The 72,089-nt window shown below is 38.3% G+C and overlaps 2 protein-coding genes across 2 annotated transcripts; both read left to right on the top strand.

Annotated features, from left to right (window-relative positions):
- The first annotated feature begins 22,028 nt into the window (after window positions 1-22,028).
- On the top strand, window positions 22,029-24,310 carry LOC128860484 (uncharacterized). Its single transcript, XM_054098054.1, has 2 exons — window positions 22,029-22,404; window positions 23,876-24,310. The coding sequence occupies exons 1-2, from the start codon at window positions 22,041-22,043 to the stop codon at window positions 24,259-24,261; spliced, it is 750 nt and encodes a 249-aa protein (XP_053954029.1). The 5' UTR covers window positions 22,029-22,040; the 3' UTR covers window positions 24,262-24,310.
- Window positions 24,311-32,401: 8,091 nt separating this feature from the next.
- Window positions 32,402-34,091, top strand: LOC128855802 (E3 SUMO-protein ligase ZBED1-like). Its single transcript, XM_054090992.1, has 3 exons — window positions 32,402-32,516; window positions 32,610-32,672; window positions 32,866-34,091. The coding sequence occupies exons 1-3, from the start codon at window positions 32,456-32,458 to the stop codon at window positions 34,089-34,091; spliced, it is 1,350 nt and encodes a 449-aa protein (XP_053946967.1). The 5' UTR covers window positions 32,402-32,455.
- Window positions 34,092-72,089: the final 37,998 nt, after the last annotated feature.

Below are 72,089 nucleotides of genomic sequence, written 5' to 3'. Positions count from 1 at the left end.
GTTGGATCCCACACAATTTGTCAATCGCTCAAAGAAAGGCTCGTGTCGATTGGTCGAAGGAAATGCTCAAAAAATACGATCGCGGGGCTTCTAAACACGTCTATGACATCGTGACAGGTGACGAATCATAGATTTACGCGTATGAGCCCGAAAATAAACAGCAGCCGACTGTATGGGTGTTTCAAGGTGAGCCAAATCTAACAAAAGTTGTTCGCGCACGAAGCACTTCCAAGCAAAGGGTCACCTGTTTTTTCGGAAAAACTGGACATATCGCAACCGTACCACTAGAACAACGCAGAACAGTAAATTCTGAGTGGTACACAACCATTTGTTTGCCAGTTGTCTTCCAAGAAATTAGAAAAACCAATAGCCAAAGACGGATCACTCTTCTCCAGGATAATGCGAGCTCTCACACATCGGCTCAAACAACTGCATTTTTGAGCACCCAAAACATCGAATTAATGGGTCATCCGCCGTATAGTCCTGACTTGGCACCGAATGACTTCTTTTTATTCCCGCACGTAAAAAACAAACTGAGAGGTCAACGTTTTTCGACACCTGAAGAAGCGGTTGCGGCATTCAGAATGCATGTTTTGGAGGTACCTCATTCAGAGTGGCAAAAGTGTTTCGACAATTGGTTCAAACGCATGCAAAAGTGTATAGATCTTCATGGAGAATATTTTGAAAAACAATAAAGTGATTTTCGATGATTAAAATTTGTTTTTGTTCTCTAATCCCGAAATATAAAAGGCACCCCTCGTATCCTCCGATTAATATACCACAAGTTTCGGGAGCATAGCGTGGTCATTGGAACAAGACGTGATCAGCGTCTTCTTCCCTATCCGTGCAGAATGGCCAGTTTGGGGAACTGTCATGGCCGAATCTATGGAAGTATTTTCGAAATACTCTGTGCCTTGAAAGAAATTGGGTTGAGTGGAAGTTTGTTTCTCCATGATTCTTTTCTAACCACGTCGTAAGAACGGGTATTAGCCCATGCCTCCATCTACTTTTCGGTGATCTGTTCCACAGGTCTTGCCAGTGAGCGGTCGAACGACGCCTTTCTTCTTCTGCAATAGTTTTAGGACTTGCTCCGCCATCGTGTTCAGGTAGCCTCTCTGCATTTCTTTCGCCAAAATGTCTACGGGGACTAGCCCAGCTATAACGAAGGAAGCATCGAACGAAGTTTTACGGAAGCCGCAGATAGTTCGCAAAGCGCTTAGCCGATAGACGGCTGTCAGCTTTTTTGTCAAGCAATTTAAGTTCAGTGCATCAGCCCAGATCGGTGCGGCATACAAAAGAACCGATCTGACTACCTTGCTTAATGGTATTTTTTGCTGTGGCTAGGTCCGCCTTTGTTTGACATGATTCGCGACAGTCAGGACTGCACACTCGAAGCCTTCTTCACAGCGTATTCCAGGTGTGTTTTGAAGTTTAAATGGCTGTCAACCATCACACCTAGGCATTTTATAGCGGGATTTGAACTAATGGTTACAGACCCAACATTTATTTTTATAGTTTCTACTACCTTTCTGCTGCTTATTAGAACTACAACGGTCTTTTGCTCAGCTAATTCCAGTTTCATAGCCAAGTCTTGATCCTCCTTAATGATTCGCTGGCGATCCTCTCAATTTCGTGGATTAGCATCCGCTGAATACTGAAAAATGATCTCAAAGTCAAATCTTACAAGATCCAAAAGGCGCATGATCTCATATCAAAGCAGCAACAAGTCGGACTTGAGAAGTTGCTTCGCTTGCCCGGAAAATGGTCAATTTCCAAACACTGTGTTTTCTGACGAGACAATTTTTAAAACTGAGCCATTCGTAAACTTCCAAAACGACCGTTCGTACGAGAATTTGAGTTATCGATTGGCACCCACCACGGGTAATGGTTTGGGCCGCTGTAATCGCTGGCGTCAAGGTAAATGTGAAATATTATCGGAAAAGTATTCTAGAGGTTTCTTTGAAGCCGTGGGCAGACAAAAATTTCGGTGGCAGACCATCTCTCAAAGCTCGAGTGAACCAAGGACCGTTAAAAAACAACGTTCCGAACTTCATAACGTCCACACAATGGCTTTCAAATTCCCCAGACGCGAATCCGATGGATTATTCTCTTTAGGCTATTTGGGAGAGCAAACTCCGAACTGAAAGATTGACCAGTCTCGACGCGCTGAAGAAAGTCATTGTCCGCGAGTGGGCCAAAATACTTGCAAGTCACATTCGGGCAGCTTGCGATTCATTTCTGGACCATCTCAAGGCCATAGTCAAGGCCAAAGATGGTAATGTCGAGCAAAAGTAAATGGATTCTTAATTTTGTATTATTTTCACACATTTTTTACTTTGAATTGAATAAAAGTAATTTTCCAAACCAAATTTATGGCCTTTTTAATTGATTACACTTCGAGTGCCACACCCTGTATAGCGGAAAAAATTTATTTTTGTTAATTTTTTTAAATTTTTTAAATAAAACCACTTAAATCATTTAAAGTGGCTTTGAGGCTTTCAGTTAATACCGCCAAAAAATTTAAAATAATATATATTTTTTTAAATTTATTTATGCATTTAATTTATGACCCAAACATTTCAGCTGAGAAATTTGCTGTTAAAAAATCGCACTGATTAACATCGGTAACTCTACACGTTCAAGATGTAATTAGCCCACTTATTTTGTTTCCTACTCCATCATCATTTGCTTGGGACTATTTCTTAACTTCCGTCTATGTGGGGCGTTGTTCGCCACAGGCTGTCGTCAATTCAGTGTCGCTACTCCCTCTTTGCTAATACTCAGTTTCTCGCACCAGACTGCCAGTCTGAATGCTTTCTTTAATCTGCATTATTTATGCACAAATATACAGCCACATCTACATATTCGCGAAAATAGTTTTGTCTATTTGACTATTTGACATTTCGACCGCTTTTTCATTTTCCTTCCGTTTGCTGGCAGTACCTACAGCTACCTAAATAACCATCAAGTCAACGATGCCGGCGCGCTTTGCGTGAAAATTGCAAAAGTGAACGCCTTTAACCATTACCAGCCCAGTGGGCGACACTGCTGCGGCTGCACTTGAAGCTATTTGTTGTTTTTGTTGTTGTTGTTGTTGCTGTTGCTGCTGTTTTATTTCTATTTCGCTTTGCCAGTTAGTTTGGCTGTTAATACCATTCCGAAGCTGACCAACTGTGCTGACTTTCAATCCAATGCCTGTCTGTCCGCGCATCCATTCATTTCACCTGACGCCTATTCAACTCTTTAGTTATCGGCTTTTGCCATTTAAGCCTGTTTGTTGGTCGCTGTCGCTGAGTATCTGTGAAGTGTACTCAAAAAATGCACTCAAAATTGATGAACTTTTTGCTGTTGTTGTTGCTGATGTTGTTGCTGCACTGCTACTCTATTTGATTTGTTGTTGACTTACTGTTGAAGTGTTCTTGTTATTGTTATTTGCGCGCTGTGCTGGTGCAGTCTGTGTGGTTACTTTTTAATTGAAGTAGGAAGTAATTTTCTGCTTTTGGGAAACACTTTTTGATGGCGTCCATTTACTTTTGCCTTCGCTTTCATTTGCTTAATTGCAGTTAAACTTTGAAATGTTGCATTTACAACTTACGATTGTTAATGTCGTTGTTGTTGTTGCTGTTGGTGTTACATTTTGCTGGCTACTCTAGTTTGCAACTGAGTTTTCTTTCTGCCAATTTAACAACAAATTGAAAGGTTATCATTGTGCTGGCTGTCACTCTGCGGCGGTTGTGTATCGCTGTTGCTGTAGTTGCTGCGTGCGCTCCAAAACGCTGCCTGATTACACTGGTTAACAGCAAAGATGTGCATTGGAAGACATTAAACAATTCTTCGTGTTTATCTTCTCACATTTATTTAGGACTAACCTCATAACTTCTGACCTTATAGTTTTAGAGGAAAAGATTTTAGATTTAATTTTTTTTTTGAAAATTAAAAAAAAAAAATCATCTAATAATTTCTGACTTCTGAAGTTAATTTTTTCCCACAAATTAAAATAAATTAAAACTGTAAGAAGGAAAAAGTAAAACGAATTTAATAGTTTTTCTCGAATATGTAGGGTGGACCATGTAAAATTTGCTTTTTTATATCGGCTATCAATATTTTTTCAAACCTTCTTTTTATTTTGAAGATTGAACATTGCCATTTATGAATGAAAAATAATATCGGTCAAATGACTGCCACGACTGGCTTTACAGTAGGCCATTCGATCAACCCAATTTTTAAGTACATTTTCGATTGTTTGGCCTCCAATTTCGATTTCGTGTTTTAAAACATCAATCGTCTCTGGTTCGCATAGCATTTGCCCTTAACGGCTACCCACAAAAAATAGTCCAATGGGTTTAAATCACAGCTCCGAGGAGGCCAATTGATATCGGAATTTCGGCTGATTATTCGGTTTTCAAAAACGGTAGCCAAAAGTTCGAGTGTAACTTTGGCAGTGTGACAAGTTGCACCGTCCTGTTGAAACCAAATGTCGTCCATGTCATCCTCTTCAATTTTTGGAAACAACTCGTTGAGAATGTCACGGCAACGCTCGCCATTTACTGTAACCGCGGCTCCTCGCTCATTTTCGAAAAAAAAAATGGCCCGATGATGCCGCCAGACCAAAAACCGCACCAAACAGTGACTCGTTGTGGATGCATTTGCTTCTCTACAGTACCGTGTGGATTTTCTGAGCCCCAAATCTGACAATTTTGCTTATTGACGTAGCCACCGATGTGAAAATCAGACAAGAAGAAGAAGGCTCACCACTTTGAAAATAGGTTTTCAATATATCCCAATTTTGCTCAAGCGTATAGTGTCCCATTTCGTAAATGTCAAACCTTTAAGTAAATTATGAACACATTTGACATGTCATTTGTGTTACCATTCTCAAAAAAATAGGTGGTTCAAAAAGCAAACGCTACATATATGGCCCACCCTGTACTTATAAAGAGTGGTTAAGTTTCAAGGGCCGGTGTTGATTTTGAATAAAATACCATTTTTTTTAGGAAATTATTATCATTTCTCTTTATTATCATAATACTGGTATGGCTTAATTATGCATGAAACAACGGTACACCTTTTAGCCCTTGAATTCTTGCTGGCTTATCGACGTACACCTTTTCTTTCAAACAACCCCAAAGAAAGAAGTCCAACGGTGTCATCATATGATCTTGGCAGCCAATTGACATCGCCGCGACGTGAGAGTATTCGGCCATCAAATTTTTCGCGCAAAAGAGCCATTGTTCGTTAGCTGAGTGACAAGTGGCGCCGTTCTGTTGAAACCACATATCGTCCACATCCATATCTTCCAATTCGGGCCATAAAAAGTTCGTTAGCATCTCACGATAGCGAACATTATTCACAGTAACTGCCTGACCGGCCTCATTTTGAAAAAAATACGGTCCAATGATGCCGCCGATCCATAAACCGCACCAAATAGTCACTCTTTGTGGGTGCATTGGTTTTCCGCTAATTACTCTTGGACTATCATTTGCCCAAATGCGGCAATTTTGCCTATTGACGCATCCACTGAGGACGATTAAATTTACCGAAAAAATCACGAAGTGCGCGATAAGCAATTTGATTTAAACGCCCGTTTTCATAATAAGCCTGAATAACTTTAACGCGTTGCTCGATTGTGTATCTTTCCATGGTTCAAATTGAATTAGTCTGAAATTGAAAAATGTGAAATGAAATGCAGAAAAAAACTTGACATTTAGGTGTGGTTCACATTCAACATCGGCCTTTGAAATTTAACCACGCTTTATAAGAAATATTTTTATGCATAAATGGGCTTTTATTGTACAGAGTAAACAAATCTTTGAATAAAGAAAGATTTGCTTCTCTTAATTACATAGGTCATGTTTTTAAGTTATTGTACTATTTACATTTAAATTTATTGTTGTATTCGATGTGGTTGGTTTCGGAATTGCTTTTTAAATCATTTGCCTCTCAAATTATGAATGTAATCGAGCTTAAAAGCAAACATGTCTCTCTCTCTCTCTCTCTATCTCTCTATAGTGTCGTGTAGTATGATGTGCTTTGCTCTCTGTTTACAAGCCCATGCGCTCAGCTACATGCAGAGTTTTTTGTGAGTGGCTTAAAATGCCCAATGAATAAGCCGGTGTAGGGGTTCAATATATGTATATATATAAGTACAAATGTTGCTAAAGAAATATTAATAGAAAAAAGATCGATGTGTTCAGCCTCAGTGGCAGAAGTGGTGTGTGTCGAACAACTTAAGATCGAGCTTGACGATCCATCATAAAAGGTAACGAGTGAAAGTAACAAAATAAAGAATAGAATTCGTTTATGTAGCATTGCATGATGCCTTTATATTTATACATACATACATGCGTGTCCATTTCGCGGCTTGTGATTTTCGCTTGATTACTCACAACTTTCTTCTCTATCCATCGTTTTGCCTGGTAAGTAGCCTAATTTTTTGTAATATTGAATTATTGAGCAAACAAATTTGTTACTTTTAAATTTTGTCACTTACAAAATTTTTTCCTAATTAAACTTGTAATTTTTATTATTTATTTTATTATTTATTTACTTATTTATCCAACGATTTCTTTTTAATATTGAAATATAGAGGGGAGCAATTTATAAAAAAATTGTTACTTTTCAATTTTTTTTTTATTAAATTTGGAATCTGCAATTTTTTCATGAAAAAAATTTAAAATGCTTAATCAGTTTCTCAGTTTCTACCAGACCCATCGAAAAGTGTTGTATTTTTGTATAGTTTATGGAAAAATGGAAGCGGGCAACCGCCGTAATAGCGCAGACACACCAAATTTAGCGAAGTCCTCAACCATCTGTGTGATCCTTCTGCCAGAAAAATGTGATGGCGCTTCAAGTAAGAAGGCGCTGTTCCTTAGCAACGACACTTGGGCATTTCCACTACTTAGGACTGGTAGCGGAAGGCTAATCACGTACCCCAGAAAGCAAATAGATTAATGAAACCAACGCAACACAAGTCTTGTCGAGGCCCAATGCTCGCGAAAGGAGTGAACAAGGGAAAAAAACTGTAGTTCTTTAGTTGGTAAAATTTTATGTCATAAAGTGGAACCCTGTTTTTTGGAAAGAATATCGGTAAACTGCAAATATCTCAATAACTTCTCTATAAATTAGCTCTCTTTTTTGGGATCAGCGAGCAGTTCTACATACGAACTTAATAAGGACATACAGCACACGAAACAAAAATTTAATTAATAAATCAGTGTTATTTGGCTTTCAATGAATTATCGTATTTCGCTTTTCAGCATCAACAATTTAGGTATCAGGTTTGATAAAAACTTTGTAAATAATAGACAATTCTTCCTTGAAGAATATTACTTTTGCTGCGATGATTAGCCGTAGTAGATGTAATTATACTGAGATCGATGCCGGAGGTAGCGTAGAGTCTCCCAAGTCGATAACCTCCCTGGCAAGCTCTGGAGCGCAGATAAGAGAAATGACTCTCGAGTCGTTTGAGCTCCTCCATACAGAAGTGGACCAGAAGACAGCTGCGACATGGCGACGACAGGACCTTGATTGCAGCTTGACTATCGGAAAATTTATTTATGTCTCCCTCTCAACTGTGATTCCTTAGCATTTTGCATGCCTGCAGTATCGCGAAGATCTCTGCTTGAAAAACACTATTAGTTTTCGGCAGTTTAACTGATACTGAAATTTTGGCTGCTTTAGAGAAAACTCCCGGTCCGCCTCTAGATGCCATCTTAGATTCGTTGAAGGAAACAAAGTGCCTGTGTTCGTGCAGACTCTCCCCTCCTTCTGATCCAGCCTGCTTGTAAAGATAGTCCTAACACAACCCTCAAAACCCAGCTTTCGATGGGAGAGATCTGTACGAAGGACGGAAAAAGCTGCCTCAAAATACTACCATGTCCTACAGAATATGGCCTCCAGAGGCTAACTTAGGGGGAGAGCGCTCTGAGCAGCAATTGATTGAACGTGAGGATCAAATGGAAGTAAGTGTAGAATGATGTTAGCGGCCACAGTGGGGCATGTTCTACACTTTCCAGTGATGCCATATAGTGATCCAATGTAGTTCACTGTACTCTCTCTAATTTAGTGGTGTTCGAATAGCTGCCCACCAAACTAGGCAGCTAAATGTCAAAATTGGCAGCACCGCGAAGTTGTAAATTCAAACTACGACATGAGGCTGAATACCCCATTTACTGTCGAACATATAATAGATTGACAGGAGAATAAAGGTATATTGGTCTTCTTAACTCGATATTCGATGTGCAGCTTTCAATGGAGCTTGAGGTTAAGTATTACACCAAGATACTTGAATTCCGACGAAAGCGAAAGAAACTGGTTGGTTAATCCAGAAAGTGTAAAATGTACAGTTTTGGTTCCTGGTGAATAGCATCGAAGTTGATTCTAAGATCGCAACTGGCAGCCCATCGACTGAGTGCAGCCAATGCTCAGTAGGGCCGAGTGTGGGTATATGCTATCAGCTTTTTTCCTCGTCGTTTCTTAACACATCAGAGCCAGAGACCTCAAGCCTGATTCGAGCGAAGGCTGGGCAAACGCACCGAAACTGGTCCGCTGTCTTATCCTTCTCTCCACACGCTGTGACCCGTCATCATTCCAACCAGCTGCCTACAGTCTCCTCTGCTTAGTAACAGAGGGACTTCGACAGTCGGTCGGACATAACAGATAACATGGGTTTTGTGCATCTGCAGCCTCTCTCAGTCTGCCACACTCGCTTTTGGGTTAGAGTAACTCGTTTACAAACCGTGGCTTTGATGGCTGTAGAAGGGATTGGCAAAACCGGCTTCGGGCGAAGGAAGTTGGTCTTAGAGCCCATTCTAGCTAAGGAGTCAGAGATTTCGTTACCCAGGTGCTATCACCTTTGCTCCACCCCCTTTTAAGCGAGTTAGAATTTCGTCAATAGCCACTAGCCAAAAGAGAGCCGAGAGGGCATCATTCTGCGGTGTACCCCTATGCACGAATCTAGTGATTCTGGTCCCTCCAATCACAGCAGTCACTTATTTAGTGTGAGTGACAATTGACTCAGCCCTAAAATTAGTTAGTCTAGGTAGGCATGCTGAGCTGGACATAATTTGGTTTCTGCGTGCTCTCGAATGTGATAGTCGATCACCTTCAGAATATAGGAGTTAAGATTTATATGCTTGAAGTCCTTGGCCAAGACGTGGCCCCTCCTTCCTGCTTTGGCGAAGAAGACCACCTTAGCTTAGGCCGCAATGTGGCTTAACGCGTTAGACGCCAAAAATATCTTATGAAGGACGGTAACCACTAAGGTTTTAGTCCTCTGAGGCATCACTGCCAAGATACCGCCAATACCAAGAGCTTTGAATCAGAAAAAACTTTCAATTGATCATTTGATTTTGTTGACAGGCAGAATAGATGTCAGGGCAACCTCAGGTAGCCCCTTCTGCCGACTCGTGTCATCATTACAAGCTGGAGCAGTTGAATTTACCAAAAAATGGACATCAATAAGAATTTTTAAAGACCTTTCGGCGGATACAGCCAACTCCTCATTCTCTCTTTTGACAAGAGTTTTACATGAATGGTCTTGGGATAGGAACTTGCTTAGTCTTGCAGAGTTTTTCACTGATTCAATGGATTCGTAGTACTCTTTCTAAGCTAGAAGCTTCTTAATTTGATAGCAGTCATTGAAAGCTTTTCTGTCTTTCTGTTGTTGTTGTTGTTGTTGTTGTAGCAGCATAAACAATCACCATAGATATACTAGGAATGCTGCTGAAGTGACAGTCTTTGGCCGGATATAAGTCCGGCTCATTCCGGTTACGTAGAACCGACTGACCTTCTCTTTCAAATCACTCAGCGTCTTACTCCACCAGGCAGGAAAGTTTTTCTTGCTAAAGGATATTGGACAGGCTACCCTTTTTTGTGTTCCATTTGGATGCCCAGTTGTTCTGAAATGGAAATTTATAAGTTACTCCTGCTCAACTTCTAATTGAAAACCCTGTGAAAAAGAAAGGCAACCATTTTTTCTTTGGAGTTTCTACGGGGAGATAAGATTTTCTGAACGAAATCGATTTCAAAGAGGATCAGCCTATGTCCTAAAAGGTGCTCAGTCATTGATGTCATATATGTTTTAGTGCTTTAGTTATGATTATAACGGAGCTCTTAAAAGTTTTTCCGCCATTTGGATGCAGACGAAAAATCCGATTAATCGATTTTCCGAACTCAACGAAAAAATTATATTTCCAAAAAAAATTCGAGAACTTTATTTTGGCAATTATTTTATTAATTATTTTCTTTTGCTATAATAATATGGTTTTGAAAGTCAAAATTCATTTTAAAAGTAAGAATTGGTTAGCATATTTTTTACACCCACAACTGATTACTAGTCAGTGGGTCAGCTTCCCTCAATAAAGAAGCTCAAAAGGTTGAAACTGTAACGAAAAGTAACATTGAGAGAGTGACAAATACAATAATAAAATTGTAATAAAAGTATACATATATTTTATAAATATATTGAGGTTAGGTAGGTCTATCGCTAAGAAAAAATATTTTTGTGAAACTATGGAAAATTTAACCGAAATCGTCTAGCCACACTTCTTCTACAGCTAAGTAAATCAAGCAAAATGGCTTGTGATTTTGTGTATTTACCACTTAATTTCTAAAATATGAAATTCATTTACATAAATATTTACTTTAATCAGTGATAACCAGTCTATTAAATGGTGAATATCAAATATTTCCCCTGCACTAAAGGCTTAAATCTACAGCAAATTCTCGAAATGCGAGCAAAAAACAAAATATGTAATTGAATATGTAAATAAAATTTATGTTTATATTTGTATTTGTATTTATATTTATATACCATATATACATACACTCGTGTTCACATATTTAAGTCGGTTTGTCTTTTTGCAATAATCGCATTTTGTTTTTATAAAAATATACTGATGCTTTCCATTTTAATTTAACCGGTCTATTCGGGTCATGTTCTTCGATTTCGATGTAACTCAAATATGTAGCTCTCTGGTCAAAATAATGAGAAATGTATTTTTTGTTCGCCCGAAAAAAATTTTTTTCAAGAGTTATCGGCAATTTTGTTTTTCGGCTCAAACTCGATTGTTTTAATTATAAAAGATTTTTTTTTTTAACTGCTCATAACTTAGTCAAAAATGAACCGATTTTAATGATTCTGGGTTCAAAATGATCGTCATTACTTGAGCGAGCGACTTCATGTAGAAACAAATGCAAAAAAGTAGTTGAAAATTTTTATTTTGCAAAAAACAAAATTCGAAATTTTTTCGAAATTCAATATTTCAAAAAGTGTATTTTTTTTTAACTTTTTCCAAATCAAGAGGACACCTCAAACTTCAATTGAGCTGAATGCCCAGTAGTTAAAATGAGTTGTTTTTGAGTAATGAATTTTTGAGTAAAAAACCTGTTTCGCACTTTTTGTTCTTTGCAAAATAAAAAATTTTCAACTACCTTTTTGCTGTGGTTTGTACATTAAGTCGCTCGTGTAGGTTACGAAAGTGACCGCTGCTTTTTTTCAAATATCTCTCTTGTGTCTTTAGCCTTTGATTACATCAATAAATTGCATGATGGGAAAAGCCATGGTACACTTGGAACGTAAAGCCTAAAAAGTTAAATTTCTGAAGGTATACTTAAGGGGTTAGGGGTAGTCGCAATTTTCAAAAAATTGGATTTTTGTTTTTGCATTTTCCTTAAGTATAATATCTTAAAGATATTGTGTCAAAATTTGAAGTGAACCGGACAAATACTTTTCGGGTTTCTCTTATTTATACTTCTGTGAAGTTATTCAGGGAGCTTTTACCTAAAATATTAAACGTTCTTATATCCTGAGGCATGCACCCGCATAAAAAGTGTTCTATAGTCTCTTCTTCTCCAATGTCGTTACAGCTTCTCCAATAGCCGTTATCCGAAGCTTCCAATCTACTGGCATGCCTGCGAATTAGACAAGACCCCAAGAAGATTCCTCATGTCCTTCCTGTGCAGTTTCAACAGTCGGTTTGTGCGGCCCCTATTCCATTTTGGCCACGTTATTCTACTTGTTGCACTGGTCAACGACTGGGTCCATAGCCTGTTGGCAGCTCTGATGGTGTGTTAGTCTATAAGCATCTTGCAAGTTGCTAAAGATACAGGTATGTTCGCTTTGTCTGGTTGGATCGGTAATGTGGTACTCAATCTCGCTAGTTCATCTGCTTTGCAGTTGCCTTCTATGTCTCTATGACCCGGTGCCCAGAGCAGGTTTATTACAAAGTACTGTGATAGTTCTGTCAAAACATCGATACCTTCTTTTACTGTCTTTGAGTTAATATTATAGGACTATGCATAAGTTCGTGCGGTTTTTTTTCGAAATTTGAAACTTTATTGACGTAAAATGGTTACAAATTTAATATTCAAAATATTGTCCATCGCTTACTACTACTTTTTCCCATCTTTCTGGCAATTCACGGATTCCCTTTGTGAAAAATTCGGTCGGTTTTGCCGCAATCCACGAATCGATCCATTTTTTGACTTCATCGTAATTACGGAAGTGCTGGTCAGCCAGGCCATGTTGCATCGATCGGAAGAGATAGTAATCGGATGGCGCAAGGTCTGGACTATACAGCGGGTGGGGTAGGACATCCCATTTGAGCGTTTCTAAGTATGTTTTGACCACTTGTGCAACATGTGGCCGAGCATTGTCATGTTGCAAAATAACTTTGTCGTGTCTATCGGCGTATTGCGGCCGTTTTTCTCGCAGTGCTCGGCTCAAACGCATCAATCGTCGTCGGTAGACATCCCCCGTAATCGTTTCATTCGGTTTCAGTAGCTCATAATACACAACACCCAGCTGGTCCCACCAGATACACAGCATAACCTTCAGGCCATGAATATTCTGCGCCGACGTCGATGTTGAAGCATGGCCAGGGTATCCATACGTTGCCCGACGTTTTGGATTGTCGTAATGGACCCACTTTTCATCGCCAGTCACAATTCGATGCAAAAAACCCTTTCTTTTGTGCCGTTGAAGCAGTTGTTCGCATGCCATAAAACGGCGTTCAACGTCTCTTGGCTTCAATTCATACGGCACCCAATGGCCTACCTTTCGGATCATTCCCATGGCTTTTAAACGTTTGGAAATGGTTGATTGATCAACTCCCAAAGTTTTTGCAACCTCTTCTTGCGTTTGAGCCGGATCTTGATCGAGCAATTCCTCCAATTCGGTATCCATGAACTTTGGCGGCGCACCCTCGCGTTCTTCGTCTTCCAAGCCAAAATCACCACTTTTAAAGCGTGCAAACCACTTCTGGCACGTTCGCTCAGATAGAGCATGCTCACCATAAACTTCCACCAAGATACGATGACTTTCGGCTGCTTTTTTCTTCATATTAAAATAATGAAGAAGAATTCCCCGCAAAAACACATTATTTGGCACGAAATTCGACATTTTCAAGTGTGGTAAAAATATTGTTGTTTACGCTTCAAATAAAAAACTTATACTGACGTTTGTGCCTTACGACAGTAGCTCTCCAATGAATGTTTGGAAATGTGGATCGATGGAATAATAATCAAGTTACGCCATCTGTTGTAAAACCGCACGAACTTATTCATAGTCCGCACGAACTTATTCATATTAGGGGCCGATATAAAGCATTCAGGGTCGATTGGCTATCTGAATATTGAATGTTTATATCTCTTGTGGTGAGGACACTTTTATTAAGGACTAGAAGGCTTTCCCTGATAGTCAGAATTTCTGATTGAAATACACTACAGTTATGCGGTAACCGGAATGAGATGTTGGTAGATTTCAATAAAATTTATATTGCTTATTAAGAACATAAAAAACTAGTTCCTGATCGAAGGATTTTGTTTTCAAAATTTCGGTTTTTTTAAACAATTGATTGTCGCTTTTTTCTCGAAAATCCGACAAATATTTTCCGCGGCTGCCATATTATTAATTTTGCAAAAAAAGTTTCGATCAGGCACGAGATTATATATTAAGGCGGTCGGGCCATCTGGAGCGATAAAAAATCGATTTTTTTTATTACTATTTTATTTAATCAATTAACTATTGTAGAAGATGTGGACAACATTTTACCGACAAAGCTCTATAATTGTAGAAGTTATAGCGTTTCGGATTTGCTCTAGTTGAGTGGTAGCGAGTTCTGACGCAGGTGTAATGGATAGCCGTGTTACTTTTTCGAAAAAAAAAAGAAAAGAACATTACGATGCTTTTTCGAATGTTGTTGTTTTGCGATTCATTTGTAAAGCTTTTGAAGCATGCATATTCAGTCGGTTGATAAAAATTTGAAATTTATTGCTGTAGTATATCTCGTACGGAATCATGTATCCAAAACGCGGAAAATCGGAAATTGAGCGTTCTGCGAGGCCACGTAAACAGAAATTTAACGGTAATCAGCACACAAATTATGAAAAGGTATTACGTGAAAGCTCAACCTCCAAAAAGTTGAATACTCCAAATTCGAAAGATGTGATCGTCGATGTAACTCAAGTCTGTCGGTTTTTGGCACCATCCCTGAGTTTCTCGTTTGCAAAAGTTGCAAAAGCAAAGTAAAATTTGCAGAAAGTGAACATCAAGGTTTGGGTTTCAAAATTGGCATGATCTGTTCGTGCGGAACAAATTACATCTTTTCGGGACCTCTAATTCACACAGGATTTGAAATCAACAGAAGAATTGTGTTTGTCATGCGGCTTCTTGGGATAGGTCATAAAGCTTTAAATTTATTTTGTGGTCTCATGGATCTTTGTCAAGGACTTTCAGATCACGCGTTTAAAAAAATAGTAGATCATATACACTTAGCGGCAACAACATTCTTTGAGAAATTCAGCAAAAAAGTGGTCCAAGAAGAAAAGAAAAAGAATGAAGAAACGAAGTGATTTTAAAGAGTCTGGAGATGGATCGTGGAAAAGACGAGGATTTACGTCATTATACGGTGTTACAACGCTAATTGGTTACTGCAGTGGTAAAGTCATAGACCTTATAGTGAAAAGTTCTTTTTGGCAAGTTTGTTTGAATTGGAAATCAAAAGAAGGAACTGACGAGTATCAAGAATGGCATGAACAGCACAAAGAAAACTGACTGCACTTCAAATCACCAAGGAACAGCAGGCAAAATGGAAGTAGATTCTATTAATGAAATGTTTCCGATTTCGATAGAGAAAATCGGGGTGAAATACGTCAACTACATTTGTGACGGTAATTCTAAAACTTTTTCAAGTATCGTAAAGAATAATCCTTATGGTGAAGAATATATAATTGGTGCGTACTCCCGTTTTGGGTGTTTGGCCGAGCTCCTCCTCCTATTTGTGGAGTGCGTCTTGATGTTGTTCCACAAAATGGTGATGAATTACCCGTTGTTAAAAGCGAATGTGGGAAAGGAAGACTCACAGATGTGCTCAGAAAAAAACTGACAATATATTACGGATTAGCCATTAGGAGGAATGTCAACTCTGTCAGAGATATGAAAAAGACAATTATGGCAACTCTGTACCATTTCACTTCGACAGACAAGAATCCTAAACAAGTAAGTTGTCCTGCGGGCGCTGAAAGCTGGTGTGAATGGCAAAGAGCTAAAGCTAAACGAAAGCTAGCAACTTTCACCCACCCGCCGTGCGTTATAAGACCAGATGTGGAAAAGCACATTCTTCCGATCTATGAAGACCTTTCGAAAGATGATCTCCTGGTACGGTGTATGGGCATTCATTGTTGTGAGTGTTCTGTACATAACTTATCGTGTTCCGAAAACTTCAAAGCGCTTTATCTCAAAACCAAGTTTTTGAAACTGGCGGGCAGGATTAAAGAAGCAATACTCAACCTATCGACGGGATTCATGGCTTTTTTTGTAGATTTTTAGGTACCATTCTATGTGAACCTCCAAAAATAGTAGAAACTAACTGTTTAGACTGATATTATTGTTAGAATATCGCGAAAATTACCACCAAAAATTGATTTTCAGCTTCTACAAGCAAAAAAACATATTTTTCAAAAGTTTTTTTTGTTGTTTTCGAGGTTCATTCATAACAAAAAAAAACTAACAATTAAGAAAAAGACGTAATTGCATGGTTTAGACGAGACTCGTCGACGCTATCATGCCCGCCAACTGGATACTCCTGTCAGAGCGCGCTACGTGGCACCCGGGATAACTTCGTCATTTAGCTAGTTTTTGAAGTGAAAAAAATACGAAATACAGCTTATATGCTTGTCCAAATATACGCAAAAGATTAATGAGCTGAGTTGTTTTTCTTTCTTTAAAAAAAATACCACAAAAAATACCCTTTTTCGGCGTTCCAGATGGCCCGACCCCCTTAATAAGACTAATTTCTCTTGTCCGATTGACTTTAGATGAAACTCCAAGGGCTTGTGATGATCACCGAAAAGGGACTTCTGGAGAAACAGGCTCCACACAAACAGCGATAAGTTTTACAGTTTGTAATTTTTTTTTTGAAATTTTGCTAAAATCAAGTCGAAACATGGTTTATTAAGGGGTAACACCACTGTAGATATTTCAAAAAATTGATTTTTTTTTATAAGCTTAAAAAATTCTTTGAACCTTTTAAAATAGAGAACAAAAAGTTTTGTACGTTACCGAAGTTTATTTCATAAATATTTTAAGCTTTTAACCAAGCGTTAGTGACTGCTACCTAACGACTTCTCAGAATTTCCAAACTTTAAACGCGTTTTTCTCAAAACACGTTTTCTGAAATTGGCACGCAGCATAACTCAAACAATTTTAAATATTTTTAATCAGGTTTTTCACTACGTCTGTATAATAACCTTCTTAAGAGAAGAGCGTAGGGGATTTTCGATAGATTAATTTAAACGATTGTTACAATTATTTAAGTGCCGTTTTTTTAGTCCAAAATAGAGTTTTTTCCTCCAAATGCTTGCTAATTCCACAAAAATAAATATTTTTTAAATCCCCTACGTGTTTCTCTAGTTATTCTTACCTAGATTAAGAAAAAAAATGTTTCTTTGTTCCAGATTAAAATTTGCACCCTCTGTGCTGCGTGCCGCGGAGCTCTTTCAAGAGAAACCACATTACAAAAATGTCTCCAATGCCGCCATTTTGTAAAATTTTTCGATCAAACTCTGTAGTTTTGTATTTTAGTATATAAGTAATAACTTCCCAAATCAGAGTGATTGTTTTCCCTTTCCTTCTATATAAAAAAAATTCTTTAAAAATGGAGTTTATTTTACGCGTGTACAGTGGTGTTACCCCTTAATGCTATATTTTTATTTTTGTAAAATAAAGCAATTGACTAGCAAAAACAAAAAATATTGAGAATCATCATTCTTTCGGGCCTCTGACTACCCCTAACCCCTGAACAGAAAATTGTCTAAAATCAAAGAGAGTTTCAAGCTACTTGTTGCTGTCACTTCATTAAACTAAAATTTAATGTACTTAAAACTGCATACCCAGAAAAATTATATTAATTCTGTTTACAAAATTTTAAAATTTTGTTGATAATTTTTTGAAATTTTTTAAATTTTTTAAATTTTTCTGAATTTTGTACAAAGTATGGAGGTTTTATTTACAAGGTTTTTGTTATACAAAAAGCTATATTTTTATTATAATTTATATATCGATATAAGTATATGTAATTTTTATTATATTAATTCACGAAACAATTTACAAAAAAAAAACAAAATATTGAGATTTTGGCAAAAAGTTCAAGTGACTTAATTCTGTGAGCACAAGTCTCTGCACTCATTTATGCTCCCATATGCCTTGTACATATGTTGAAATTCGAAAACAAATACAAGTTCAAATGCGTAGATGCTCGCAAAATACTTATGCAGATGCCTGGCCAGATAAAGCTCAGTGAGACAAACAAACGATGGCCTAACCAGACAAATGAACTTTGACTTAAGAGTATCATCGCCATAACAGCATAAATTACGAAGTGTTGTTGGGCAGTCGACAGCCAGTCATTTCCTTGTAAAAAGTTGATAAACATACCTATAAAGAAGGACAGAAATGAAATTACGTAATTTCATGCAAAATGCCTAGTCTGGTCGGTTTTTTGTGTAGCAAAATTTCTTTGGATGTTCTGCGATATCCTTGTGGAGTGAATTCAATAGCCTAAATATACTCTTATGTGTCTGAATATACGAGTATGTATGTATGTGTGTGTTCGTGCACATTTAAGGTTATGCATGGTTTTATGTTGACTTTTAGTTTTGCTTTCACATAACTTAATTTTAACTTATCTACGCGCATATAAATAAAATTTAAGTGTCTGTAAGCGATATTGAAGTAAAAGTTTTCTTTTCAGCTCATACGATTACTTGCTTGTGACTACTATGCAAAGAAGGAGTTTAAAGTTTTTGTTGGGTCTGTTTCTCTGTCAGGCTGTTTGTTCGGATAGGCACAATCTATGCTCCTGAGACTTTCATTGATAGCTGAAATTACTGTCGCTTCAGTTACATGGAGCTATCGTCAAGATATTGTAAAAGTCGTATTTATTGTACGATTTTTTCGCAGTCCAAAAGAAATTTGAAAAAATACAAAAAAAAAAAAAATAAATTGCCGCATAAACTTCTGTTAAGTGTTTAGCCGAGCTCCTCCACCTTTTTGTAACAGCGTCTTGATTTTGTTCCACAAATGGAGAGACCAACAGTTTGAAGCCGACTACGAACGGCAAATATTTTTTATGAAGAACTTTTGCATGACAGAAGTACACTCGGAGGTTTGAGATTTATACATACATGAAATGAAAGAATGTTTTTTCAGTATTATTATTTTCCTTTGTAACTTGAATATATGAAAGTATAAAAACTTTGAATCCAAAAATATAAAATTTTGTATGAGATAGCGAATAAATGTTTGTGGATACTTCTGCAATCGCCTCCTACGTAAACGAATATGCCCTCTGCTGTCCAACTAGCGAACATCATACACATACGACTCTAAAGCATACCATGCAGTTACAATGCAAGTGGGAGTCGACTGCTGTGAGAGCCAGTGCAGTTAGCACCAAAGATCATACGCATCGCTTGCTGTTATTGGGAGAGCGGGTGCAGTTAATAGCGAATATCATATGCATCGCTCGCAGTTACAATGCAAGTGGGAGTCGACTGCTGTGAGAGCGAACAGAGCAGTTAACAGTAAAGAGCAATTAAGTGTGAAGTTCACCTTCATCCGATTAGAATTGGTTAATAGGAGTTCTTTTCAAATGGACCAGCTTGGAGATGACTCTTCTTCTTCTTCTTCTTAATTGGCGCGATAACCGCTTACGCGATTTTGGCCGAGTTTAACAAAGCGCACCAGTCGTTTCTTTCTCGTGCTAACCGGCGCCAATTGGACACACCAAGTGAAGCCAAGTCCTTCTCCACCTGATCTTTCCAACGCAAAGGAGGCCTTCCTCTTCCTCTACTACCACCAGCTGGTACCGCATCGAATACTTTCAAAGCCGGAGCGTTTGTATCCATTCGGACGACATGACCCAGCCACCGAAGCCGCTGGATCTTTATTCGCTGCGCTATGTCTATGTCGTCGTAAAGCTCATATAGCTCATCGTTCCATCGTCTGCGATATTCGCCGTTGCCAACGTGCAGAGGTTCAAAAATCTTACGCAGAATCTTTCTCTCAAACACTCCAAGCGTCGCTTCATCGAATGTTGTCATCGTCCACGCTTCTGCGCCATACGTTAGGACGGGCATGATGAGAGCCTTGTAGAGTGTTAGTTTTCTTCGTCGAGAGAGGACTTTACTGCTCAGTTGCCTACTCAGTCCAAAGTAGCCCTTGTTGGCAAGAGTGACTCCACGTAGGATTCCAAGGTTGACGTTGTTATCGGTGTTAATGTTGGTTCCTAAATAAATGAAGCCTTTTATAACCTCGAAATTATAACTGTCAACAGTGACGTGGGTGCCCATACGCGAGTGCGCCGACTGTTTTTTGAAGACAGGAGGTACTTCGTTTTCTCCTCGTTCACCACCAGACCCATTCGCTTTGCCTCTTTATCCAGTTTGGAGAAGGCAGAACTAACAGCGCGGTTGTCAAGGCCGCTGGTGTAGCTAAACTTAGTGCGCGTATAATTCTAAAGCACCAGCTGGAAGCAACTATTAGCTCCTGCCAGGCCGATTTTTGTATTGACTTAGAATTACCTATAATAAATACCCTCAGAATTATCATTGAGCAATGTGGTGAATTTAATTCTAACCTACATCGTGTTCATCGACTTTGAAAAAGCCTTTGACAGTGTCAAGCGGGAGACCATCAGGGCTGCGCTGAGGAGAATCGGTATCCCTGAAAAGCTTCTTGCACTTATAAGAGAGAGCTACATTGACGCAAGTTGCTACGTCCTTGATAAGGGAAAACTGTCGGACCCTTTTCACGTGCTAAGTGGTGTAAGGCAAGGGTGCATTCTGTCATCAATTCTCTTTTTTCTTGTCATAGTAGACGTCTTCAGCGCTACTTTTAGCAACGAAAAGCAAAAGAGAGAGGCATCCAATGGCGGATAAATAACACATTCCTCAGATACCTCGCATATGCTGATAACCTCTGTTTGACGTTATGGATTTTGTCGACAAGGTAAACGCATAGCTAAACTGCTTACTCTACCACTGCTTTGTAGTCAGCGATGAAGGAAATATTCATCACATGTGACAAGCCACATTTGGTGTAACTTTTAGCCACACTTGACTAATCAAACTTGATGCAAATATCTATCAAATATAAATGAATATCGAGCCCGTTTCCCGTAGTTTTACAATGAATTTGATGGCTGTTGGATGGTACAACTGTGAGAAATTTGAAAAAAAAAAGTCCAAAAAAAAAGATTTGCCAACAAAACAGTTCGTGGATCAATTTGTTAATCGTGTTCGTGAAAGAGGATCGTTAATGGATAAAACAACACGTGAACGTGCTCCTACAGTGCGTACACCCGAAAACATTGCTGCTGTAGCCGAAAGTGTGCGTGAACATCCAACAACCTCAACTCGTCATCGTTCTCAAGAATTGAACACTTCACGCACTTCTTTGAGGAGAATTCAATGGGCAGAAAATCGTTTGACCGAAGATGAGCATTTTTACCGAAAAATCATATTTTCTCATGAAGCTTATTTTCACATCGGTGACTACGTCAATAAGCAAAATTGTCGGATTTGGGGCTCAGAAAATCCACACGTTACTGTAGAGAAGCAAATACATCCACAACGAGTCACTGTTTGGTGCGGTTTTTGGTCTGGCGGCATCATCGGGCCATTTTTTTTCGAAAATGAGCGAGGAGCCGCGGTTACAGTAAACGGCGAGCGTAACCGTGACATGCTCAACCAGTTGTTTCCAAAAATTGAAGAGGATGACATGGACGACATTTGGTTTTAATAGGACGGTGCAACTTGTCACACTGCCAAAGTTACACTCGAACTTTTGGCTACCGTTTTTGAATTCCGATATCAATTGGCCGCCTCGGAGATGTGATTTAAGCCCGTTGGACTATTTTTTGTGGGGAGCCGTTATGGACAAATGCTATGCGAACCATCCAGAGACGATTGATGCTTTAAAACACGAAATCGAAGTTGCCATTCATTTGGAGCCCAAACAATCGAAAATGTGCTTAAAAATTGGGTTGATCGAATGGCCTACTGTAAAGCCAGTCGTGACAGTCATTTGAACCATATTTTTCTTCATTCATAAATGACAATGTTCAATCTTCAAAATAAAAAAAAAAGTTTGGAAAAATATTGATTAGTGATTTTTTTATAGCCTATTCAAAAAGCATATTTTACATGGCGCACCCTTTATAAGGTATAGCTCTCTCTCTCCTTTTCCTCTACGTTACATATTTTTTCTCTCTCGCGGAACGAAAATGCCCAAAACGTTGCATCACCTTGAACTTATACTCTCCATTCTCGCTCGTCCATCGACGCCTAAGAAGTTTCACTTCAAAAATTGAAACTTTTTAATCATAATCTTTACTATCCATCTAATTTATTTTCTCATAGTAATAAAATGCCTGTTTGAAGTGCTTTAAAGTTCTCATTCAATTTTGATAACATTTTGCCAAATTTATTCCAAAATTATTAGATTTTAATTATTATTTTTAGTTGAAACAACTGAGAAAATGAAAATAAGGAATTCACTTCAAGTATCATCTGTCCAACAAAATCGCCACTGGTTGATATTAATACAACTTTTATTGCAACTAAACCCTGTCGCCTTCGCTTTGAACGTCTCTGGATTGATGGATCACAGCAGCGCAGTAAAAAATGATTTGTTTGCAGCTGTAACTAACTCAAATGGACGTCCCTTTCGATTAGTCATCTATGATCCACGCACGGGCCAAGAATCGACTGCACTGGAATATATGCGGAGTGGTGGCCAGAGTGTGGTGGACTTGACACAACTATGGCAGCCCTGCCGGTGCACCAACAGCGGATGCCTATGTTGTTTGGGACTAAAACTGGGCGAATCGCTGAACAATAGTTGTGAGTGGGTACTTATGTATGTATATATGTATGTGTGTATGTATTTTAAATTGTATATTATGTAAAGCATAAAGATAAAGGCAGATAAAGCAAGTGAGAAGGAAGGTGAAAGTGAGAAGGTAAATTACCATATTTTCTTATTAAGCAATCAAACAGAGATCGGCGCTTTGATAAGTTGATTCAGTGGAAGTCTTGATACAAGTCTGTTTACTAAAAAAATTTCAAAAAGAAAGGGTAAGAGTTAATGTTTTTGCAGCTTAAAGGAAGATATTTCATTTTTTGATGGATAGCCATTTCTCTACGCTAATTTGGATCTATGCTTTTTCAAACTGAACACCTTTCTGACCGTCACATTCGATTTTGCTAGAATTTTTTCTATAGTTCCGAGTTCTACAATGAAACTAAAGAATGTACCTATGATTCGAGCATTTATTAAAATTTTTTTTTTTGAAAATTGACGGAATCAAATTTAGCGATTTTTGGCATGCAGACTCATTTTGTAAAAATCATAATTCGAGTTCTATTTTTTTCTAACTGAAATGCTCCATTTTACAAAGGGTAGTTAAGTTTTAAGGCCTATGCAGATTTTGAATCAAATAAAATTTTTTTAGGAAATTAATTAAAATAGGGCCCAATGATGCCGCCGGTCCATAAACCGCACCAAACAGTCACTCTTTGAGGGTGCATTGGGTTTTCGGCAATCACTCTTGGATTATCATTCGCCCAAATGCGGCAAGCGGCAATTCTGCTTATTGACGAATCCACTGATGTGAAAATATGCCTCATCACTGACGATGATTTTTTCGAAAATTGGTCATTCTCTGTTGCCATTTCCTGCTACCATTCTGACCATTGACGACGCATTGCTCGATTGTGTATCTCTCCATGATTCAAATTGAATTAGTCTCAAATTGAAAAATGTCAAATTAAATGCAAAAAAAAGCTTGAGGTTTAGGTGTGGTTCACATTCAACATCGGCCCTTGGAATTTAACCACCCTTTACATAACGCACCCTAAATACAAAAGGGGCACAACTCAAAATTTTCCACACTCGAGCTTGACTTCTTTACAGTAGCACAGAAAACAAACTATGTGACATATCACGCTGAAATTTGCCATGTAAGCTTATAACAGTCCTACCAAAAAACAAAAAATTTATTTTTGCCATATGTCATCCGCGGACCGTTTTATTGATAACGTCTCGTTCATATTTGAGCAGAAGTACATTTTGAGTTATGACCCTTTTGTATTTAGGGTGCGATAAACAAAAATATAAACAAAAATTTGCTGTTGCAGTTAATTGTATTGCCATGGAGACGCTCACCTCTTTTTTAACATCAATGAATGAATGTCACGGTGAAGTAATCTCTCTGAAACACAAAATAAACTACATTTCCATCTACAAAAATATACATACAGCAAAAAAGTTCCTTATCTATTAAACATAATTTGCCTCTCCTCTCATTCACAGTTTGCTTCTCTGCGCGATTCATTCCCTCAGAATTGGCAATACGGCTCGATATGTGCCTTAATGAACGCTACAGCCTTAGTAGGACCATTGCTCTAATTGCACCACCCGCCGCTTGCATGCCGCTCCTGACACCACTACCGATTTATATTTGCCTGCGCATAGACAATATTCGACTCATCAATCGGAATGTAAATATGTGCGCGACTCTTCTGCTCCGCGTACTTCTGTACGATTTGATGCAATTCTCTTTCGGCTGTTTGCGATTTGGCAGAGATGGTTTGATTTTCCATCACATTTCAGTGGACTCGGCAAATGCTACTGCTATATTGGAAAATGAAACGCCTGAAGACGAAATGGATACTAACGGTGTGAAATGTGGAATATAAATATAAATTATTTTAATTTTTAAAAATAATTTACTTTTCCCATTAGTATGCGGATTATTGTGTTTTTATTTTAAAATAGAACTTTTAAGTATTTTATTAAGAAAAAAAAAAATACAATTTAAAAAATTATCAAAAAGTACTTAAGAGAAATTAAAAATTACTTTAATATGCCTAAAATAGAGTTTTTAATAAATTTTTTAAGAAGCAAAAACAAGTAACTAAGTTCAACCATGACGGATAGAATAATGAGATGGCTCCTATAGTGGTACCGTTACTTTGCTCCCAGCGAATTTGACAATGAGTTACGTCGTTTTAGCACCAGCATGGCCAGACTACCATTTTCGTAACTTGATTTAGCATTTTTGTTTTTGTTATTTAGTCTCGGAGTTTTAGTTCTTTCTTCATGACATTTGTCCAGCCCGTTCTAATTAAAAGTAATGTTAATAGTTTTGTAAAATATACAATACATTTTTTTTAAATTTCTTTAATAATTCACTCAGATTTATTTAGCTTTACTTTTTTAACCTCTGGTAGCATTGCCCGCGATTGCAGTTGTTGTTGGTGTTCTTCAGTTTTCAGCAGTCAAATATCTCTCTGGCTACTGCAGTGTTGCTTAGCTTTGGATATAAAAACGCACTAAAATGCCCATTTAAAGAAAATAAAACACAAAATTTCTATTGAATCACTTAAAGAACTTTTTATGCGTGACAAATTGTCTTTAAAATGTGCGTTTTATTTTAATATACTATATGTACAAGTTAACTATTTGTGTTATGGAACATAATTTAGCTTATCAGTTTTCTTGTTAAAAGAAACTCTTTTGTTAAGAGAACGACTTTTTTGGTATATAATATTTGAGGTTCTAAAACAAGATAAGGTACTCTTTTTGTAAAAATGTCGTTATGGTTTTTTCAGTATTTTCTGGTATTTTGTTGCATATTTTTACTATTGATGCCTTATGTCCCACTAAGGATTGAGGACCGGACGAAGCGATTACACCTCTATGGTCTTAGTCCGCATTCAGTAAATTCAAACGCCTTTTAAAATGTGTAAAAAGGTTTTCAATCTTAAGAAGAGTTGAGAGAGGAACATTTAATATTCTTGCATAACCTTAAAAGGAGCAAAAAATTAAATTCACACTTTCAAAATATCAAATTTTATAAGAACCAAGTAATTTTCATTAGCACTAAAATCTTCTCAGAGTGGCCTTTTTTTAACCATATTTTGTTTAAAAATACAGTTCTTGTTTTAACTTACAGTGTCGGCAGCTTTAAATTAAAAAAAAAAAATGAAACAAACACCAAACTTAAAAATTTTCTCATTTTGGGTATAAAAAAGCACTAAATTTATTGCGAAGAGCAAATGGTTGGCCATACTGCACAACCTGGAAAAACGTGACGTCACGCACTCTCTGATGGGCGCAATCTTCTTTCTATCATTCTTGAAGTTCAACTGAGCCGGCTCTTCATGAGGTTTTAAGCTCGACTGAGAGAAGCATAGAATACTAACACTACCCACTAGTCGTCTTTCTTGCATTTAACAACATGAAATACTCTATAAGGCTCTCATCATGCCCGGCCTGTCGTATGGCGCAGAAGCTTGGCCGATGACAACATCCGATGAGGACGTCTCTTGAAGTGTTTGAGAGAAAGATTCTGCCGAAGATTTTTGGACTTCCTGAACGATGAGCTGTAAGAGCTTTACGACGTCATAGACATTAGTGCAGCGAATAAAGATCCAGCTGCTACGGCTGGGTCATGTCGTCCGAATGGAACAAACGTCTCGGCTCTGAAAGTTTTCGATGTGATACCAGCTGGTGGTAGCAAAAGAAGAGGAAAGACTCCTCTACGTTGAAAAAATCAGTTGTAAAACGCCTTGGTTTCACTTGATGTTTCCATCTGGCGCCGGTTAGCACGAGAAAGAAATGACTGGCGCTCATCGCCTAACTCGGCCGAAATTGCGTAAGCGGTTATTGCGCCAATCAAGAAGAAGAAGATAAGCGGATGACATAGTGATCATAGTTTCAATAATTTTTCCAGCAATAATCAGATCAGAGAGATCATGGAAGGAGCACTGGGAGTACGCAGCAATTGGGGCACAGACTGTTGTTTAAGTGTGAACCCGAGTAAAACCCATGATACCAAACTTTAATGTCTCAAAATTAGACGACATTAGTTTTACGCTAGCCCAACAGACAAAATACTGGGGTATTATCCTAAGGGCAGGGCTTGATGAACCTCTTCATGGATGGCACAAAATTAGATGGAAGAGTCGGCAGAGGAGTATTCTGCAAGGAGCTCCCCATCAGACTCAAGTTAAGGCTACCGGTTCCGAAGTAGGGGAGCTGATTGGCTGCTCGCTTGTGGAATAACTGTCACGGAGGTTAGTATCTACTCCAACAGCTAGGTGGCAATCAGGGCCCTGTATTCGTTGATGGTACACCCGAAATTGGTTGGAGAATGCATGACTTCACTTTCGATTGGGTCCGAATTCTTCGTTATAAGGCTTTGTGCCTGACCATAGCGACATTGCAGGAAACTGCGAAGCAGATGAGCTGGCTGGACAAGGGACTGGCGAGGTAGTTACCCCGAAAAACGAGAGGATAGGGGGGTGCGTAGACTTACGGTCTCCTCCTGGAGAGGTGCGGTTCGTCCCAACTCAGCGAGCGCCGGTCAGACCCACTTGAATTTGGTGGGTGATCTTACAGGACATTGGCCGCGTGGTATACATGCTGTGAGACTCAAAATTACTTCGAGTTCTTTCATTTCAGAACATTCTCATTAACTGCCCTGCGAAAGTTTTAGGCATCTTGGCTCTCATCTCCTTGCCACGCCCGTTGATATAGCAAGCATGGATATTAAAAACCTGATGAATTTCATCAGTAGTACGTAGAGGCTAACTTCACCATAAATAAGTCATCGTTCAACAAAAAAAGAGGAGGATTCTCTTATCTTTCTTACCAGCTTTCTTATCCCCTTTACAATGGTATCATGAAGGATGAATTTTTGATTTTTGTGCAAGTGTGCCCTTTCTATGGGCAACCATTTCATCCTAACTTAACCCAGTTGTTATCCTAGATTCTAAACTCATCTGAAGGCCCAATGTAGAATACAGGGTGAAGAAAGCTAATATAGCGCTTAACACGTGTAAAAGAATGTTGAGGAAAAAATGGGGTCTACCAAAATTATCCAAGTGGTCCGACACAGCCATTGTAGGACTGATACTAACATATACGGCATTAGTCTGGTTTCCCGCAATAGAAAAGAAATACAACGAAACTAAGCTGAAGAAGGTACAAAGATCAACCACAGGAGCGCTTAGCACTGTGCTGCTGAATCGCTTAATGTACTAATCCGTCTATTAACGTTAGACTAACAAATAAAAACAGTCGTTAATTGCAGCGCGGTGAGACCCAGAGACATAGGAAGCTGAACAACAAGATCGTCCGATGACAGCAAGATCCTCCTAGAGGAAGGCTTAAAAATAAATCAGACTTCACAATCTCCGCCCTTAACTTCAAGAAAGATTTTACGGTATGCTTTCCACCGAGAGCCAAATAGAGGAAAGCAGCAAATGATTGGCAAATTCGCCACTGAAATCTACACTGACGGCTCTAAGATGAACTGCGGTGTGCGTGCTGACCTTTGTTCAGAGCCCCTCAAATTATCCAAATCTATAACAGTTTCTGACTGAGCCAGCGTGTTCTAGGCGGAACTATTAGCAATCAGAGGGGCATGGAAATCACTGAAACACTACCAAGAAATGGGTGCAAGAGTAGCCATAATTTCAGACAGCCAAACAGCTATCAAGGCATTAGTTCCAACTCCACTTCCTCCGAACTAGTTTTACAGTGTAGGGAGGAACTAGAATTGCTTGACCATTAGCTTCAAGTCACTTTGATATGGGTTCCTGGTCAGAGGAATATAGAGAATTATGAGTCAGCAGCTGAGCTAGCAAGAAAAGGTTCGGCTCTATAAACAATGAAGGCGATGTCAGTTCCTATCCCATTCAAGGCAATAAAAACATCCATTGCTTCGCACTACTATGCTTTAGTCGAAAGAATATGGATTAACTACACGCACTACAGCAAGAAAAACATGGCAGTTGTACAACGTCGAAGTAGATACTTGTGAGGATGTTCTCGCCAATGTCTCGCACGTATTGTTGGAACCTTTACAGGTCACTGGAAGGGAGGGCAATAAAACAAAAAGTCCATCAACAACAACAAGCCCAACTGTTATTGCACGAGTGTAAGGAAGGGTGTTACACAAGGCCATTCTGTCCATTGACGACGCTTGAAATGGTCAAGAGGCTTTAGTTCTTGAGTCAATTGCCCCTTGTAAGCGTGTAAATGCAAGTCTTTATGCATAATTTCATCAACGACGAGCGTGAGAGGTGCAATTGTTGGGCACGACGACGAGTTGAGGTGGACGGCTCTTCAACCACACTATCGCGAACAGCAGCAATATTTTCTGCAGTACGAGGTGTACGAGCATGCACTGGTGTTTTCAAATCTCCTACAGTCTCGGTTTGCCCAAACTTTTGCACAATTTTTCCGATTGTACGCACATTTGGACACTTACATTGACCGAAAAAATAACGAAGTGCGCGATATGCATTTCGATTCGAACGCCCGCTTTCATAATAAGCCTGAATAACTTTAACGCGTTGCACGATTGTGTATCTTTACACAATTCTAATTGAGTTAGTCTTAAATTGAAAAATGTCAAATGAAATGCACAAAAAAGCTTTACGTTTACGTGTGGTTTACATTCTGCATCGGGCCTTAAAATTTAACTACCCTTTATATAGAACACTTTACAAAGAAATCGTATCTGTATCAAATAAGCTGTGAATGACTGTATGTATACAAGTATGACTTTTCATATAATTTATGCTTTTGATGGCTAATTTAAACAAAATTGATATGCATTGGTAAGAATACAGTTTTATGCAGAAGGAATTACTTCAACCGCTTATAAGACAAACGATCAGGCTCTATATTTGTATATGTGTATGGCACATCTGCAATAGGAATTCATGTAAGTACGTTTTTAGTATTCAGAAATAAAAACTTATTTCATATAAATTCCTATTACAGACATTTCCTTTGAAATTAAATTAAATGCATTTGTACAAAGGATTTTACATGTTCGATTACTTTCGAAACTCTTAAAATTTTTATGAAAAAGTTTAAATGGAATGCCATAAAATTTTACGAGAAAATTGAAAAATTGATAAGATAATTTGTAGGAAGCAAATCTTTACAATTGCCACATGAAGTATTTATATTAATATTCACCACTTTTGATGCAAATACAAATAAATATTTATTTAATTTAAATACTTTTAATTTGTAGGTTTCAAAATTTCCAGCCAAAGTGTGAGGCTGTGTATTTGTCTTGCATTCGTAGGGGACTGCTAAAGCATACCACCGATTGCGATGAAAGTTTGTGTGCCTAACATATTGACCAAAATGGGACATCAAGCGCTCAAAGGCGATACGTAAACAGTCAAGGAAAAGCGCCTCTCTGTTGATTGCTATGTTCACAAGCCACTGTCTCCTAGGTGGACATGCTTAAAGATTGAAAGTAACGCCTTTTTACTAATGCAGAAGCTACTAGAATGAGAAGGAGGAAGAGTCTATCAGATATCTTCTCTGTCACTGCCACGCATGGCATGTCACTAAGTTTAGATACTTCGGCTCATCGTTCTCGAATGATACTGATGATCTTAGGGATACAAGAGTCAGCCAGATTAATAGGTTTGCTTAAACATAGTAGTTTAACAAGGAGTAGCAGTCTAAACGTCCTATCTCGACGAACCAAAGTAACACTCTATAAGGTTCTCATCATATCTAAACACACGGCGCAGAAGCTCGGACGATAACAATATTCGATGAGGCGTCACTTGGAGTGTTTGAGAGAAAGATTCTGGGAAAGAATTTTGGATCTTTGTGCGTTGGGGACGATGGAACGATGAGCTGTATGAGCTTTGCGACGACATGGACTTAGTGCAGCGAATAAAGATCCAGCGGCTTCATTGGCTGGGTCATGTCGCCCGAATGGATACAAACGCTCCGGATCTGAAAGTCTTCGATGCGGTACTAGCTGGTGGTAGCAGAGGAAGAGGAAGACCTTTTCTACGTTGGAAAGATCAAATGGAGAAGGGCTTAGTGTTTCTAACTCGCGCCTGTTATTATAAGAAAGAAACTACGGGAAGAAGAAGAATACCATCCATCACAAAATGCTCATTTACTGCTTTTAAGTCTGAATCCTCCGATTTGTACTCTCCTTAACCTTGTATATGGCATCATAAAAGGAGATTTTGACTGTTCTGCCTTTCTGGGGGAAAAAAAAGATTTTAATGTTTCACAAAGAAAACTTCGAAATCTCCACGTAAGTAGTAAAAGTAAAGTAGTAAGTAATGGAAGTAATAAAAAAAATTGTTTGCCCGAAATGCGCCAATTGCTCCTAATGAGTTCAACTAGAAGAAATAAATAAATAATAAAAAATAAATAAAAAAAATAAAGAAAGATATAAAAATTAAAACTAAGTAAATGAATGAATAAATAAATAAAAAAAGAATAATAAATTAATTGATTAATAATAAATAAATTATAAAAAATATATAAATGTAAATGAAATGAAAGTAAATAAGTAAAAAAAAAATTTAAAATAAATAAATAATAAAATTGGAAAGCAAATAAATATATTAGAAAGATATAAATACTTAAATAAATAAATAAAATAATTATTAATAAAAAAACAAATTGATTAAAAAAAAAAAGAAATCAATAAAAAAAAAATAAATACAATAAATAAAAAAGGGAAATAAAGAAAAAAAAAATAAACTAAATAAAAAAAAATCAAAAATAACTAAATAAATAAATGAATAAGAAATAAATCAATAATGAAATAAAAAGAAGAAAATAAATGAAAAGGAAATAAATACTTAAAGAAATAAATAAATTAATTAATAAATAATAAATAAATTATTTAAAAAAAATTTACAAAATTAAGAAATAATTGAAAAAAAAAATTAAATAATTAATACTGAAATAAATAAATTAAACAATTAATACTAAATAAACAATTAAATAGAAAAATTAAAAAAAAATAAATAAATAAATGAAGAAATAAGTAATAAAAAAAAGATAAGAAAAAGCAAATTTAAAAAAAATAAAAAATTAAAATAAATAAATAAGAAATAAAACTTAACTAAATAAATTAAATAATTAATAATTATTAAAAAAATTGAAAAAATTAAAAAAAGAAAAGAAAATAAAGAAATAAAAAATAAATTAATTACAATAATTAATAAAAAAATAATAATAAATAAAAAAGAAATAAATACTTAAACATACAAAAAATAATGTAAAAGCATTAAAAAAAATAAACGCACTGGCAAAAGACAAAGAGATAATAAGGAAATACAAATGCGCAACTGCAATTGTGGCTATGCAGGAAAAAAGTAATGAATGCAAATAGAATGGATTACTAGCATGGATTTCGTGTAGTTCTGGAATAATTTAAAGGGAAGCGGTTGAAAAGTATGTCTCTTGGTTTTGCTACAAATTAAATTAAAACGAATTGCACTCAGCTTTGCTCAGTTGATTTAATTTTATTTTAATGTTTTAAGAATGCTCATTTTGTGGTTCGCTTTGTGTAGAGTGGCGTGGGGCGAGCGAGAAGTAGAGGAAGCGTGCATTGTGGGCAGAAGAATAAACAGAAACAGTTGGTGCAGTAGTCCGCACGACCACATCGTGAACCCCTTTGAATATGTGCAATGGAAATGATAGAAGGAGTTCCAAGTATGTTTCTTTTTTGAAGCCGCTGTACTCTCCGTTCGAAAGAAAAAATTCGATTCGCACTCGAGAAATTTGCGTGGAGTTCCGACCTAAACATCCGAAAGCTTTATGGGCGACCCTAAAAATGTTTTTTTTTTTTGATAAGTATGTAATTGTATAGGGACAGTCCAGTACTAGTACAACGAATTTAATTTTGTATGATTTATGGGGCGCATTGACTGCTTTGAGACCATTTCAATACGTGAGACACGGCGTATGAGTCACTTCTTTTTTTTTGCCGGGTTTAGTTTAATGCTGTGGAAGTTAGAGCTGGGCGGAATATCGATGTTATATCGATGTATCGATGTTTCAATTTGAAAATGAAACATCGATGTTCGTAAACCGATGTTCGATGTTTTCGCAAATTTTGTACCATCACTTAGTAATTGCACGTGGAACGAAAGTGGTAAGTAAGAAACTTTTATGCATTAAAAAACTTTTCTACATTAAAAAAACTGATTAAGTATACCATTTTAATATGAAAATTATTAAATTTTAGGCTTTTGGTGTTGGCAGGCAGTGATTGAAATGGAGCGGTTTGTAGAAAGTTCTAGTGGCAAAGGTAAGATTATCGTTTTATGTATGTAGCTGAGTGCGTATTGTTAATACAAAATATCTACACCTAGACGTCGCTTTGAGTCGTACTTTTTGGGAACGTATACCCAACGCAAAGTGATGACTAGGTGTATAAGAGTACTTGTACATACATACATATATATAATACTACAAATTATTTTTTGTTTTTTTTTTTGCAGTTTCAAAGACGAGCTCAAAGGAGGTGGAAGAAGAAAACCCAGCAAAAAGAACAAGGTACGGTCAGTCAGCTGTATGGCAATTTTTTAACAAATCAAAGGATGGCAGTTCAGCTAAATGCATTCAGTGTGGAAAAACATATATAACATGTGGCAATACCACTAATTTGGCTGGACACCTGAAACGGATGCATGCAGGATTAACTGTTAGCGAGCTTCCGAAATCTTCAGGGTCTATTTTGTCCTTCATTGAAAAAAAATACGAAGCATCTTCCGCTAGGAAAAAGAGTCTTGATAGCTCACTAATGCACTATATATGCTCCGACATGCGACCGTTCTCAGTTGTTGAAAACAAAGGATTTCGTAATTTTGTCAGTACATTGGATCCTCGCTACGAGCTGCCTTCTCGTAACAAATTGAGAAACACATGCATGCAAGACTTTTACACAAATATGAAAGACAAATTACACTGTATTCTGGACCGAGTGGACTATTGCGCTATAACAACAGATTGCTGGACGTCACGGGCTAACGAAAGTTATATGACAGTCACTTGCCATTTCATCAATGACAACTTTGAGCTAAAAGCAGCTGTTTTGTCAACCAAAAATCTCATTGACGAAACCAACCACACGTCGCAAAATATTGCAAATTCTTTGCGCGAAGTCCTTGTGGAATGGCAAGTTATTGACAAAGTCAGCGCAATTGTTACAGACAACGCGAGGAACGTTGTAAAAGCATGTGAGATTCTACAAAAGCGAAACGTGCCTTGCTTTGCTCATTGCATTAATTTAATTGTCCAAAGCTGTTTTTCCCTTGAAAATATTAAGACAATTATGGGAAAGTGCAAAAGCATAGTTTCGTTTTTCAAGAGCAGCTCAATAGCGTATGCAAAATTTAAGCAAGCCCAGGAACCAATGAAGCCATATAGTCTAAAACAGGAGTGCCCTACAAGGTGGAATAGTGCTTTCTACATGATTGAGCGCATTTTGGTCACAAAGTCAGCTATTGCTAAAGTCCTGTTAGATACTCCGAAAGCAATACTACCTCTATCAGTTGATGAGCTATCTGTTCTGGAAGATTTAAAGCAGGTTCTTTCACTATTCGAGGATGCGACGGTACAAACATCATCCAGCTCTAATGTAACAGTTTCGCTAATTATACCATTGGTTAGCGGACTTTTGCATAATTTGAGTGGAAGGCATACGGCAAAGACTACTGCCATATGAAAAAAGAACTGTGACTCGTTTGTCGACATTACTGGATCCGCGTTTTAAAAAGGAGGGTTTTTTTTCAAATACAAACTCTATAGAAGCCGAAAAATTTTTAGAAAATGAACTTTCGCCACTTTACAAAGAAAATCACCCTCCAAATATATCTAGCCTGCCAACACCACTATGCGATAAAACTCCACTTCTTAATTTTTTGGAAAAAAACAAAACTCAAAAAATTCGTAATTCCCGAGTTGATTCGATTTTGACCCTTCGTCAATACTTCAACATGGAAAATATAAACTCTAGTTTAAACCCTTTAGACTACTGGAAGGTAATTCATGCTATATAAAATCTAGCATTATAATTAATACTAAACTTTTTTCAGATCTCGACTGATGAGCCATTGAAGATGAGCTCAAAAAAATATCTCTGCGTACCGGCTACGTCAACTGAAAGTGAGCGTATGTTCAGCAAAGCAGGTTTAATAGTGAGTGAAAAACGAAGTTCACTAAAGCCAAAAAATGTGGATATGCTGGTTTTCCTAAATAAAAATGAATGGATCTCAAACAACTGATAAGTTGAGTCATTATATTTTCATAATTTAATTTGTTTGAAAAACTCACAAAACTGTTATGTTAAGTTATCATTATATTTTGGATATTTCATTTGTTTTTAAAAGCTTTAAATAGTGTTAAGTTAAGTAATAATATTTTCGTAATCTAATTTGTTTTGAAAAAATCAAAATACTGTTAATTTAAGTTTGTTTGAAAAACATTATTTTGTTATTTTTTTATATATATGTTGAATAATGAAGTCAATATTAAATAAATGAAAAAAAAAAAATTCTTTTACTAACTTCGATGTTTAATCGATTAATCGATGTTTTCAAATAAAAAACATCAAAACATCGATGTGGACAAACATCGATCTTTTGCCAGCTCTAGTGGAAGTATTATAACTCGCAAAGTCGTGTTGTCAATATTTAATTTTGAATTAGAGCGGGTTTTGGATAATCGAAACCTTTGCATTTCATATCAGTCCGCCAAGACGTACATTATTGTGTCGCAGTCGTGGGAACCACGAGCGTATATACATATATATATATATAATTGGCGCGTACACCCAGTTTGGGTGTTTGGCCAAGCTACTCCTCCTATTTGGGGAGTGCCTCTTGACGTTGTTCCACAAATGGAGGGGCCTACAGTTTCAAGCCGACTCCGAACGGCACATATTTTTATGAGGAGATTTTTCATGGCAGAAATACACTCGAAGGTTTGCCATTGCCTGCCGAGGGGCGACCGCTATTAGAAAAATGTTTTTCTTAATTTTGGTGTTTCATTTTTCGTGCGAATGGTAGTCACGCACCAACCCATTCGGCTACCACGAGCGTAAGGTACTTCAGATGCAGTGACTGAGGCTTGGCTTTTTGAGCTTTTTAATCTACCAAAAACATACAAATACAAAAAATTGTTTTTCATTGCTGAGAGAAAATATAAAGCTCTCAAAATAAGTTTCATTTTCGATTAATATTAAAAAAAAATTTAATGAAAAATATAAAACTCGAAAAAAAATATTATTTCTAAAAGAAATTAATTTTCAGTTTCTTGGCAGGTCGAAATATTCAAATTGAATTTGTCATCAGCCAAACAAAAAAATAAAATAAAATAAAACAAAATAAAATAAAATAAGAACAGAAAGGTTGCAGGAAGCGCACAATGGGCTGTAAAGATCAGCTTATTATAGACACTGTAATTTCAGGAGTAGCTCTGAGAAGAGGGCGGAATTTAAGCGTTGCTTTTATTGACTACAAAAAAGCTTTTGATTCAATGCCGCATGATTACCTATTAGAAATATTAAGAATTTACAAAATCGATGCTGCCAGTGTTGCCCTCTTGGGTCGCATAATGAGCAAGTGGAATACTAAACTGGTTATAATTGGAACTGTTTCAAAACATATTTCAAGCAAACGTTGTATATTCCAAGGGGATGCCTAAGCCCTCTATGATTCTGCATTGGTCTCAATCCACTTAGCAGGCAGCTCATACTTAAACAAAATGGCTATATACTCAAAACGGAAGTAAGAGAGCACACGTTCAACCATCTTCTGTTTGCTGACGGCTTGAAACTGTACGCAAACAAAAAGCATAAGCTTCATTAGCTGATAGATGTCACTAAAGCTTTCAGTGATGACGTAGGAATGGAATTTGGGACAGATAAGTGCAAAATAATACATCTAATTAGAGGTCAGCTTGATGAAACCGAAGAAAACTACGCAGTAGATCAAAATATTATTATAGACAACTTGCATAGCAGCGAATCCTATAAATATTTAGGATTTCTGCAACTTAAAGGAATCAACCACACGCTAGTAAAGCAAAACCTCATTAACAAATTTGAGGCACGACTGAAAGCTGTATTAAAAACTAGTCTGAACAGTGGAAATAAATGCAAAGCAATTAATACCTGGGCCATACCTCTTTCGACATACTCGTTTGGAGTAATAAAATGGTCTCAGACAGATATCCTTCGGATTGAAACGCTGATAAGTACCACTTTTACAAAGTTCCAAAGCCATTACCCTCAAAACGCTGTGGAAAGAATATCCCTTCCTCGAAACGTTGGTGGGAGAGGAATCATCAATATAGCGCGTCTACACTTCTCGCAAACTTTGAAGTTACGTACATATTTTCTAAGCAGCGAGTCTCATCTATTTAAAGCTATCGCTAGGGCAGATAATGGCTTTACCCCGTTCAGTTTGATGGAGCAGAATTTCCCAGTACCTGAGGGGGTTAAATCCCCAGCAGAAATGATCTCAGCATGGAAGGCAAAACAATACACGGTGCCCATCCGCATGATCTCGAAATGGTATGGATAGACGCACAATCATCCAATTTATGGTTGAAAAAACAGTAGGTTCTGAAACAGAAGGTTTCGCAATCGCTATCCAAGACCGAGTTATTCCAAAAAGAAATTTCCGAAGGTCGATACATGGCGAGGCAATAGAAGATAGATGCCGAAGGTGCGGCGTTTACGGCGAAACAATCGACCATGTAATTTCTGGATGTAGTGTACTTGCCCCCCGTGAATGTGTCATGAGACATAACAATATAGCAAAGACCCTCCACCAACAACTTGCGATCAAAAACGGTCTCTTACAAGAAGAAGTCTTGTATTTTAAATATGAACCAAAGGCAATATTGGAAAATGCAAATTTTAAACTGTACTGGGACAGATTTATATCCACATATCAAACCGCAGCTGCCCACAAACCTGACATTATCTAGTTCGACAAGACAAATAAAACGATCGAAGTAATCGATATAGCGGTGCCCCTTAATCGCAACATCCAAAGCACATACTCCACCAAAGCATCGAAGTATGCAGCTTTGGCCATAGAACTAAACAATAATTATATCGTCCACTGGATTAGTGCCTAAGCATTTAATAAAAAACTTGAAGAAGTATGACTGCCAACACCTCTTAGAAGACATGCAGAAGTCGACCATACTGGACACATGTGCAATAGTTCGTAGATTTTTAAATATTTAAGCAATAGTAATCGCATGGGCGTAGAACTTGGACTACGCTCCATCAACACAGTTTGTCATTCTCAGTTGCGAAATCATAGTAGGTGCTCAGCTAAGTTCTCGCTGTTTTTTTATGAAAGTGCAACTTTATTCTGAAAAATGGTTCCAAGTGAGTCATTTTTAAATATTTAAGCAATAGTAATCGCATGGGTGGAGTTGCCTGATCTCCCATCGGGCGCGTCCCAGGTGGTGGATAGGGAGCCCTGGCATCACAAGGGTGGCCTTCCCTGATAGGGTGGGTTGAACACTCGTGTGATGACTCAAAGTTGGCATAGAATCAGGGTGCCATCCGCGAACCAAACTGGCTAGGGAGGAGTCCCGAAAAAAACCAAAAGGTAATGGAAAACAATGATTCTATTACTCCAGGTGGAATCCACACAAGTGGGAATCCACCCGCTTCGGCGGCAGGGGCATGGATTCTGGAGGCCCCAACATTTACCCAAGTCTCTCAGCTCTACGAGCGAGAGCGCATCCTGGAGGAGACGGGGGTTGCTATCGCAATCTCCTCTCCTTCAGAGTCTGAAAAACGTTTCCCTGCTTCTGAGGGCCTGAGTTGTGAGGTCTCTTCGGTGGCGGCACGACCTCCCAAAGAAGTAGGGAAGTCGAAGAGCGCGGCAAGGAGGAAGAGAAGAAAGCGGCGGGCAAGGCTCATGCGGGAGAAATCCTCATGTGGCTCTGCCGGCCCTTCTGCGTCTGTGTCTTCCAAACGACCTCGGTCAGCGGAAGTGACACCCACGAAAGCTACCGAATCTACGGTGAGCACAGGCACTCCCAAGTTGTCTCGCTCTCGAGGCAAGCGGAGAAAGACGGTGGCTGAAAGCAGCACACCCCCCTGCCCTGCGGTCGCCGCCAATGGCCGAGCCACGACCCCCCAAGTTACGAGCGCGGTCTTGGCGCCAGTCAATGTGGCGGGAAAAGGTTCTGCTGAGCCACGTCCCTATCGGCGCCTCGACAAAATGTCCAGCACATCTGTCTGCCCGGCGAAATCTTCGTCAGTGGAGGATCGGGAGCTGGACCTCCGCCCAAGCACATCCAAGGGTGCGGCCAAGCCATCCTATAGCGAGAAGGCTGCTGGCCCACGACCTGTGGCTGTGATTGGAAAACTGGGGCCTGACCATCAGCTGACGGATGCAGAAATCAAATACTGCAAAAGCCAACTGATGCGTAGGGTTATTGCCTCCGGTCCGGAAGCCAACGCGAAGGGCTATGAGACAAAGGACGGCACCATAAAGGTGACGTGCGCGTCTCTGCCCAACTTCGAGTGGATCAGGACCGTGGTCAATAACGTGCCCCCCATGGGGACCACTCGCTTCGCAGTCTACAGCGAGGAGAGTGTACCCCTCAGGAAGGCCATCTGCTGGATTCCGGATCCAGACCTGTCTACGGCGGATGTCCTATCCTGTCTACGTGCCCAGAATCCGGGCATCAACACGAGGCTTTGGCGAGTCGTCTCGTACACCAAGAGTAAAAACCGGGACGGGAAGGAAGAGGCTACTCTTGTGGTGCGAGTGGCCGAGGCCAGTGTTGATGCCATGGGCTCACGGTACGGGAACCGTCTGAGTCTCTTCTTTGGGACGGTCAGCTTCCATGTCTTTCCCAAATGATTGACTCGGACGATTCCTGTAGCTATCGTCCCTTGACGGTGACGCAAATTAACTTGCAGCATTCAAAAGCCGCTACTGCACTACTAAGTAGAAGGCTTTCCCAGCTGCACACATTACCCCACATAACAGCAGTGCAAGAGCCCTAGGTCTTTAGGGGCCGTCTCTGTGGCTTCAGTGCGCTGAAAGGGGCCACGTTATTATATGACAGGAGTTCTAGCAGACCTAGGACCGGTCTTATAGTATCATCCCATCTCACTGTGACGGGTCTTGAGCAATTCTGTTGCCAAGACCTGGTAGCGGCTGAGGTGTGTTATAGAGGTAAACGCGGATGGTCGAAGTTTGTGATTGCATCTGCTTACTTTCCTTACGATGCTCTGGAAGGGCCACCACCCGGGAAGGCCACTAGTCTCGTGAGGTTCTGTGAGCGGCGCAGTCTGGGCCTCATCCTATGTTGCGATGCTAATGCCCAGCATACAATCTGGGGTAGCAGCAAGTGCAATGGACGGGGCTCTCGACTATTCGAACTTATCGCGTCCTCCTGCCTAGACATACAAAACAAGGGCTCACAGCCAACGTTTGTAACGGCTAGAAGGCAGGAGGTGATTGATCTAACCCTATCAAACTCAAAACTTGGCTGGTCAATCAAGAACTGGAGAGTCTTTGCCGAAGATTCGTGCTCGAACCACAGGTACATTGAGTTTCAGTGTGGCGAGGAGGCACAAATGCCATTGCCCTCTAGAAACCCAAGAAAAACAGACTGACAGAAGTTTAGGGAGGCGTTGCGGGACCTTGATGTTGCGCCACCAAGACTTCGAAAAGAACAGGCCATTGAGGCGGCTGTTGAGAAACTCAACGCTGCCATAACCGACTGTCCAATTCGACCTCTCCCGAGCCGGACTCCCGTTCCGTGGTGGAATCGAGAGCTCCAGATGTTGAGGCGTGAGTCGAGAAAACTTCTAAACCGGGCCCTCAAGACTAACCTTGCAGAGGACTGGGACCGATACCGTGATGTTCAGAAGAACTACAAGAGGCTCATTCGGGAATCGAAAAAAGCCTTATTTAGGGAATTCTGCAGCGGTATTGAATCTCTGAGTGACACGGCGAAATTGGTTAGGGTCCTGAAAAGGGACCCAACGGCAAAGCTGGGGCACTTAGGAAATCTGATGGCTCCTTCACGGAGCGGAAAAGTGAGACACTCAGCTTGCTGATGGAGTCTCACTTTCCTGGTAATCATATAAGCATCAGCCGGCAACAGCCCTTATTGATAGAGGCAGTTGTCAGAGCTGCTACACCTTCTCGGCATGACTGGTTCGTTGCCAGATCTATGGTGATTGAGGCCGCCATTCGATTTGCCATCAAATCTTTTGGCGACTACAAGTCGCCCGGACCAGATGGCATATATCCTGCCATGCTGAAGGAGGGTACAGAGTTCGTGACAGCAGCCCTGAAGAAAATCTTCTCGGCATGCCCGGCACTGGCTTACATACCACGCTCTTGGAGGATGGTGAGGGTCGCTTTCATCCCAAAGGTTGGAAAAGACTACTACACCAGCCCCAAAAGCTTTAGACCCATCAGCATGACCTCTTTCAAAGTCTCGAACGACTGGTGGAACTGCGCATACGTCAGAAGTCGCTGAAGGCTCACCCTCTGTCTCTATTTCAGCATGCCTATCAGAGTGGAAAATCCTGCGAGTCGGCACTGCAAAACCTTGTTGCTAGGGTAGAGCTGGCCATCGACAGGAGGGACTACGCTATGGGTATCTTTTTAGACATAGAGGGGGCGTTTGATAATGCTACTTTTGATAGTATGTGTAACTCTGCTAGTAGGCACGGCGTAGACCGGGTGCTAGTAAATTGGATTCGTTCGATGCTGGCCCAAAGAATCGTTTCGGTGCGAGCAGAGGAAGATCTGCTGGTGTCATCTGGGGTTAACAGAGGCTGCCCCCAAGGCGGTGTGCTGTCTCCATTACTCTGGTGCAGGGTAATCGATCCTCTACTCACCACCTTAAACGATTCGGGAGTCTACGCACAAGCATATGCGGACGATGTTGCTTGTTTGGTAACAGGCTCTTCGCTTATGAACATCTGCAGGCACGTGCAGAAAACTCTGGATTGGATTGACACTTGGTGCTGTGCGAACGGGGTGTCGGCAAATCCCGCCAAGACTGGTATTGTCCTCTTTACCAGAAGGAGGAAGCTTGACGGACTCGTTCTGCCAAAGCTAAAAGGAGTCACAATCCAGCTATCCAAGGAAATTAAATATCTTGGAGTAATCCTCGATAGTAGCTCCTATGGAAATCACACGTTGAGACAAAGGCATCAAAAGCGCTGACAGCTTTCTGGCAGTGCAAAGGTGTCTTTGGGAAAACGTGGGGTCTCTCTCCTAGCAAGGTCCTATGGATCTACACGGCTATGATAAGACCCATTATCATCTATTCATCAGTGGTCTGGATGAGTAGACTATCCCTAGTGGGAGTCAGGAGGACCTTATCGAGACTACAACGCACTGTGGCCATCTGTTGCACCGGAGCTTTTCCGACTACTTCAGGCGCGGCACTAGATGCTCTGATTGGTTTACCACTACTTGATGCTTTCATCCGAGGAGAGGCCCTGAAGGCCATCTGCAGAGTGAAACACAGTGGGAACTGGTACGGCCCTTGTCCGGCATTGGAATACAGAGAAGGCATGGACATCGATCCAACGATTCTCTCCATGCCCCTTGACTCCATGCCATCAAGAGTCGTACTTGAAAAGAGATACAGTGTAGTGCTACCAGAGGCTCAGTTGTGGGGAGACTCAGAAAATGAGCCCGGCAAACACTGTTTTCGCATTTTTACGGATGGCTCCAGGACCGAGCATGGCTCCGGCTCTGGGGTCTACGTGGAATCCAGCGGAACAAAACTGCACTTTGCTGTTGGAATGCATGCATCTGTGTTTCAAGCGGAGGTGTATGCAGTTCAAGAAGCGATGAACTTTGTTGTGGAAAAACGATGGAGAGGCAGATCTATATGTGTCTGCAGCGACAGCCAAGCAGCGCTTATGGCCTTAGACAGCCCTCAAACCACATCAGGGGTAGTGAAGTCCTGTAAATCCAGGCTGAACTATGTCGGTAGACATAATAGCCTGATGCTAACATGGGTCCCGGGACACGTGGGTATCGCGGGTAACGAGACCTCTGACTCCTTTGCTAAGATGGGCTCTGAAGCCAACTTCTTTGGCCCAGAGCCCGCTTTGCCACTCCCTTCTGCGGCCATCACGGCCACGGTTAGCAAATGGGTAACTACTACCCACAAGCGAGCTTGACAGGCTGAGAGAGGCTGCAGATGGACAAAACTGATGCTACCTGTCATGTCCGATCGACTGTCGCAAACCCTTCTGTCATTAAGCAGAGGGGAGTGCAGACGGCTGGTTGGACTGATGACGGGCCACTTTCTGTGGGCAAAGCACATGGAAAGGTTGGGCATCTCAGACAGTGTACTCTGCCCAGCTTGTGAAGAGGAGGATGAGACGTCGGACCACTTCCTGTGTGTCTGGCCCGCCTTCGCCCGAATCAGGTTTGAGGTCTTTGGCACTAAAATGCCAGTTAACCCGGAAGGAAATCTGTAAACCACCTGGCAGAAGGTTTAAAATGCAAGTACCCGTTTCGAAAAACGGAGAGCCGCATTATAGAGGAATCTAATGATTGCATCCGAGCGAGGATATTCGCTCAAGTGTCGGCAGAAGCCACGGCTGCCGGCGAGGGCTCTGCTCATCGACATCAGATAGCGGAGTCGCCAGTGGCCCAACAACACGAAACCCCCAACACTGCGACAAGTGTTTCCCAAGTTAATCTTGGGACCACAAGAGCAGGCCGTGTTAGACAGCGTATTCAATGGACAACGGAAATGAATGAATATGTCCTGCGCTACTACTACATCTCCACAAATTGTGAAGAACCGGAGCACATGACGATCTATCGTGAGAGAATGCTAGACCTGTTTCTAAGAAGATACAGACATCTGAATGGGAAGCTTACCGAAAATAGCTTTGTTACCAGAAAAAAAAGCAATCTTTCAACACGAATATGTAAGAAAAGAAAAGCAAGAGGAAATTAAAAGTGCAATACGCAACGAGCTACGAGGAGTGGAAAGAAGAGATGAAGAAATAATACCAGATATAACCGAGGCACGCAGCCCACAGCCTGAAAATTTAGCGGAATTTACCAACTTACGACCTGAAATAAATTTGATTTATGAAAGTACTGAAAGTGATAGTCCAGAAACTAATGAAGAACGGGAGGTGAAAGACATTTTCCATAATTATCTGGCGAATTATGAAGGTATGGATCCTTTACAAAGACCTAGGATACCCCGATTAGGCGAATCGGAAAAGTTAAACGAAGTGGTAAAAACACTTAACTCAAAAATTCTGCCAGCATATGTCGCCAATAGCACCAACTTGGAATATGTTAACACTCTTATTTATGTTTCTGCCCTCACTACTGTACGATTACTGGGGAAGCACCCAAAGGTACAGACATTTAAAAATACAACAACGCAAAAAACACTAGTAGTTCCAAAGTGGCAAAGAAGACTCGAAACACGAATAGCCGGTCTAAGAGAATCTTTAGGGAGGCTTACTTCATTTAAAAATGGTGCTAGATCTAAAAGGTTGTGTAGGCATATATCTAAAATCATCACGCCGCTTAAACCTCAGACTGTAGAAATTGACCAACTATCGGAGATAATTGATAGGAAAGTGCAGCAACTCGCCGCTTACTCAAAACGATTAAGAAGATACCTCAAAAGTAATCAGAGACGGAGGGAAAACCAGCTTTTTCACAAAAATCAAAAGAGCTTTTATAGAAATCTGGAACAAAAAAGCAATGCGGAATCTCAGACATCGTATCCACAACAACAAGATATAGAGCAGTTTTGGGAGAAAATATGGGCACAAGCAGAGCACTTCAATGCTGATGCGAATTGGTTAGCCAATGAAAAAGAAAAATCGGACAACGTAGCACCAATGCACTGCTGCGACATTACAGCAGAAGAAATAAAGAATAATATATGTACTTCAGCTAACTGGAAATCCCCTGGCCTAGATCAGCTACACAACATCTGGCTTAAAAAGCTTTCAGTAATGCATGAAGCACTCGCAAGATGCTACAACGAGCTGTTGAAAAATACAGCTGTCATCCCAGAATTCCTTACAGCCGGAGTGACCTATCTCCTCCCAAAGGACACACCATCTGCTGATCCAGCAAAATACCGCCCAATTACTTGCTTGAGCACGACATACAAACTCTTGACGAAAATTATCGCTAACCGAATATATGAACACTGTGAAATTAACAGCATTTTATATGAAGAACAGAAAAGTTGCAGGAAGCGCACAATGGGCTGTAAAGATCAGCTTATTATAGACACTGTAATTTCAGGAGTAGCTCTGAGAAGAAGGCGGAACTTAAGCGTTGCTTTTATTGACTACAAAAAAGCTTTTGATTCAATGCCGCATGATTACCTATTAGAAATATTAAGAATTTACAAAATCGATGTTGCCACTGTTGCCCTCTTGGGTCGCATAATGAGCAAGTGGAATACTAACTGGTATTAAATGGAACTGTTTCAAAACTAATTTCAATCAAACGTGGTATATTCCAAGGGGATGCCTTAAGCCCCCTATGGTTCTGCATTGGCCTCAACCCGCTTAGCAGGCTTCTTACACATAAGCAAAACGGCTTTACACTTAAAACAGAAATAAGAGAGCATACGTTCAACCATCTTGTATTTGTTGATGACTTGAAACTTTACGCAAACAAAAAGCATAAGCTTCATGAGCTGATAGATGTCACTAAAGCTTTCAGTGATGACGTAGGAATGGAATTTGGGACAGATAAGTGCAAAATAATACATCTAATTAGAGGTCAGCTTGATGAAACCGAAGAAAACTACGCAGTAGATCAAAATATTATTATAGACAACTTGCATAGCAGCGAATCCTATAAATATTTAGGATTTCTGCAACTTAAAGGAATCAACCACACGCTAGTAAAGCAAAACCTCATTAACAAATTTGAGGCACGACTGAAAGCTGTATTAAAAACTAGTCTGAACAGTGGAAATAAATGCAAAGCAATTAATACCTGGGTCATACCTCTTTCGACATACTCGTTTGGAGTAATAAAATGGTCTCAGACAGATATCCTTCGGATTAAAACGCTGATACGTACCACTTTTACAAAGTTCCAAAGCCATTACCCTCAAAACGCTGTGGAAAGAATATCGCTTCCTCGAAACGTTGGTGGGAGAGGAATCATTAATATAGCGCGTCTACACTTCTCGCAAACTTTGAAGTTACGTACATATTTTCTAAGCAGCGAGTCTCATCTATTTAAAGCTATCGCTAGGGCAGATAATGGCTTTACCCCGTTCAGTTTGATGGAGCAGAATTTCCCAGTACCTGAGGGGGTTAAATCCCCAGCAGAAATGATCTCAGCATGGAAGGCAAAACAATACACGGTGCCCATCCGCATGATCTCGAAATGGTATGGATAGACGCACAATCATCCAATTTATGGTTGAAAAAACAGTAGGTTCTGAAACAGAAGGTTTCGCAATCGCTATCCAAGACCGAGTTATTCCAAAAAGAAATTTCCGAAAGTCTATACATGGCGAGGCAATAGAAGATAGATGCCGAAGGTGCGGCATTTACGGCGAAACAATCGACCATGTAATTTCTGGATGTAGTGTACTTGCACCCCGTAAATATGTCATGAGACATAACAATATAGCAAAGACCCTCCACCAACAACTTGCGATCAAAAACGGTCTCTTACAAGCAGAAGTCTTGTATTTTAAATATGAACCAAAGGCAATATTGGAAAATGCAAATTTTAAACTATACTGGGACAGATTTATATCCACATATCAAACCGCAGCTGCCCACAAACCTGACATTATCTAGTTCGACAAGACAAATAAAACGATCGAAGTAATCGATATAGCGGTGCCCCTTAATCGCAACATCCAAAGCACATACTCCACCAAAGTATCGAAGTATGCAGCTTTGGCCATAGAACTTAAACGGATGTACAAAGCGAGGGAAGTGAATGTAATTCCAATAATTATATCGTCCACTGGATTAGTGCCTAAGCATTTAATAAAAAACTTGAAGAAGTATGACTGCCAACACCTCTTAGAAGACATGCAGAAGTCGACCATACTGGACACTTGTGCAATAGTTCGAAGATTTTTAAATATTTAAGCAATAGTAATCGCATGGGCGTAGAACTTGGACTACGCTCCACCAGGGCACAATCCCTTTAAAAATTTTTTCCGGGATGTGTAATCTCCGGCAATAGCCGAGATGGATTAAGCTCAAGTAAAAACAAAAAAAAAAAAAATAAAATAAAATAAAATAAAATAAAATAAAATACAACAAAAAAGAATTAAATTAAAAAATATTAAATAAAAAAAAAAAAAAAAATTTTATTTTCGAAAAAAAAAAAAAATACATTCATTTTGATCACAAATGCAAAACGGGGAAAAATATTATTTCTGATCAAAAAAATTAGTTTTTGAGTTTTATTTTTATTGGCAGGTCGAAAAATTGCATGGAGAAAACAATTAAAAGGTTGGGTTCAATATTAAACCGTTAAGCGGTTTTCAATGAATTTGAAAGGATCAGCTGGTGGGCTAAAGTAACCTGAGTCATGTAGCAATGAATTTACGAAAAAATTGAGATTGTGTTGGTGATATATTAACAAAAAATCAAGGGAGCTTTCGCTCTCGTTACTTCGTTTTAGTCCGAACAACGACTGATTGGTCCAGAGTGTGAATACGTACACATGAAGTGAGCGGGCAGAAGTCTGCTGATGTTGTGGCAATTCCTCAATTTCGCTTTGCACCATAGCTGAAGGCTAAGCCTGGTGTCACAATTGGTCCGTTTCATCCGTTGTCGCAACGCATTTGACTGACGTGAGGTGAGAAACATACCGTGGTGAAACACTGAAAGTATTGCCTCCTATAAACAAAAAAACAACAGATGTTCGAGTTATTCTAGTCATGAAAGAAAATATAATATTTTTTTGTTTATAAAGAGGTTCTTGTTGGTTGTCAAATATTTTATTAAATTAATGGTTATTGAAGCGAAAGAGAGTTTTAATAGAATTCATGGTAGTCGTAGACAGTGGGTCCGACCATAGCTTCGAGATTGGAACGCACATTCAGTTTTCAGGAAAACGTGGCTAAGCCTAGCCATTTCTGTACTCTTTCAAGATTTTATTGAAAAGCTAAGGGCATGGCATGCGGTAGGTGTACGCCATCGATTTAAATACTATACCTACACTCAATCTATTTTGCTGTTAGTGAAATTCTTTGCTTCAAGGAACTACGCTCCCATTATGAGGTACCTAGGCCTTGCTAAATTTTGTTTTTAACCATAGTTGAAGGCCAAACCTGGTAATCTATCAGCTTTAGTGAGTTTAGATGCGCTGAGTTGAAGTGTGGTGTTTCGAGCTGCCAAAAATAAGAATCAAAAATTAAGTTTTATTTCTTAGAGAATAAATAATATTCACGAAATGAGTTTTATTTTAGATAAAATAAAGTTTCATTATTGATGACAAATGCAAAACGAAAAAAAAAAAAAAAAAAATAATTAATAATTTTGAAAAAATAAATAATCTTTACAAAATCAGTTTTATTTTCGTTAAAAAAAATTTCATTATTGCGAAAAATGCAAAGAAAATTATTTCTGATAAGCAAAATTAGTTTATTATTTTTCTTGTTAAAGGGAGATCGAACACTTCAAACCACTACATCTCACCTCACATCAAGCCAACTCAACTCACCTTAGCTCATTTTATTTGAGTTGTTTTTGAAGAGCTTGAAAATGTAAAATAATATTACGAAACATATTTATTACAATATAATCTGGTGTTTCATAGCATTAATTTTTTCCGGCATATGCCCGCCGTGACTACGAGTTGCATGTCTCATTCGGTTAGTCCAATTTTCAATTATTTTTTCCAATAAATCTGGCCGCACGGCGTCAGTGGTGGCTTGAATAATGCAATAAAGCGACTGTTAAGTGCGCTCTTGTTGGAACCAAATATCGTCAATGTTTAGCTAACTAATATTTGAAAACAAATATTCACTCAGCATGGCTCGATAGTGCTCGCCATTCCCCGCAACTTCCATTGCTCTATGAACTTCGCGAACATTTATTTTTTCAAAAGTAAATTACCACAACTCGGAAGCATTATTGTGGCATTAAACAATTCATGATGAACAGAACTGAACAGAAATATCAACACAGTTTGTCATTCTCAGTTGCGAAATCATAGTAGGTGCTCAGCTAAGTTCTCGCTGTTTTTTATGAAAGTGCAACTTTATTCTGAAAAAAAGCTTCTAAGTGAATCATTGAAAGTATTTCCCATTGCTGGCTACCACTTTTTCCCATCTTTCTGGTACATCTCGTATACCGATGCGATAAAACTGTCCATCTCTTAAGGCTATCCACGAATCAAGTAATTCTTTGATGTCTTCATATGAATGCAACTGCTGGTCAGCCAAACCATGTGCCATGGATCCGAACAGGTAATAATCGGACGGCGCAATATCTGGAGATCTGGAGAATATAGCGGGTGGGGTAAGATTTCCCGTTTCAGTGTTTCCAGGTAGGTTTTAACGTGTTTGGCAACGTGAGCCGAGCGTTGTTATACTGTAGAATCACTTTTTCATGCCTCTCCGCGTATTGCGGCCGCTTCTCCCGCAGTGCTCGGCTCAATCGCATCAATTGAAGTCGATACCGATGAACTCGATCCAAAGTGATGGTTTCGCTTGGTTTTAACAGTTCATAATAAATAACACCAACTTGGTCCCACCAAATACATAGCATAACTTTCGCAGCGTGAATATTCGGCCGAGGCGACGACGTAGAAGCATGATCGGGTAGTCCCCATGACTTCCTTTTCTTTGGATCACTGTAATGAATCCATTTTTCATCACCCGTCATAATACGATGAAGAAAACCCTTCCTTTTTTGCCGCTGGGGCAGTTGATCACAGGCGAAAAAACGAAAAAAGGACGATCAACATCCTTTGGACTTAGCTCATAAGGAACCAGGGTCCCTTGTTTCTGAATTATTCCCAAAGCATGCAATCGCTTGGAAATGAATTGGCGGGTAACTCATAATACCGAAGCAAGCTCTTCTTGCGTTTGACATGAATCCTCATTGGTCAATGCCTCCAATTCAGCGTCTTCGAAGGTTTTTGGCCCTCCTTCACGCGGACGGTCGTCAACATTAAAATCCCCGTCTTTGAAACGATGGAACCAACCTCGGCACGTTGTTTCACTTAAAGCAGCATCTTCGTAAACTTTTTGTAGCTCTCGATGCGCTTCAGCTGCCGTTTTGTTTCGAATGAAAGAGGAAAATCAACACCTCCGCAAATGACGATTATTCGGCACAAAATCAAATATTTTCACAAAACCAAAAATAGATGATACCAAAACAAAATCACTAATGTGTTGAGACAGTTCATTTACCATATGTCTAAGCTTGGCTTATGACGTTTAGGTTATGTCAGAATCTACTAGCACACACTGCTGGCGGCATCTATTGACAAACAGTGGGAACTTAGTTGCGCCACTACGATTGTTTACCTAAATTTTGCCATCGCAACGAAAATCTAATAATAATCAACAATAGGAATAGCAGCAGATTTACTAGTCAAAAGTTTAGCATTACTGCAGTAATACTTTTCTTACTCACACACATACATAGGGATATCCTATATACCTATATAAACATTTGTTAGCTGCTGCCTGCAAAAATATGTGAATAAGGAGCAATAAAGACTCAGCCCATCATTGAGTGCTCTGCATAATTCTTTCTGTCTCACAAAAAAAATATTAATTTGCATTGTTGATTATTGCAAAACTTTCCACAATTAATTAAAGTTTATTACGATTTCATATTTACAGCAGGCTGGCATTGGCGAGACGCTATTCGCAACACAAAACTCATTTTAAATAAATTAACATCAGAGTTAGCGTGTGTATGTGTGTGTATGTGTGTGTTTGTATGTATTGTTGTTGTTTGTTGCATCATGCATCGAGCAGCGGCAGTGTCTGCAGCGGAAGTGGCCAAAATTCATACAGACGTACGCACATGCGCTTCCATGTAATACGAGAACTCTGAGTAATTAAATTAAGTTTGCACTTTTCGAGCTTTACGCCCAGCTGACATTGGCGCTATTGTTAAATTGTGCAGACTTCGTTTGTGAAGCACTTCTGCATTTTGTTTTATTGTAAGTAAGAAAGTAAGAAGGGAAAGTAAGTAACTTTAATTACGAATTAATTAGTTGGGTAAAAAATTAAAGGACTTCAAAATTGAATAAAATAATTTAAATTTGAAAAAATGCGCATTTTGTATATTATACAGGGTAATCCATGTGACAGTATAAACACCTACATATAATAATGTCAGCCCAGAAATCCAACGTAGAATCTCTCTTGCCAACAAGTGCTACTTTGGACTAAGTAGGCAATTGAGTAGTAAAGTCCTCTCGCGACGAACAAAACTAACACTCTACAAGACTCTCATCATGCCCGTCCTAACGTATGGCGAAGAAGCGTGGACGATGACAACATCCGATGAAGCGACGCTTTGAGTGTTTGAGAGAAAGATTGTGTGGAAGATTTTTGGACCTTTGCACGTTAGCTACGGCGAATATCGCAGACGATGGAACGATGATCTGTATGAGCTATATGACGGCATAGACATAGCGCAGAGAATGAAGATCCAGCGGCTACGTCGGCTGGGTCATGTCGTCCGAATGGATACAAACGCTCCGGCTTTGAAAGTTTTCGATGCGGTACCAGCTGGTGGTAGCAGAGGAAGAGGAAGGCCTCCTTTGCGTTGGAAAGATCAGGTGGAGAAGGACTTGGCTTCACTTGGTGGGTCCAACTGGCGCCGGCTGGCACGAGAAAGAAACGACTGGTGCACTTTGTCAAATTCTCATGTGTAAGCTGAAGATTTTTGTCTGCAATACGTGGCAATTGGACTCCGGTAACGGCATTTTTGATCGAGAGCTTAGGAAGGTAGTGAGAGTCTCCCGATGAATGTCGTTTGATGTCTGCCTATATACTGTCCAGTCCAGTAGGTGCAGTTGTGATTGGTCTTGGATCACGTCAGTGTAGTCGAAGAAATGTCTTCTGACTCGCCTGGGAATAGGCTAAGGCTCCAGCTAATGCTAATGATTTCTACGGTAGCACTCTAGCAAAAACATGCTTGCTGAGCATTTTGCTGTATTTCTTGACCGAGAGCATGGAAACCCCGTTATGAAGGTTTTGTAGAGGAGATATCAGGAGGTATCATGTGGCTATCCTGATAGTAGTATTTTGACAAATCTGTAGCGTTGTTTACGGAAAATCACTAGTGCCTACCAGACGGATGGTAGACAGGCACAGCGTAATTTAGTACAGGCCAGTCAATTGCTTTAAATGTCTCCAGCAACATTTCTTTGTCTTTGTCCTAAGTGCGTCTGGCTAGCGATTTGAGAATTTGCGGTTGTAGGCGCTGAGAAGGAGAGCAAACTGTCGATGGTGGCACCCAATAGTTTGGGGATGTTAACAGCCGGTATTGATCTGTTATCGACTTTCACTTTTAGCTGCAGTTTGACCTGCTTCTTCTAGATGGTAAAGAGGGTCGTCGTGGATTTGAATTTTTACTTTTTATTTTTTATAATCAAACAAAAAAAAAAAAACAACACAGTTATTACAACAAAAGCCATATAAAGAAAAGTTTCCAACTTTGTGTAAAATTTATAAAAATTCATAAAAATTTTATCAAAACTTTTTGAACAGAATTTTTATTTTTACTGAATTTTATAATAATTATAAACATAATAAAGAACACGTTTCAGGTATGTCAAAAATCCCATTGACTATTGAAAATGTTTTCCGTCCCCGTTTTGCGCATTTTCTCCATTGGATGCCTATTCCATATTTTTTTATAAAATTTATAGAAAATCGTAAAAAATTGTCATTAAAATTTCTGAAGTTTGTAATTGTAATTTTAAATATTTTTTTTATAAAAATAGAGTTCATACTACAACAAGAACCATATAATGGAAAGTTTCGAGTTGTGTATAAACTTTATTAAAATTTTGAATTTTTACAAAGAATCCAGGTTCAAAGCAGCAAAGCATACCCGTGACGCTAAGTAGATTAATGGCAAACATCGGTGGGCCAACACAGAGCAAAATATAGCTAAGTATGGCGGCCACAAACTCAATTCTCCTGTACGGCAGCAAAGTATAAGAATTGTGTTAAACTGCAAAGCCAAGCGCAAAGCACTGGACGCTGTGCAACGAACAGCGGCTGTCAGAGTTGCCTCAGCCTACCGCACTGTCTTAGGCGCAGCAATTTTCGTGATCAGCGGTCAGATACCCATCGACCTCATGGTCCGGGAGCGGATGGAGGAGTGGGACTCCAAGAAGACGTCATCACTAGCTTCTCAGAACGGAGATGCCAAGCCATGTTGCGGTATTAAAGCTGATGGGACACTGAACCAAGTGGCAGATGGACGGCGAAACTTATTCCTTATTAATTGACAAATGGGTCCAAAGGAACTTCGGGGAGGTGAACTACTTCTTAATTCAGTTCCTCTCGCGCCATGGATACTTCCGGAGATACCTATACCTGCATATACTGCGAAGCACCGAGCGATGACGCTGAATACACATTTTTTAGTTGTAATAGATGGCTCGCGGAAAGAAATGCTCTAAGGAAGCAGATTGGTGACATCGCGCCAGGCAACATAATGAGCAAAATGCTGGAACGCGAGGACAGCTGGAACGCGGTAAAAAAATACATCGAGAACGTGCTATGGAAAAAAAGATCGACCTCGACACAATGCAGCAAAGGGAAGCCACACAGTTGGAGACACGAGACGAGCCTATAGCAAGAAAGCTGGCTACAAATATGGCGGACCCAGACGTGGATGAATACAATTAGTCCTTCTCTGCCGTCTGCCGTTCTGGGGCTCTCCCGAAGTAATATAGAAAGCAGTTACGGGAAGGGTGTCTCCCCAGAAGGAGAGGAGGGATCGTTTTAGTGGCCACACCACACGACGCAGTAGACAACGGTCGCTGTACCACCAAAAAAAAAAAACAAAAATTTTTACACCATAAAGTGGAAGTTTCAAGTAGGTCAAAAATTATACTGATTTTTGAGTATTTTCTTCCTTCACGATTTTTTGCATTTCCCTCGTTTAACGCCTACTGCACATTTCCTTATATGGAAGAAAACACCCAACACCGTCATCAGAAAAAATTGTCAAAACTCAAGACTAATTTTGAATCTCTTAAAACTTGCATTTTGTCACACTAACATTCAGCAGTCTATGCAACTGAATATCATACATTTTTCATAAAAAATTATGAAAAATTTTCTTAAAATTCGTAGTAAAACGTTAGAAATTTTTATGAAAACTGGTTAAAAAAATTCTGAGTAAAAATGTCTGAAATTTGAACGAAAATTTTTTCTAAAAATTCTGTGCAAAAAGTTTGAAATTTTGATGTAAATTTTTTTCTAAAAATTCTTAGTAAAATATTTAAAATTTTGATGAAAAATTTTTCTAAAAAGTCTGAGTAAAAAGTTTCAAGTTTTGATGAAGAATTTTTTTTTTTAATTTTTTAAAAATTATGAGTAATAAGTTTGATACTTTAATGCACAAATTTTCTAAAAATTCTGAGAAGAAAGTGTGAAATTTTGTTGAAAATTTTTGTCTAAAAATTCGGAGTAAAAAGTTTGAAATTTTGATAAAAAAAATTTCTAAAAAATTTTTTCTAAAAATTCTGAGTAACAGTTTGAAATTTTGGTGATCAATTTGTCTAAAAATTCTGAGTAAAATGTTTGAAATTTTTGTGAAAAATTTTTCTAAAAATTCTGAGTAAAAGTTTGAAATTTTGATGAAAAATTTTTCTAAAAATTCTGAGTAAAAGTTTGAAATTTTGGTGAGCAATTTGTCTAAAAATTCTGAGTAAAATGTTTGAAATTTTGATGAAAAATTTTTCTAAAAATTCTGAATAAAAAAAAGTGGAAAAATTCTGAGTAAAAAGCTTCAAATTTTGATGAATAATTTACTAAAAATTCTGAATAAAAAGTTTGAAATTTTGATGAAAAAATTTTTTAAAAATTCTGAGTAAAAAGTTTGAAATTTTGATGAAAATTGTTTTCTAATATAAAAAGTTTGAAACTTTGATGAACAATTTTTCTAAAAATTCTGAGTCTGAAATTTTGATAAAAAATTTTCTAAAAATTTTGAACAAAAAGTTTGAAATTTTGATTAAAAATTTTCTAAAAAGTCTACACAGAAAAGTTTGAGCAAAAAGTTTGAAATTTTGAAGAAACATTTTTCAAAAAATTCTGAGCAAAATGTTTGAAATTTTGATGGAAATTTGTCGAATTTTCTTGTTGTAGTATGAACTATACTTTTATAAAGAATTAATTGCAATTACAAACACCGCCTGTTTATACCCAAAAAGTCAAGAAGAAGAATGCATCAACATTCCGACATAAATACACACACACATATACAATTTCTTAACGTTTGGTGTTGTTGTTACTTTATGGCTTTAACAGACATAACTTTTTGACATACATTGGTATGCGTGCAGCTTTGTGATACCACAAAAGTGTAACGAAGACAAAATTGGCAAAACAATCTGTTGTCGTTGGTGTTGTTTTGCGTACATTTTGGGTTATTGCATTAAATAATAATTTTGCAAACAAATGAAATATTTAAAAACTGCACGTACACCATGCAACCGGCTCATTGGCATCATGGAAATGGGTTTGCTTAGCTGGAAGGAAGCGTCATTTATTTATAAACCCAGCATTTCATGCATAAAAAAAAGGAATTATTTAAACTTTGTTGCAAGGTGTCTTTGCTGCATTGCTATGCTCATTGTCGTCTAGCAGGCAGCCAGTTTCGGAATTACCGTAAAGCCAAAGTTCTCGGCTTCGTTCGATTTAACCAACCGTTGCACGCAATTGTGGCTGCTTTGCAATTTGTTGTTTGTTTTTATTTTGTGTTTTGTATTTTTTATTTTGTCATTTTTTTGTTTTTCATACTGACTGCCGAGAGGTTGCTGAAAATTGTCTGTATGTCGTTAGGTGTTTTTGTATTGTGCGCTGTGTGAGTGCTGCATATTTTCAATTTCCCACAAACTACATTTTGTGCTCGTAGTGGTTAATTGTTTTTCGGATGCTGTTTGACTTCATTTTGCATATGCAGCCATTTTTTATTTATTTTTATGTGTTAATTTTTTTTTTTCATTTTTGAAGGCATGTGATTTGGGACATAAATTCCTGTGTGCAAAATTCGGTTACTATGTTTTTTAGGATCAGCGTGAAAATGAACGATGACCAAAGCAGTTGGTGGGTACTAGATCCTGGGAGAGCTTAGCAGCGGTTAGCAGTTGATTTGTAATGTCGCCAATATAGTTTGGATTAGGCTGTAAGGTCTCTGATAAGAGTAGATGAAATCAAAATAGTTCTGATGGTTCCTCCGCTTCGGCAGTTAGACCCTCTCTGTAAATGTTTTGCGTATGCGGAGGGTCCTCTGATTTTGATCTCCGGACCTCCGGTAGCGTGTAGATATCGAGTAGACAGATGTGTAACTCATTGCATTTGCTTATAATTGGGGCTCAGATGTGGGGGTTGGCATATCAATGGACGAAATCGCAATAATGCTAATAGGTCTATTTATAAGTTCGTGCGGTTTTACAACAGATGGCGTAACTTGATTATTATTCCATCGATCCACATTTCCAAACATTCATTGGAGAGCTACTGTCGTAAGGCACAAACGTCAGTGTAAGTTTTTTATTTGAAGCGTAAACAACAATATTTTTACCACACTTGAAAATGTCGAATTTCGTGCCAAATAATGTGTTTTTGCGGGGAATTCTTCTTCATTATTTTAATATGAAGAAAAAAGCAGCCGAAAGTCATCGTATCTTGGTGGAAGTTTATGGTGAGCATGCTCTATCTGAGCGAACGTGCCAGAAGTGGTTTGCACGCTTTAAAAGTGGTGATTTTGGCTTGGAAGACGAAGAACGCGAGGGTGCGCCGCCAAAGTTCATGGATACCGAATTGGAGGAATTGCTCGATCAAGATCCGGCTCAAACGCAAGAAGAGGTTGCAAAAACTTTGGGAGTTGATCAATCAACCATTTCCAAACGTTTAAAAGCCATGGGAATGATCCGAAAGGTAGGCCATTGGGTGCCGTATGAATTGAAGCCAAGAGACGTGGAACGCCGTTTTATGGCATGCGAACAACTGCTTCAACGGCACAAAAGAAAGGGTTTTTTGCATCGAATTGTGACTGGCGATGAAAAGTGGGTCCATTACGACAATCCAAAACGTCGGGCAACGTATGGATACCCTGGCCATGCTTCAACATCGACGTCGGCGCAGAATATTCATGGCCTGAAGGTTATGCTGTGTATCTGGTGGGACCAGCTGGGTGTTGTGTATTATGAGCTACTGAAACCGAATGAAACGATTACGGGGGATGTCTACCGACGACAATTGATGCGTTTGAGCCGAGCACTGCGAGAAAAACGGCCGCAATACGCCGATAGACACGACAAAGTTATTTTGCAACATGACAATGCTCGGCCACATGTTGCACAAGTGGTCAAAACATACTTAGAAACGCTCAAATGGGATGTCCTACCCCACCCGCCGTATAGTCCAGACCTTGCGCCATCCGATTACTATCTCTTCCGATCGATGCAACATGGCCTGGCTGACCAGCACTTCCGTAATTACGATGAAGTCAAAAAATGGATCGATTCGTGGATTGCGGCAAAACCGACCGAATTTTTCACAAAGGGAATCCGTGAATTGCCAGAAAGATGGGAAAAAGTAGTAGTAAGCGATGGACAATATTTTGAATATTAAATTTGTAACCATTTTACGTCAATAAAGTTTCAAATTTCGAAAAAAAACCGCACGAACTTATTCATAGTCTACTTAAGAGCTGATTGTCGCCAGGCCATCCACTGGTTTTCCATTTGAATGGGGTCAGCCTCAGGTATGTGACGGAAATCAAATACCTGAGGTTGACCAAGAGTAAAAGGATGTGTTTTACTCCACAACTGATGCGTTTGAGAGATCAGATGCAGTCTTGTTGGGCTGAAGCAATGTTACACAAGTTCGACGTGTTGTCAAGAGTGTCTGGGGACTGATAGTCCCAGTCACTGGGTATATCCGTATAGGAGTCTTAAATGGTTGAATGTCCATATGTGACAGTCCTCCATTGTGAGCTCGCTTTGAGCCTTAAAGCGGAGCAAGCCGCTGAGTATTTGCAGAAGGGGTCTAGGGGGGCAGATGTAGCATGATGTCTAATGCCATGGATGGCGTGGTTTTCATGACGCCACATATTGCTTGTTCCGCTGATCTCTGCCCCTTCTTCAATAAATTAGAATAGGTTTTTTTCTTCATAGCACAACACCAGACAACATTTCCATATAGAAGAATGGATCTGACGACAGCAGTGTAAAGCCAATGAGCAACCTTAGGTTTAATTCCTCAGGTCGTACCTAAAGCTCTCTTACAGGCATAAAAAGCTAGGTTCGCTTTCCTGACTCTTTCTAAGATGTTGGACTTTTAAGTCAGTTTCCTATCTATGTTTAGTCCCAAGTACTTGGATTCTTCCGAAATCACAAGAGCTTCCCCCTTGCGCATAATTGGACTTAGCTGAGGGTTTCTGTGTTTCCTATGTCCAATATGAGTTGTGTTTTGTCTGGGTTGACACCTACACCACACTTTTCTGCCCACCTAGAAAGTATGTCTAGAGCGTTTTGTATTAGGTCTCTTAATGTAGATACAAATTTACCAGAGACAGCAGTAACAACATCATCGGCATAAGCTATCACCTTACATCCCACCGATTCCAGTACTAAGAGAAGGTTATTTACAACTGCGTTCCATAAAAATGGTGAAAGGACTCCACCTTGCAGTGTACCTCTTCTCACTTATCTCTTGAGCACCGATTCTCCTAGTTCCGCTTCAATGATTCTGCTATTTAGCATTTTGCCAATGAAGCCTACCAAACCCAGTTCTACCCCAAGACCAGTGAGTGCTGCAGTAATTCCCCTCCCCTTCAACATTGTTAAAAACCCCTTCAGTATCAAGAAAAGCGGCTAAAACAACTTCTTGTTTGTGCAGTAAACTCTCTGCCGCGTAAATAAGGTTATGTAGAGCTGTCTCTACCGATTTCCCTTTCGTGTAGGCATGTTGTGCCATAGAGATAAGATTTCTAGCTATCGTTAGGCTTAAGTGAAATTCTATCAACCTCTCCAAAGTTTTCCATAGGAAAGAAGAAAGAGATATCGGTCTTAAGTCTTTTGGATAGGTATGTGAGTTTTTACCAGCTTTTGGAATGAAAACAATTTTGACTTGTCTCCACTTAAAATATATATGATTGCTAGTAGCCAGTCTGCTAGATAACCGGCGGCCTTTTGCAGTTCCACTGGTTAAATACCATGGGCCCGGTGATTTAAAAGGTTTGAAACTTTCAATCGCCCATAAGAGCCGATCCTCAGATATAGCATCTATTCCGACTACACGATAGTGTACTGTATCTTGCGTATCATGCCCAGTAATGTCTGAGCAGCCTGGAAAATAGATGTCATATGCCAGATAATAAGTCGGACAAACAAACAGGTCGGAGCGAACTTCAAGAGCTCCATTTCACCGTGACACCACATTTAAGTCTCGGATCAATCTTCGCAGCCGAAACTACTTCCAATTGAGCTTTCATGTAGCTTTCATATGGCTACTAAGTCCAGAAAGTCTTCGCCACTTCAGCACTTCACGCGCATTCCGACTTAACATCTCGACATCGGGCGAGTGGAGACGACAACACTACTCACTTTATACTGCCCAACTAATCCCCACACCTCAAGATTACTAATGGCTGAGTACGTCGGGTATTCGTAGCGGACAAGCAATCGGCCCTCGTTTGACGAGTCACAAACAAATTCCCGATAAGATCTACACGGACGGATCTAAAATGGACCCCCATGTAGGATCCGGTTATATTGCGAAGAGCTTTCTATTAGTGAATCCTTTAAACTACCGGATCACTGTAGTGTTTTTTAAGCGGAAATAAATGCTATTCATGAAGCCTTAAAATGGTTAAAGATAAACTGAATATCATCAACGGATATCTGAATTCTATCGGACAGTAAAGCTGCCCTACGAGCCCTAGATGCATTCCAAACAAACCTCTCGCAACTTGTTAGCTTCTCATTAAGGACGCACTAATCAATTCTACAAATGAAGGTGGACTAGCGTTAAAAAAAAAAAAATAATAAATAAATAATTGGCGCGTACACTTCTGTTAGGTGTTTGGCCGAGCTCCTCCTCCTATTTGTGGTGTGCGTCTTGATGTTGTTGTGAATTCCGAATGGTAATCACGCACCAACCCATTCGGCTACGGCGGACTAGCGTTAACACCTGTGAAATTGCTAGGCAAACATGGCCAAGGCTAAACATACGTCTGTCCAGGAGTATTATAAAACTGAGTAGACTTCAAATCAGAACCTTAGTAGGGTAACTCACAGGACATTGTCTCGTAGGAAATTAGGCGTTTACACGAATGATTTCTGTCGTAGCTGCGGAAATGGGGAGGAATTGGAAGCAATTCAACACCTGCCCAGCTCTAGCCAGAAGCAGGAACCGATATTTAAGAGTCTACTTCTTAATGAATATGGATAATCCATGCACTTTAGGTATCAACAATTTTTTACGCTTTGCCAAAAACTCAGCATGGTTCAATATGGAGAGGAAAATGTAGCCTAGCTCTTGCGGCTCACAATGGACCAATTTCGTGGTCTAAGTGGCATCGTTGTCTCTATGTGCGATGCGGCTGCCAAACCTGACCTAACCTAATATGACATCTATTAATGATAGCATTTTTGGTCCAGTCCATAGTAAACGTTCACGCTTCTTATCAAATAGGGAAGGGTAGTTGCAAAATAGATTTTTTTCACAATTTCAATATGATATATGATTTATATGTATATGTTTTGCACTTTTGGATTGAATTTTCATTGTACACTAGTTGTAATTTTTTTGTTTTGTAATAAAATGAATTGTTTTTGTTTTATAAATGCTTATGTATGTTAATATGGATTTCTTATTACTTCTTTTGCACGGTTTTATAGGAAAAAATTCAGAGTTCATCCCTCTTGCATGATTTTTTAAAGTTGTGGAGCTTAACCCCAAATTTTTCGCGACGCAATAGACGAAGGCCGCTGTAAGTGCAAAGGTAAGGTGAGACTGCTACAAAAAAAAAAAAAAAAAAAAAAAAAAACATGGCTTTTGTTTAGTATCAGAACTTTGGTTCACAGTGGCAAGATCAGCTTTTTTTAAGCTTTTATAAACAGCAAGAAGAACAAGGTTGAAAAATAAATAACAAAGGCTGTATAAAAAAAGTATACAATTTAAGTGAGTATTTTTTATTTCAAAAATTATTATACTCTTCACAAGCAGCGGCTCCTATTCAAGCGCATATTGCATACGCAAATTATGAAATAAAAAAATCACTTTGTGTTCCGCTGCTTTTTATAAATTACTGCCCTAAATCATTTGTCGCAAATTGAAAAATTTATGGTTGCAATTTTTCACGCTATCTTAGCAGTGTTCCTGTGACACAATTCGACATGTAAGCTGCCAGTAGCCGCCAGTGGCCATCAGAGGATTAACGCAAATTGGTGCCCACGTATGAGCCCATGAACGAAAGAGCAGCAAGGCAACGTGTCAAGTAATTTATTGCAATAATCTTGTAATTATCGTAGTGTTAATTAAAGTAATTGGCTGTTGTACGAGCAAATCTGAAAGCCAGAATTAGGGTTAGCACTCAACATGCAATTTTTCCAGGCAGCGGTATAAGCAGTGTAAGCAGCTCGGGAGCTACAGGGAAAACATGAAAAGTATAGAACAACAACAAACACACATAGGTACCAGTTGAGCAAACGGAGAGTTACATGTAGGCACAACAAATTTGCGGTTCGTGGAAGCGCACTCAAGTCCCTTTCCACCCGGATGTTAGGACTCACGCGTCGCATGCTTCAGCTGCACAAATTAATTTATACAAAAAAAATCAAGTAAATAAAAAATTATAGAAAATGGGAATATTGGCGTGACTATCACAAATAAAAGTAGTGGCTAGGTTTTCTAAAACATACATTTTTAATGGAAGTCCTACACTTAATTGTAAAAGTGTACGTACATTTAGACCAGTGGTCGCCAACCTTTTCAATGTGTTGAGCTACTTTCAAGATTTTGAAGTTATATTCGAGATACAATACATGTTTTTATTTTACTAATATACGTTCTATATATAATAAACTTATGACTTATAGTGCTTATACTTATGCATAACTACATCCATGTTCACACCTATCAATCGTAACAAAATTTTTTGCAGTCATAATGGCAAATCACAAGCGACTTAAAAAAACAACAAAACAGTAATAGTACATTATTATATAAATAAAATATGGGCAGATAAAGAGAGCATATTTAATGAGAAGGTTGACATTCTGCCTCATCGATAATTTTTTTAATATTTGCAGTATAATTTGATACAGTCATTCGAATACAGTTATCCAAATGTATATCTGTAAGCCGATTGCGGTATTTATTTTCAATAAATTTCATATTGGAAAAAGAAGATTCACACAAATAAGTTGAACTGAATAACGCTTTCGCTTTCAACGCAACACGACATAAAACTGAATACTTATCTTTACTTACTAAAGTCCATATGGCTCAAAATCACCAAGGTTGCGAATTTCAAAATCGGTTTTATGACAAAAAAAATTGCAAGCAATAATGATGACTATTAGTTTATACTGTTGCTTAATTTGTATATTTTTAAACCTTTACAGGGCAGCGCACAGAATTCTTTATTTTTTTAGTAACATTGCTTAGTAGTAAATATCTTGTAGAAAACCATCATTTCGGGAACGTTTTCCTAAGTTTCATAAAATCCGCAAAAACCAAACAAAGCGCAGAATTTGAGCTTTGTTTAAAAATATGGGTATATTATGTATCTATGTTGAATAAACAATAATGAAATCAATACATTAAAATTTTCTACAAGCAAAATACGTCAAAAAATTAAAGAAGATGCTATTATTCCGCATAAAATCTAAGAAATTTCAAAATATTTAAAGCTCTTATAATCGAATTAACGTAATATGTACAGAACAAAAGTTTTGTAATCTAATAAATATATATAATAGGACTATGAATAAGTTCGTGCGGTTTTTTTTCGAAATTTGAAACTTTATTGACGTAAAATGGTTACAAATTTAATATTCAAAATATTGTCCATCGCTTACTACTACTTTTTCCCATCTTTCTGGCAATTCACGGATTCCCTTTGTGAAAAATTCGGTCGGTTTTGCCGCAATCCACGAATCGATCCATTTTTTGACTTCATCGTAATTACGGAAGTGCTGGTCAGCCAGGCCATGTTGCATCGATCGGAAGAGATAGTAATCGGATGGCGCAAGGTCTGGACTATACAGCGGGTGGGGTAGGACATCCCATTTGAGCGTTTCTAAGTATGTTTTGACCACTTGTGCAACATGTGGCCGAGCATTGTCATGTTGCAAAATAACTTTGTCGTGTCTATCGGCGTATTGCGGCCGTTTTTCTCGCAGTGCTCGGCTCAAACGCATCAATTGTCGTCGGTAGACATCCCCCGTAATCGTTTCATTCGGTTTCAGTAGCTCATAATACACAACACCCAGCTGGTCCCACCAGATACACAGAATAACCTTCAGGTCATGAATATTCTGCGCCGACGTCGATGTTGAAGCATGGCCAGGGTATCCATACGTTGCCCGACGTTTTGGATTGTCGTAATGGACCCACTTTTCATCGCCAGTCACAATTCGATGCAAAAAACCCTTTCTTTTGTGCCGTTGAAGCAGTTGTTCGCATGCCATAAAACGGCGTTCAACGTCTCTTGGCTTCAATTCATACGGCACCCAATGGCCTACCTTTCGGATCATTCCCATGGCTTTTAAACGTTTGGAAATGGTTGATTGATCAACTCCCAAAGTTTTTGCAACCTCTTCTTGCGTTTGAGCCGGATCTTGATCGAGCAATTCCTCCAATTCGGTATCCATGAACTTTGGCGGCGCACCCTCGCGTTCTTCGTCTTCCAAGCCAAAATCACCACTTTTAAAGCGTGCAAACCACTTCTGGCACGTTCGCTCAGATAGAGCATGCTCACCATAAACTTCCACCAAGATACGATGACTTTCGGCTGCTTTTTTCTTCATATTAAAATAATGAAGAAGAATTCCCCGCAAAAACACATTATTTGGCACGAAATTCGACATTTTCAAGTGTGGTAAAAATATTGTTGTTTACGCTTCAAATAAAAAACTTATACTGACGTTTGTGCCTTACGACAGTAGCTCTCCAATGAATGTTTGGAAATGTGGATCGATGGAATAATAATCAAGTTACGCCATCTGTTGTAAAACCGAAACGAACTTATTCATAGTCCTATTATAATATTTAATACCTCCATTTATGCGTATTTTGTTGAAATATTGTAATGTTCCCGAAAATGATCAACCGTTCCCCGAATGACAAAAATGTTCTCGAAATGATGATATTGATATAATTAGGTAGAACTAAAGAAATATTTAAATTATAAACAACCGTTTAAAGAACTAAGTTATTTATTTATTTTTTTACAAAACTTATTATTTTTCAAAAACATCAATATCATATCAAAATAATAATATTCTTGACTTTTTTCTTTTTTTAGCGTCGGTGTTGAAATTTTATTTGCTCAAAATCAATATATGATATATCCTTAGATTCCAGCTTAAATTTTCTAATATTGTTACGCACAGATCTCAAAAAGGGTACTAAGATTTCTTCATCATCGTCATCGACACATGTCTGGCAGGTAGCAACATATTTGAAGCAAATATTTGGTTTCTCAGTAGGAACTTTAACAACCAAGAATTTCCCAGGGGATACGAGATTTGGATGTATATTTTCTTTGCAATAAGACGTATTTGCTTCAACATAAATCTGTTTAACTTTAATCTGCTGACGACGAGATATTGTCTCTAAATCTTCATTGTCCGAGGAAGATGACCAGTATTCAGATTTATAAATATTTACTCTATTTTTAAATCTCAAATCGTTATATGTGATCATGGGCTCTTCGTCAACAGGAGATTCAATTGCAGGCATAAAAACTTTCTCAGGTTCAACTGCACTCATATTACAAAGGCTAGAAAGCCTCGATAGTCTTAGCTATTTATGAACATGTTCGTATCGATATAATTGTATTAAAATGTCTGGTTCTTTTTGCCAGTACACTTTTGTGATGTCCAGTATACCTGGAATAGCATCCAGAGACTTTGGAACGCGGTTTTTCTCCTCAATCACGTTGTCTTCTGGGATTACTTTTACTTCGATAGCAGGATTTTTGAACAAATCGGCGAATTCTGACGCTGTTCTAACCTCATTACCCATCAAGACATGTCTGTCAGCTGTTCTTTTTAGGTATCCTCCTACACCATCCATTGGGCCTTTACCATGACCAGCCTCGCCTTTGTTTTCTATAATATTCCCTCTCCTTAGCCCGTTTAATTTCTTTCTGCTCTTCAATCATCTTATCCAAAAACTTTCTTCTTCTAGCATTCACTTTTTATCTTTGGTTACTTGCGCTGCACTATCCTTTTTAAGCCTTTTTGATATTTTTTTTTATTTTTTTCTTTATCAGAAGTTTCCATTATGCTGTTATTATAAAGAAAAAAAAATTTTAAATAAATTTATTAAAAAATTGAAAATTATTCGCCCTTAGAAATAATAATCATCATTCCGAGAACGCAACAGTCATTTCGGGAACGTGTCATCATGTCCGGGAACGTTTCCGAAATGACCGTTCACGAAATGACGATTTCAAATAAGGGCGCGCTTTGATTAGACGGCGGCCATCTTAAATGCGATCTGGGTTTGCCAATAGGAAAATATGTGAGTTTACTTTGTTATTTCGTGTCGTAAAAAAGAATTTCATCAATAATTAAATGTAATAATTTTGTTCACGAATTGACGGACTATTGATGTACGCTGTACGAATAATGAATTGAAAGGTACTTACCATTTAGATTTATTTTATTTGACGATAAATACTCTGACAGCCCGCTTTGTTATTGTTTTCTTCCTCGACTGACGTTAGACACCGAATGGCTGCATTCACTTAAAATTATTTTTGATCTATTATCGATACGTTCACTGAAATGACTTGTGCGGTAACGGACAAACTATATTGGATATTTTTATAGTTAAAAATAAATAATCTTTTAGTATCCTTTCTAAAACTAAATTTTGTATAAACAATGCGATGTATTAAGTAATGAAATGGGTAACTTACCTCAAATTTTTATATTAAATTTTGGACTTGTTGCTGAAGATTGTACATTAGGACGCGTTCCCGAAATGGTTATCCATGCATGTATATTGATTTTATTTAAAATTTGCTTTATTAATTAGTTATATTGTTTGATGTACACACAAAACAGGTTAGTTGAAGTAATTTATTAATTTTATTTTCTCTAATAAGTCAAGATTTAAGACATTAAATTGCTAGCAAAGCCAATTCTGCACCTTGGTGATTTTGAGCCATATACATTTTGTATTTGAACCTAAAGATTTTAAAGTCAAGTCACTTTGAAAAGCAATCAGTTCCATTTCTGTCACAGCAATGTCTTCGCCAAAGTTGTTCATAATACAAGTTGCAAACTGTTGTATATCAATGTCCATGAAGGGTGAAACAACAAATTGCGTCACTAAAGCAATTTCGCTGAAATCCTTGAAACGATTTTTGAAGTTTTCCTTCAAGTTAGAAACTATTTCCATATGATATTTACTGTCATAGGGCTCTAATAGATTTTTGGATATCTTTTCGGAAAGAATAGGAAAATGCTTAGTATCGCGGTTTTTTAGGTTTTGTTCCCAAAATTCAAGTTTTGTAATAAATACATTTATATCAGAAATCATTTCCGCTAATTCTTTATCCCTGCCTTGAAGCTGTAAGTTAAGCTCATTTAATTTCTCTGTAATGTCCACAAGAAAATCAAAATCTCTGAGCCAAGTCGAATTTTCCAGTTCAGGAATCGGTTCATCGCGTTCTTTGAAAAATTGGAGTATAGCAGGCAGGACATCATTGAAACGTTTGAGCACTCGTCCTCTGCTTAACCATCGCACTTCAGAGTGAAGAAGTAGCTCTTCGTATTGACAGTCAATTTAATCAGCCAAGGTCTTAAATAATCTTCTTTGTAACGCTTTTGCTCTAATCTTGTTCACAATTTTCACCACCAGTTTCATAACGTTGTTCAAGTTTAGAAAATTTCCACATAATGCTTGCTGATGTATAACACAGTGGTAACTAAGAAATTGTGGAAAACTTTCATCCTTATGACATAGCGCCACGAGCCCCTTATCACAACCCACCATAGCTGGAGCACCGTCAGCTGTCAGGCCTACCATTTTTGATATTGGAATTTTCTCAGAAGAGATGAGATTTTTTAAATGAGAAAACAGCTCTAGCCCAGCAGTATGTCCTTTGAGTGGAATAAACTTCAAAAGATCTTCTTTAATTGTAAAATCACTAAAAGCCATCCTGACAAATATGGCCATCTGTGAGGTGTCAACTACATCTGTTGATTCATCCAGTTGCAGTGAAAAATAAATACAGTTATCTAAGTCACTTCTTAACTGTAAAAAAATATCATTGCTCATTACTTCTACTCGCCTCATCACTGTATTAGCAGAAAGTTGCATAGATTTTATAGCAGACACTATTTCGTCTTTATTTCTAAAGTTGGCGAATAAAGAATCTGCAGCTTCCAAAAATGCTCGTTTTATGATTTCCCCGTCTTCATAAGGTTTTTTCTTTTGTGCAATTATCTGGGAAACACGATAAGATGCTTCAGTTGCAGCCTTATTTTTGTCGACTGGTGGCAGAATTTAACGGGAATTCCTTCTCAAAAATCGAATGTACAGTTTTATGATGCCTCTCAATATTTCCTTTTTTAGGAACTGACACAGATGTATTACATAACAAACAAACACTTTTGCCTTTAACTTCTGTGAAGAAGTATTGTTCTTCCCATTCCGAATCGAAATGGTATGTCTTCGCCTTCTTACTACTGCTTGCCATAATGTTTCGAACTCTAACCCAACCGCTGCACGCAGAACGTTGATAATGCCGTTCAGTATTAAACTGAGCGCAATGTGGACGTGCATTGCGTATATATAAAGCCAAAAAATTCTCGAACACGCTAATCGGTTCCAGCCGATCCTAGAACGGAGACGTGACTTCGCGTCGTGTTTGTCGGCGCGAAATCGCTTACCGCAGTGTTTATCTATTTATTGTGAAAATTTCTGAAATTTGCTAATACTGGTATGATTTTCAGACTTTTGGATTTTTTGCAACGTGAGCAGCGCGAGCTACCACAATTGCCTTTGCGAGCTACCGGTAGCTCGCGTTCGACGGGTTGGCGACCACTGATTTAGACCCAAACTCATTTGAGGGGTCTAGAGCGCGAAAATTTTGGGTATTTCAGCAATCGTTTTTTACATAAAAAAAAACAATATTTAAATTTTTTAGGCTTTTTGTTTATAAAATAAAAAAAGAAAAACAATATTTAAATTTTTTGGGCTTTTTATTTAACTTCTTTTACATACAAAAATGAAAATAAAAAATTTTTTTTAATAAAAAAATAAAAATTGATATTTAAAGTTTTGAGGCCTTTTATTCAATTTCTTTCACATACAAAAATTAAAAAAACAAGTTAGAATAAAAAAAGATAAACAACATTTAAATTTTTTAATTTTTTTACTTAACTTCCTTTACATACAGAAATAAAAAAAAAGTTTTTTGTTTTAAATAAAAAAATGATAAACGATGTTTAAAATTTTTAGGTGTTTTATTTAACTCCTTTTACATAAAAAAATGTTTTTTTTTCTTTAATTTTAATAATTTTAAAAATGATGCTGAGGTTGGCCCTCTCGAAGAATTGGATCAGGACTGAGTTGTCCATTTTGGCTCTTCTATTTATATGAAACACAAGAACCAAAAAAATTATTAATCAGTATAACTGTAGTTATGTCCCGTACTAGAATAAAAAAAAATATAACAAAATGGCGCGGTTTCGAATTTCACACTCTTAAAATCGGGTGTTTTCAGTTTTTTAATAAAAAAAAACGAAATAATTCAAATAATAATATGATTCTAGTACGAGCGATAGCCACTGATGTCGTGAACAACATATTAAAATTTTAGACGATTCGGTTCAATAGTTTCTTTGTTGTTTTTTTTTTTTTTTGACAACAGATCGAAAAAGTCGTTTCGAGATAAATCATTTTAACTCCTTGTCGTGTTTCAATGAGTCTGACTCGCGATGAAATTTTTTGTCGAAACATGAATATGACAAGCCAGGCTCGTGAATAAATCGTCCGGCCAAACGTAAATATCACGAGCCTGGGTCTACTTTCGAAATATCGAAAAAGCAAAAAAAATATTTTTAGAAATTTCGAGACCACCGGGTCTCCTTAAGCACATTTATGTTAAAGAGAAGGAGCTCGGCCAACACACCAAATAAAGGGTGTGAGTGCCAGTTATATATATATATATGTATATATAAAGAGTGAAAATAAATTCGAAGGTAAATTTAAAAATTTAGTAATATTTCTAAATAAATGTTTATTGCCTTTGAGTTTCCATTAGTGAACGATAAAAGTAGATAAGAAAAAGCGTACGCCTTTAAAGACTTTTTCTAACAGCTGAAACTTTCCTCTGCTACCATCAGCAGTTATTGCGTCGATTGCTTTTAGAGCTGAAACTTCTGCATCCATTCGGGCTATATAACTTAGCCAGTGAAGCCGTTCGATAATACCATAATTCGTTCAATTATGGCTACAAGCCTCACGCTTCCAATGCGTACAAATGTACTGAACATAATTTTATACAATCTTATAAGCTTTGATCGCGGTCGCTATAGCCGATAGCCGAATGTGTTGGTGCATGACTACCATTCGCTAGTGCCTGGCTTCATTGAGCATGAAACACCAAATGACACAAAAAGTATGTTCCAATAGCGGTCGCCCCTCGGCAGGCAATGGTAAATCTTTGAGTGTATTTCTGCCATGACAAAGCTTCTTATGAGAAAACAAATTGTCGCTCGGAGGGGGCATAAAAGTGCAGGTCCCTTCATTTGTGGAGCAAAATCGAGACACGCGCCACAAATAGGAGCAAGAGCTCTGCCAGATACCTAACAAAAGTCTTCGCGCCGATTATTTATAAATTTTTTTAAATTTACTTAAAGCATTGAATAAAATAAGAAAGTAGTTAAAATTATAAAATAAAAAAATAGGATCTCATTTAATACCTATTGAAGTAATCCCTTTGAAGTCAAGTGTATTATTATTAGTTTTTTTTAATTGATGAGTAAATCTCCATGTAAAACATATGTCGTTTAAGTTGAGAACATTATAAACTGTTTGTTAGAGTGTTGTGGTGCATTAGTTTTGAAGATTTCAGAAATTATTTCATATCTCAAGTTAATAAAAAAAAATATACTCTACATACTTGTTGGGTTCGTGTGCTATGCATATGTGTGGCTTCTTGTGCTTGTGGGTTCCTGTTTCTATTACATAGACTGCGGCTACATCTTCTACACTCTCAACATTTCCTTACTGGCATTTACTTAGTCGAAACCATTTATAATTATTCCTGGCGTTTTCACATTCCTTTAAATCATACGATTTGATTTTGCCACTTAAAGCATGACATATATAAAATTTCCATATAATGTACACGCAGTGTATGTATGTATATATTAGGCCGGGTCGATTTGTTGGGAGGCAAAAAATTGCCCATTGCTCTGTGAAAATCATATTCTAGGGATCAAAATAAGAAACTTTGCCGAAGGAACCATACCTCTAAAACGAATTCTGACCCAATTTGGGTCGAACTTTTTAGTTTCTTTTCTATAACTCACTTAAATTAATTTTTTCATTTACATATGTTCTGACTAAATAAATTTCTTAAGAGAAAAAATAGATATTATTATAAATAAATAATAAATATTATTATAAATAAATAAAAATAAAGAAAAAGCATAGCCATTTAGCTGATTATTTCATGTAAAGGCCAAAAATGGTGACATTTTGAAATTGGGGGACATCAGAATTCATTTTAGAGGTATGGTTCCTTCGGCAAAGTTTCTTATTTTGATCCCTAAAATACGATTTTCACAGAGCAATGAGCGATTTTTAAATGGACCCGCCCTAGTATATATAGTATTTATATATATGAAAGTACATTAGGGCGGGCCAATTTGTTCCTAAAAAATATGACCGAGTTTATTTTGGCAACTGAAATATACTATTGACAATTCTATATAAAAAAGTCCATATAACGATTGGTTTCGAGATTCCTGATTTTAAATTTCAGTTGTTAACCCTTCGAAACATTTGACGTATCAGAATGTATTTTTATGTACTTCATTTAAAAAATATATTGTAGTTAACTGCTAACAATGAACTATAAAGTATTGATATATAATATCTTAAAGAATTCCTGAGAATGAAGGTAAGTCATGAGAAAAGTTTTAAATTTTGTAAATTTGTTTTCGCTTTAGGCTACTATTTTGTTTACCAGTGTGGATATAAAACCATATTTGAATTAGCCTCATTTAATTCTGTTTTTATCGACTCATAAACAATGCAAATCCATTCAGGCTCGAGGAAGACAATCGACCCATTTTCTTCATTATAAGTGAACCCCATAAATATTTCTCATAAAATTCAACCTTAAGTCTCTTAATACTCCAATGATGAAAATTCAATTTAAACACAAAAAATACTGTCCGACTTATTTGATTCGAGGCAATAATTTGTAAGGAATAAAATGGAAAAGCATAAAGTTTAACAGATCGTGCAAAAATACATTTCGAATTGTCAAATTGTCGAAATGAGTGATGGAAGTTCAAATGCTGTGGATCGTTAAGTGAAGGTGCCTCCTATGGTAACAACTACAAAAGCAGAACTGCAATGGCTTAGACACTGAATAACACCCGCAAAATCCCTAGGACTGCTTAAAATTTCGACCATTCAATAGGAAAAAGTAAAGAAATGGCAAATGCTGCAGCCAGAAATTCCACCATTTGAGGGGTTATTCTGAAAGCGCAACATCTGCAGCATAAAAAATTACAAAAAAAAACACCTTTGAATAAATGTCACAAAGAACGCCGCCTCGATTTTGCAAGGGATAACAAAATCACGTATAATATCTTATCTTCACGATAGGATTTGTAACAAAGTTCGATACATAATGAAGGTTTATTAGGACACCTCGGACAGTAATATCGAGTCTCTTTTCGAATGTTTTCTATTGCACAAACTCTACATTTGCGAGTTGGGTTTTTCTTTTGTGGTGTAGGAGGAATAACATCAAGATAGTGAAGGAAGCTTTGTTCCTGGGGTATGATTGACGTACATTGACGAGATTGAATGACTGCATCTTGGCTTCCACTTAGCCAGTATTGTATAACTTCTTCTCTAAATTGAAGAGATGTGTTTAAAGTGCATGGACTATGAACGATGACTGGCTGCGTTTACGTCAACCGCTTTATGGTATGCTGCTGATGAAGTTCAATGCCAACGCCAGCTATATCAGCAGGAGTAGCAAAGAAGTAAGAGCCAGAAG

This window comes from Anastrepha ludens, chromosome 2, assembly GCF_028408465.1.
Source record: "Anastrepha ludens isolate Willacy chromosome 2, idAnaLude1.1, whole genome shotgun sequence".
NCBI classification, from domain to species: Eukaryota; Metazoa; Arthropoda; class Insecta; order Diptera; family Tephritidae; genus Anastrepha; species Anastrepha ludens.
Note: the sequence above shows the minus strand (reverse complement) of the source record. Positions and strands in the feature narration are given on the sequence as shown.

Bases quoted from the DNA above. Each gene is read 5' to 3' on its own strand.
- LOC128855802 (XM_054090992.1), top strand. From the start codon at position 32,456: ATGTTCGATGTTTTCGCAAATTTTGTACCATCACTTAGTAATTGCACG. The intron at 32,517-32,609 runs GTAAGTAAGAAA...ATTAAATTTTAG, and splicing joins TTGCACGTGGAACGAAAGTG to GCTTTTGGTGTTGGCAGGCA. The intron at 32,673-32,865 runs GTAAGATTATCG...TTTTTTTTGCAG, and splicing joins AGAAAGTTCTAGTGGCAAAG to TTTCAAAGACGAGCTCAAAG.
- LOC128860484 (XM_054098054.1), top strand. From the start codon at position 22,041: ATGAAAATAAGGAATTCACTTCAAGTATCATCTGTCCAACAAAATCGC. The intron at 22,405-23,875 runs GTGAGTGGGTAC...TCTCATTCACAG, and splicing joins CGAATCGCTGAACAATAGTT to TTTGCTTCTCTGCGCGATTC.